The sequence below is a fragment of the Loxodonta africana genome, chromosome 7 (assembly GCF_030014295.1).
Source record: "Loxodonta africana isolate mLoxAfr1 chromosome 7, mLoxAfr1.hap2, whole genome shotgun sequence".
In the NCBI taxonomy this organism is placed as follows: Eukaryota; Metazoa; Chordata; class Mammalia; order Proboscidea; family Elephantidae; genus Loxodonta; species Loxodonta africana.
Window position 1 is genome coordinate 42913069 of NC_087348.1, and position 72089 is coordinate 42985157.

The window sequence follows — 72089 nt, forward strand, 5'->3', positions numbered from 1 at the left end:
GGTAAACATCTTTCTGATATTCTCTGCTTTCAACCAGGATCCATCTGATATCAGCAACGATATTCCTGGTTCCATGTCCTCTTCTGCATCCAGCTTGAATTTCTGGCAGTTTACTGTCCATGTACTGCTGCAGTCGCTTTTGAATAACCTTCAACAAAATTTTACTTGTGTGTGATATTAATGATATTGTTCAATAATTTCCTCATTCTGTTGGTCACCTTTCTTTGAAATAGGCGTAAATATGGGTCTCTTCCAGTCAGCTAGCCAGTTAGCACTGTCTTGCAAGTTTCCTGGCATAGATGAGTAAGCACTTCCAGTATTGCATCCCTTTGTTGAAACATCTCAATTGATGTTCTCTCAATTCCTGGAGTCTTGTTTTTCACCAATGCCTTCAGTGCAGATTGGATTTCTTTCATACCTTTGATTCTTTATCATATGCTATCTCCTAAAATGATTGAACATCAACCAATTATTTTTGACATAGTGACTCAGTGTATTCCTTCCATCTTCTTTTGAAGCTTCCTGTATTATTCAATTTTTTTCCCAGTAGAATTCTTCAATATTGCAATTCAAGGCTTGAATTTTTTCTTCAGTTCTTTCAGTTTGAGAAATGCCAAGCATGTTCTTCCCTTTTGGTTTTCTAACTCCAGGTCTTTGCACATATCATTATAATACTTTGCTTTGTCTTCTGGTGGCACCCTTTGAAATCTTCTGTTCAGCTCTTTTACTTCATCATTTCTTCAATTTGCTTTAGCAACTCTATGAGTCAGAATCAACTCGGCAGCAACGGGCACTCTCAATTCAAAAGCAAGTTTCAGAGTCTCTTCTAACATCCATTTTGATCTTTTCTTTCTTTCCTGTCTTTTTAATGACCTCTTGCTTTCTTCATGTATGATGTTCTTGAAGTCATTCTACAACTCGCCTGATCTTTAGCCGTTACTGTTCAATGTGTCAAATCTATTCTTGAGATGATCTCTAAATTCAGATGGGATATACTCAAGGTTGTACTTTGGCTCTCATGGGCTTATTCTAGTTTTCTTCAGCTTCAACTTGAACTTACATATGAGCAACTGATGGTCTGTTCCATATTCAGCTCCTGGCCTTGTTCTGACTGAACTTTTCCATTGTCTCCATAGATGTAGTCGATTTGTTTCCTGTGTATTCCATTTGGCGAGGTCCAGGTGTAAAGTTGCTGTTGTATATTCTTAGGGTCCTATTTTTACATATGTATGTTTTTTTTTTTGTGTGTGTGTGTAAACAAATGTATAGAAATAAATGAGGAAGCATAAAAATTAGTTTTTATGGTTACTATGAATTAAAATGCTTTATACAAAAAAGCTCTTTAAAAAAAAATCAAGTGTTAGAATTGTCCATTCCTTAATTAAAAGAGAAAAACTGAAGTAAAGACTGAGCTTTGGGGGCCGAGGTGGCTCTTGTCTATGACCTCAGGAGAGGTAATGTGAAGGTGTGGGCTTTTAATTAAAATGGAACCTCTGTGTCATGGCAGCACCGATTTTGTCTTGCCTATCTGTCCTGCTCAGAAATTATGTGTTTAAAAAAACCAATAAGCACAAAATTAAAGATTCCTCTTCATTCTTAGTTATGTAAAGGATTCTCTGCTTTTTTTCGTTTCCCGGCCTAGACTTCTCAGCTGGTGTGGAGTCTTTTAAATTGAGTCTCCACAGCCACAGCAGTCAGTGGGATTAATTAGCAGAACAGGGCTATGATTATTAACTCAGAGAGTAGCCTTCTCCTTTTTGTCTGACCCTTCACACAGCAGCAGAATTTGGCTAAGCCGAAGGCAAGGAGCCTTTGACCTCTCTGCTCCAAGTCATGAGCTTAGGGAAAGACCTCTCCACACAGTGGACCTTTCCAGGGTCCTACAGGGGTTCCTGGTTGGTACGAGCAGTTAAGTGCTCAACTGCTAACCCAGAGGTTGTCAGTTTGAGGGTTCCCATAGGTTCCTCAAAATAAAGGCCTAGTGATCTACTTAAAAAAAAAAATCAGCCGCTGAAAGCCATATGGAATACGGCTTTTTGAAAGCCATATGGAATACTTTGACACACATGGGGCCTCCATGAGTCAGAATCAACTTGATGGCAACTGTTTTTTGTTGTTGCCATCTACATAATGTGACTCATAAGATTGAATTGTGTCCCCCCACAAAAAAAGAAGAAAAAGATATGCTGAAGTCCTCACCCCTACTTCTGTGAATGTGACTTTGTTTGGGAAAAGGTTCTTTCTTTGAAGATGTTATCAGTTAAGTGAATGAGATCATGCAGGAGTAGGTGGGTCCTAATCTCTTTGGAGTTGTGTCTTATACAAGAAGAGAACAGACAGATAGAATCACACAGGAGGCAGATACCATGTGAAGATGCATCTACAAGCCAAAGAAGCTGGAAGACACAAGGAAGATCTTACCCTAGAACCAATGAAGAGAAAGAGAGAACACAGCCGTCCAATGCCCTGAATTCAGACTTCTAGCCTCCAGTATCGTCAGGAAATAAGTTTTGGTTCTTTAAAGCCACCTACTTTGTGGTATTTTGTTACAGCAGCCCTAGGGAACAAAGACAGTGACCGATCCACTTCAAGGAGAAGTGGGTGTATTGACTTGAAGCATCAGGAGCTCTGGACTCAAACATGAGCAAATCTGAATGAGCCAACTTCTCTTTAGTCAGGTCAAAACCATGTCTGCCATTTTGGCCAGTGGACATACCTATCCAGAATGCTTCCCTTTTCACACTTTGCCCCGTAAATCAAAACTAAATGGCTTTCTCAACATTTTTAGTCTTTAAATAAATCTGTGTATCTTGTGTATCTGTGTGTCTCTGAACAATCCTTCTCCAGGCACATTTGTTCCCCATTTGTATGGAGCGAGAGCCAGAACTTGTCGAGACTGCCTTGTTTTCCTGGGGTTTGCAAGCTTTCCGCCTTTGACAGGGTGCACTCTTAGCACTTTTCTGTTGCTCCTTTTAGTTGAAAGTATTTGAGTTTTCCTTCTCTGACAGGTACGTGGGTTCCTTCTTTTGCATATTTTACTGTATAGCCAAGAACCTTGGAACAGCCAGCGCTCTCAGAAGCTTAAGTCCCCTCTCAAATCACATCCCCTCTCCTGTTTCCTTATTTAAATTCTTCTTTCCATGGGAAAGTATATTATGGTGGAGTGAGTTTGAAGGGGAACAGGCCCACCTCAAGAAACTGCTGTTTTCTCCCCGGCGTTAATCTTGATTTGAAAAGAGTTCCAGAACTAAGCTTTAACCTATCCCCTTACTGACCCTTTCTCTTTGCCTATACTGCTTTTTCTCCCACCTCCTTAGAGCCATTTGTATCACAGAATATCACCACTATTGGGTAAAAATATCCCCAACTTGAAAATTGGGAATGACTTAGACCCGCCTTTTGCCGGTAACTGTTTCATTTTTTCCTAGTGCCTTGTATTAGTGACTAATTTTCACATTGACACATTTATCCAAACATAAAATCACATGTTTACAAACTTCTTAGCTGGAATTAATTAAATCAAGGGTTATAAAAATAGCTATTAATTATTATCTTCATCCCATTATTTCAGGAATATGCAAATGAGCAACATTTTCCATTCCACATCCTCACGGATGCACAGTGCTACCACTTGCTACATCTGCTACAATCTTACCAAGGAAAACGGATGCGAGAGATTCTAAGTACTTTCAAGAAGCCCTCTGATTTATAAGACGACAGCTTTCTCTGTTGTGGGAGTGATTTGCAGGAGTATCTAGGAGTTGGCAGCAAGTCAGTGACACCTAACAATGACAAGGCCATATAACTAGACTAGACCTGCTGCTCTTGAGTCAATTCCAACTCATAGCGATCATATAGGAGAGAGGAGAACTGCCCCATAGGGTTCCCAGGGAATGGCCGGTGGACTCAAACTGCCAGCCTTTTCATTAGCAACCTAAGCTCTTAACCACTGTGCCCAAGGACCCCAGAAGGCCATATACCAGGTGGAAATTCCTGAGTCTCCTGGCAAATGACCAGGTGTATAGGGCCAGGGCCAATGGCTGATATTACTGATGAACATACACTGGAAAAGCCTTGATTGCACTTTGGGATTTCCCTGCTGAAATACCTCCTTACTTGGTATATGAGAACCAAGCCTGGCCTTTGGTCCAGGAGGTCATAACGTACGGACAGGATATTTAGGAGACATTCATTGAGCCATGGATGTTGCTGTATGAACTTGGGTACCTTACAGCAATAACTTTGACCCCTTTTGACTGTGACTCATAATATAGAGTACATTTTACATCTTGACCCTATTATAAACACATGTATATTCATGTTTGTAACAGAATTTATAGTATTAAATGCACCCTGATGTTTTCTGTTGTTTTCCTTTATTTTACTTAAAGCAAGTCATGCTCCATAAATTGATTTCACGACCAACTAGTTGTCATTATCCACAATCTGAAAAATATTTTCTTATAGGCCTGCAGTACTGAAACTCGTTAAATCATATTCTTAGGTATTATCTCATTTGATCATCACAATTGCCTGATACTACGAGGGGGGATCTAATTTACTTAAAAAATTGTATATTAATGTCTAATAATCATTCAAGCAACATGCACATATTAAAAAATTCACAAATTGAACACATTTAGGTAACCAGAGCCCACAATGGGACAATTGCCCTCTCCTTAGGACTCTGCTACCCCCCCACTCCCCCACTCTACCATTCCCCATGATCTCTTTCCTTAATTGCCTACTCCCCGAGGGTAACAACTATCCTGACTTCTAAGAAGCTAGTTAAGCTTGGCAGTATAGTTTGTGTACTTTATATAAAAGTTATATATAAACTTGTATATTTAGCTTCTTTGGTTTATACTATATTTATGAAATTCATCCATTTGATTGAGAGAGATATGGGCTTCTCATTCTCATTTTTGTGTAGTATTCCTTTGGGTGAATACACCACCATTTATCTAGTCAACTGCTGATGGGCATTTGGGCAGTTCTAGTTTTGACCTATTAAGAAGACATAGCGCTGCTATGAACGTTCCAGTATGTGCTTTTTGGTACGTATATGTACCATATTTTTACACAAATAGCATGCACCTTCTACGTTTGTTTGCCAACCTCCCCCTCCCCGTGTGAAGTATTTTTGTAGGTGCTGCTATACCAGTTTTTCTACATGTTGTTATAAAAAGAAATTAGCATAGCATGCTTACAAAAATACTTTGCAGGGGGAGGTTGCAGCTGACAAATGCATTGTTTGTGTAAAAATACAGTACACATTTGTATTAATTATATATGCCTATGGAGCCCTGGTGGTGCAGCGGTTAAGAGTTATGGCTGCTAACCAAAGGGTTGGAAGTTCGAATCCACTAGCCACTGCTTGGAAGCCCTGTGGGGCAGTTCTTCTCTGTTCTCTAGGGTTACTATGAGTTGGAATCAACTCTATGGCAAAGGGTTTATATATATCTATATCTTATATAGGTATATATAGATATATATCTATATAGATCTACCTATGACTTCAACTCATGGGTCATAGGGCATGCACAAATTCAGCTTTATTAGACAGCCAGACACTTTCCTAAGGTGGTCATAACAGTTTACACCCCAGTCAACATTATGTGAAAATTTTAGTTCTTGTGGTCTAATTCATTTCTGAAATGCGAAAAGGAAGGCTCAGAACTGAAGCAGATTACAAAGGTCACAAAGCTAACATATTTTAGAATTAGAACATAAAACTAGGTGGCTGGAGTCCAAAGTCAGTGATTTTTTTTTTGCTTGTTTGTTTTATTTTTTCCAACTTCATTTCACACTAATACTTTAAAAAGACCTTTTATAAGCTTACTTTGCCCTTTATCTTCTCCCACCCACTCTGTCATGCACAGACACACAGAGACATAGACACATATGCAAACTCTGCCTAACACACAGATAAACACACAGACCCCATGACACAAACAGGTACACACAAAGACAAAGGCATGCACACAGACACACAGAGGTACACAGATATGCAGAGACAAAAAGAAACATACATATACAGACACACACACACTCATACATACATATAGCTATGACAGAGACACACACATGGGTTCATGCAGACACATACATTGGTACACACACCCACATGAAGATACACATGAAGACACCCACACACACACATTTATGAGTACAATGCTACACTTGGTTTTATGTCATATTTTCTTCATATTCTTTCATACTTTCTCCAACAAGAGAATATGTTCAATTAGGACCTATAGTTTCTCAATAAATATCTGCCTATAAATTTAGTTTGTGGGTGATTTTTGTTTTTATATTCTTAAGAGTTTTGGAGAAAAACGTTTATACCTCACTTTGGTAACATGCCAAGAGCTTAATTCCTGGACAAAGAGTACCAGTCAGGTATCAACTCTGAATTTCTCATGCAGCCTCTAACTGGGGCAAGGCTGTGTCCACTTAATCCAGGAAAAACTATAACATAATTTTATGGTTCTCCCTGCCTCCAAAAGATCATTTGTCTATTAAGTTCTGCTGAATTATTGAAAAGAGACACTTTTGCCAAAGATTGAACCATAGGCCCTACAATTTCAGAAAATCAATTGGGAGAATTTTGTTTTGTTATGTTCTCTGTTGCTGTGTAACAGATTATCACACATTTAGTGCTTTAAAATAACATTTATTATCTCCCAGTATACGGTCACTATGAGTCAGAATCAACTCAACAGCAATGAGTTTGGTTTGGCTTTTTCAGGGCCAGGAGTCTGGGTGTGCTTTGCTGAGTCTTTGGCTGCAGGTTTCACAAAGTAGCAATCAAGATGTTAGGCAGGTTCTAGGTGGAGCTTGGGGTCCTCCTCTAAACTGACATGATTTTTAACAGAATTCAATTCCTTGCAGATTGGGACACAGGTCCTAGCTTTTTTGATGGCCGTTAGTTGGGGCCCACTGTCATCTCCTAGAGGCCACTCGCAGCTCCTTGCCAAATGACCCTTTCACCGGTCTTCTCACAACATAGTAGCTCAGTGCTTCAAGGCCAGCAGGAGAATCTTTGCCTCCAGTCTGCTCAAACAAAACTTTATATAACTTAATCTAATCAGGAGTGGTATTGCATCACCTTTGATATATAATGTAACCTAAACAAAACAAATCCACTGTCATCAAGTCGATTCCACTTCATATAGCAACCCTATAGGACAGAGTAGAACTGCCCCACAGAGTTTCCAACGAGTGCCTGCTGAATTTGAACTGCCGACCATTTGGTTAGCAGCCATAGCACTTAACCACTACACCACCAGGATTTCCAGAACCTAACCAAGGAGCGGCTATTCCAACCTCTTTATATTTTTTACTGGTTGGAAGCCAGTTGGAGTCACTGAGTAATGCAAACAGTTAACATACTCTGCTGCTAACTGAAAGGTCGGAGGTTCAAGTCCATCCAGAGGATCCTTGGAAGAAACGTCTGGTGATCTACTTTAAAAAAAAAAAAAAATCATCCTTTGAAAACAGTGTGTAGTGCATAGGACTTCTACTCTGACACACGTGGGGTCACTATGAGTTGGAAATTACCTGAGGGCACCTGGGGTTGATGATAGTAGAAGCAAGTTACAGCTCCTGCCCATATTCGGGAGGTGGGTGTATTATGCAATGGCATGACTCATTAGGGATCATCTAAGAATACTGCCTACCACACTTGGGAATTTTCTTTGTTGCTTCTAACCTAGCCCCATAGTTGCTGCTATGCTATTATAATTCATTTCCACTTATAGTATACATTGACTCAAGAAGCAACTTATAGTTTTCTTCATACCTGACATCATATTGAATTCCAAAATATATACACATAAATATACACACCCCAGCCCAGTGCCCTCGATATGCATATGTAATTATTTTTAATCTTACACTCTACTGCAAACTGGAATCAACCGCGGTTCAATCTACATACTTGATATCTTGCCACCGAATGCTTTTATATTGTAGCTATTTTACAACTCAGTGATTCCTTTAAAAGGGAGTTTATATTACCTTATTCACAACTCCGATATGAATAAAAAAAGACTCAAAATATCAAAGGAGGTGGTGGCTTCTTTTGAAACGCAGCACAGTTTGTTCTGAACCATCTGAAAGGCAGCCAATTCTTCCTAAGATCAAACCTTCAAGATAATGTGAAACTATCATTCTCTCTGGGCTGTATTATAAAATTTGGGTTCAAAATACGTCTGAAACTTTTAAGGGGTATAAATGTGCTTGCACATGGTATGGTGGATCGGGTATGGATAAGAAGCACTGTGCTTTCTGGGCAACGTGCCAAGCCGTGGCTAAGGGGATCACTCTAAGGACTTTTCTTGCTTGGTTGCCTGACAAATAGCATGCCTGCTTAATCAAGACTAGGTGCAATATGGTAGCTGCCCTTTAACAAAACTATAATAGAAGACAAAAGATAAAAAAGATAGGTAGTGGAAGTAATTAGAGGGATAATGGGGCTTGTAGATGAGGTAAGATGGCAAATGAGAACATCTCATCCAGAAACACTAGAAGTTAGTTTGGAGTTAAATCCTATTTCATGAAAATGGTCACAACAAAGGCCATTCAAGCCTTTCTTTCTAAGTTGGTGCCTAGAAGTTCAGGGTAAAGTGCCTCGGCTTTGGATCTGGACAGCTTGGTCAAGAAAACTTGGTCTGATACTTACCAATTATGCTGGTTTTGATTGAGGTATTTAACCTCACCTTGATGAGTCATTGTTCCCTTATTTTGAAGTGGACGTGAATGACAAACATTTAGTAAAGAGTATATTGTCGTACTTGACCATAATAAACACATCAACACAACAAGGAAACAAGCATAAGAACTTGCACCTACAAAGGTGACAAAAGCCCTGGGTGTGGCAAATGGTTAACTAGCTCGACTGCTAACCAGAAGATTGCAGTTTCTAGTCCACCTAGAGGCATCTTGGAAGAAAGGACAGGTGATCTACTCCCGAAAGATCAGCCACTGGAAACCCTGTGGAGCACAGTTCTACTTTGACACACATGGGGTCCCCATAAGTTGAAGTGAACTTGACGGCAAATAGTTACACAGGCAGAAGAGTAATTGAAGAGCAACGTGCTAAGTCCTAGCATAGTTGTAAGAAGTCTGAGCTTTCGAGAGAGGTCAGAGATAATCAAACAGGTGTCCACATTCTCTCTTACCTGGAACTTGGTGGTAACAATTTCTTTATCTATCAGGTCCAACTGCATCTCTTTCTCTAATTCTGTAACAAAAATGATTACAATCCATTTTCCTCTAACCTTTCCACGAAAGAAAAATACCAAAGGGAAGCAAAGGTGAAGAGAGTTTGAGTGATGCTCATGAGCTAATGGAGGTCAAGCAGACTGAGTCCGGGGACAGCAGACAACAAAACTGGAACTAGACGTGCCATCTGGGATCTAATAATGATCACTCTCTTTCTATTTTTCCTCCTCAACCAGTTTTGTAGACAATGAAAAGATGACAATGGTGAGTAAGAAGTAAAATCCTTGGAACTATGAATACAATCCATTCATTGCCCACTTGGACACATTCATGAACATTTCAAGTACTGAGTTCTTGGCCAAGACAAAATCTTCACAAAGTTTTGCTGATCTCAGGGGACAAAATGTTAGTAAAAACTTAATACCTTTTTTGCTCTGCTTCCCATGTCTTTTCCTCGCCATCATAAACAGTTTCTAGGAGTGCAAATCAACAGTGAAGAAAGGGGAAAAGCTGTTTTGTCTTCACCTGTAGCTCTAGGCAGATCATAGAATACGGAGCAATATTTTCAAATCAATTGATATGCGGACATAGAATTTGGAACAAAAGATCTGGTACACTGGACATACAATACTTAGTGGTCTAGTTTAGCTAGTGATTTTATGAAGGCATTAAAATGGTTATTCATTTATTGAATAAGTATTTGAGTATCTTATCATGTACCAAGAGGAGCTCTGGTGGTACAGTGGTTAAAGTGCTCAGCTGCCAACTGAAAGATTGGTGATTCAAACCCACCTGCTGCTCTGCCAGAGAAAGATGTGGCAGTCTGCTTCTGTAAAGGTATGCAACCTTGGAAACCCCATGGGGCAGTTCAACTCTGTCCTACAGGGTCGCTAGGAGTCGAGGTCGACTCAACGACAATGGGTAATCATATGTCAAAGGTCATTTTAGACTCTGGAAATAAAATAAGAAACCAGCTATATGTCGTCCCTTCACTCATGAGCTTACATTCTACTCAAGGTAGAAATACAGTTAAAAAAAAAACAAAAAAGGACAAATAAATGTAATTTCAGGGATAAAATGACTGTGTATAGGAGGGTAGGGGTTCTTTTTATGGTAGGTCATGGAGAAAGATCTGTAAGAAAGTGATATTTGTACACGACCTGTTTAAATTTATTGAAAATGGTTGGATCTACATTGTAGAATAAAAATACATACCTTTTATATGCATAAGCTCATTTGAAGAAATACTAGGAGCTAGGAAGAAACTGTTGCCTCTTCTAGTGAAGATTTTCTGACCTGGTCCAGTCAGGTCCCCCGTCTTCCTCTGCAGTTGGTCCCACACAGCTGGCCTGCACTGGGATGTTGGTGACCTTGTATCAGAGCTCTTATTACATTTGTAGACTATTCTTAGTCTCTGCTAATGAGATCGTTCAGAGTTCGCTTTGAGTATCACATCTTAATCACTTGATTTCTGCAGACATTTCCTTTCTCCAAATAAACTTTTCAAAATGCCTGCTCCTCTGTGCTCATTAACCTGAGAATGGCTTCTCCACCTTCAATTTAATCTTATTTTTAACGACATCTGTGACTTACGTCCTGATCGGGATTCTCCAATCCTCAGGGAGGAGGGTTTTGGATTCTATTGGGTGTGAAAAACCACTGACAAAACTTTCCATCTGCAAGGGAATTTTCCCTTTGGGTAGAAGTACGGACTTGACTCTCTTGTTGTCAAGTCGCTTCCAACTCACAGTGATCCTCTGTACAGCAGAACAAAACCCTCCCCAGCCCTGTGCCATCCTCACAGTCATTGCTGTTTGACCCCTTGTTGCAGCACCTGGGTCAATCCATCTTGTTAAGAATTTTCTTCTTTTTCGCTGACCCTCTACTTTACCAAACATGATGCCCTCCAGGGACTGATCCTTCCTGATAACATGTTCAAAGTATGTAAGATGAAGTCTTGTCATCCATGCTTTTAACGAGTGTTCGGATTTGTTAGTTCTGCTGACGATCCATGCTATATTCAATATTCTTCACCAAAATTGTAATTCAAAGGCATTAATTCTTCTTCAGTTTTCCTCATTCATTACTCTGTTGTGTAGCATAATTAAGAGCGACTCCCATCCCCACTGTCTGTCCAATTTCCACTTAATCATTTCATGCCCAAGAAAGCTTAGGTGATTGTAAGGTAACAAAATAATTGATAAATAAATGAGTGAATCAGTGAATATGCATCAACCAGGATTTTTTTTTTTTTTTATATACTCTTAACCCACAATTGACTTAATACGGACTTCATGATGAAGAAAGCAGCCTTTTATTTAAACAAGCTAAAAAAAAAAGGTTAGGACCAAATGTCAGCATGGACATCTAGGACACTTTCCTACTTGCTGATAGATATTAGGTTGGTGACATGTGTTTCTACAAAATTGCCATTTTTGTAAATTGCGTTAAAGACCTTTCAGATCCATGAATGTTCTAATCCAAAGCCAGAGGGCAGCAGCCCCTCTCTTCACCCTACCCGAACGGTCAGATGCAAGGGAGAATGTATATTCTTGGTAACTATGTTTTAAACTTGCTAATGTCATGTTTAAATACTGTTGCTTTCAGAATGTAGAGCCCTGGTAGCACAGTGGTTAGAAGCTCCACTGCTAACCAAAAATTTGACAGTTTGAATCCACCAGACACTCCTTGGAAACCATATGGGGCAGTTCTACTCTGTCCTATAGGTTAACTATGAGTCAGAATTGACTCAACAGCAATGAGTTTGGTTTTGGTTTTTGAGTTTGGAATATGGAATCCTAAAGTTTATTTTGCTCTTAAAAAACAAAAGAACAAATTACATACCATAATTGAAAAATTAAAAATATAATTGTAGATAAATGCAATTTTTGATGTTGAACTCACTCTGAAAAATCAAGCTTATTCAAAAATATGCTTGACAGGCACTTAACCAGAAGAAATATTATACCATCTTTCTGGAGTGTCTTTTGGGAACAGCTCATAGGGGAACATCCTAATGCCAGGGAATCATGACAAGGAGTTGGTGTTGCCTTGTCCCTCCTCCAAAATCTAAGAGTATGTTACACGCTTCCAGACACATACCCATATAATGGCGTACTCAGTATGAAAATTTCACCTTCAACAAGGGACATCACTTTATGCATTGTAGTATATTGTCATCTCCTGCCTCTACCTTAGTGAACTACATTGGAACACCTTAATGCCTAGTCCTCTTTATCAGAATTTCAAACTAACAAGACAGATTAATTATAATTAGCTTGAAATAATCATTTCATTGAGAGATAAAACTGTAGGAGTTGGTGTTATTTTGATCAGGCAAATCTGTTTGGGTATCCAGAAGTGGCCCTTGAAGTAGAAAGACAATCTAGAAACTGTAGTTCTTTAGACGATTAGGTATATGGTAAAAGAAAACCCCTGAAGTAGTAATTTTTGTATAATTAAGCTCTGGATCTTTGTCAGCCCCATTACTAGAGAGTTTTCTACAACTTTGACCTGAAGAAAATGAAGAAATACCTAACACTTTAGGGCTATCCTCTGGGTCCTGGCTGGGACAACCCAAGGAACCGTATTGGATTGGGAAAAAATTGGAGAAGCATCGTTTTAAAGCAACATCGGTTATTGGGTAGGGCAGACTCTTGGGGTGAAGTTAGAGGAGGCAAAGTCAGCCATAGGAGCTGGGAGAAAAGTCACACTAACAGACAGGATAATATCTTCAAAGGTCTAAGAACAGCTAGAGAGGTGGATGTGATCACTGAACATAAGTACTCCCCTAGGCATATGGAACATGGCAGCAGGATATTCAGGAGCAAATATTTGGACATCTCCATTGGTAGGTGGCAAATAGCAATTCTTTGATTTCTTTCACCATCACCCTCATATATAATCTCTAAGTAAATCTTCTTGACTCTACCTCCAAAACAAATCCTTATTTTCTTTTTCTCTCTATTTCTAATGTAATCACCCTCCATCAAGCCATCGCTCACCCATAAACCCAACCCAACCCAACGCATTGGAATCAAGTCGACACTGACTCAAACGACCCTATAGGACATAGTGGAAATGCTCCGTAGGGTTTCCAAAAAGTTGACGGTGGTTGCTGACCTTTTTGGTTAGCAGCCAAGCCCTTAACCCTTGAGCCAGTACTGCTCTATTCTTGATCCCTTTAGTAACTTCTTGCACATGGCCTGAGTGATAGTTTTAAAATCTACACCAGACTATATTATTTTCCAATCTGAAATTCTCCAAGGGCTTTCATATAGAAATACAAAAAAAGAAAAAAAGTGTTTTTGGGCATAACAAGCCTAACTCTCCAACCACATCTTTTACTCTTCTGTTTGCCCACTTGCGTATATTTTTCCTTACTGTTCTTTTAGTAAAACATGCACCTTTCAACTTTGATCCCTTTCATTAGCCATTCTTTCAGCTGGATTTTTTTTTTCCCCCTAGATTATTTTATGACTGAGTTCCTTCTTATCATTCAACCTTGAAGCTAAATGTCTCCTCTTCAGAAAAATCTATCCAGACCTATTTAAAGCTTCCTCTCAATTGTTCTCTGCTTCATTAATTTTTATTTTCAACTTGGTACTTATTCTACCTGATCTATTTTTTTTTTTTTTTTAAGTCTATCTACCCTAGAAAAAGTAAGCTCTAGGTGGCGTAGTGTTTAAGTGCTACAGCTGCTAACCAAGAGGTCAGCAGTTCAAATCTGCCAGGTGCTCCTTGGAAACTCTATGGGGCAGTTCTACTCTGTCCTGTAGGGTAGCTATGAGTCGGAATCGACTCGATGGTAGTGGGTGCAGTGGGTATAAAGTGAGAATTTTCCTCTGTCTTAGCTACTGTGGAATCCCCAGTGTCTAGAACAGTGCCCAGTATAGAGTATGCATTCAATTAATGTTGAATGAGTTCATGCAGAAAGGCTATGAGTGCTGGAGAAGATTAGGATGGTAAGTTCATAGTTCTAGAAATCAAAGGAACAAGCCAAGTTCTTTGTCATAGAGCGCCCAGGATATTGGATATGCTGTAATGACAAAGACTTACACTGAAGGAAGAGGACAAGGATCCTGCAATAAATCTGAAGTAAATATGGAGGCGTGGTCTTAGAGTCAAGTCAGAAACAATATTCCCAAAAATAGTATAGGATATGGACAACAAGCAAATAGAGTATAGCAATGATGGCATGAAGCTGACTGCCTGAGTTACTCTAAAGAAGATGACCAGAATATGTTCTGGAGATTAGAACTAGCCTGCAGATGGAGGTCCAGTGCCCACCATTAAATGGAGAGAAAGGCTAATATGGTTGGAAAAAAGTTAGGGATGTGCAACTTGGGACAGATTACAACTCACAATTCCTTTGGCAAAGAAGTAACTTGGCTTTCTGATTATCTAAATGTAACCATTTTCTAGTGGAGTATATCTATTGGACTAGAGCCTCTCTAACAGGGCCACTTTTGACTTAGGTTTAAGTTTTAATACAATAACTTAAAATGTTCCTACATTATCATCAATGTTGCTACAGCACTGTAATCTAGAAGAGGCCATGTTCAGTAGTGGGCTGGCACAGAGCGTGCACATTATGTAGCTATTAAATATGTGCAGTTAGAGCATCCCTAATGAGGCATTTATTTAAGATTTTGTACCGTACCTACCTTACCATCAATTTAAGAAGCTTAGTGAGTGATATCTTATTCCAAATCAAAAAGAATGAATATAATTTGAGGATAATGAATATCATCTGAGAATAACGTAAACCAGGAGTACTATATGCTAGACCACCAGGAATGTCTTAGAAGCCATTCTACTAGAACCACTGTCTTGGCGAATTTTCCATAGTTTAGAGAATGTCCCCATGCAGGTCCTTTACAGGCTGTTTGTGGCCCTCTCATAACATTAGCTTAATGACATGAGAGAGACCCATGGAAATCCTATTTTGGGGCTTCAGACATTTTAGAGTTCAAAGTGATAGGGTCTGTTGAGATATTCTCTTACCACATATGACTTGCCTCATAAAAATTATTTCAATGTTTTTCACCCCCTCTAACTTTCCCATAGGTTCTCCGTCATTATTGTTAGCTGTGTGTTTTGAAAATGAAAAAAATAAAAAACAACCAGGTTAAAGAAAAGGCCTACAGTGTACTTCTGTCCGAGGGCATAAATGTGGGGGAAAAAAGATAAATATGTATGTATATTTATATTATACATATATATTTACACATATATATATACACTTATTGACTATCATTTTAACAAGTATTTCACATTTATGGCAATAGTAAGAAGTCTGCTATCCAACTATTTTGCTCATTAGTGACATACATCTGGCAGTAATGAACACCCAAGTTCAAGGCCAGAGTAACATTGGCTGCAATGGTTAAGCTTATGTGTCATCTTGTCTGGGCCATGATTCTCAGTGATTTGACAGTTATGTAATGATGTAATTTGGCAGTAATATAATGATGTAATTTAGCAGTTATGTAATCATGTAGTCATCCTCTATTTTGTGATCTGATATTGTCATCCTCCTTTTCCAAGTAATGCTGATTTTCACGTAACGACCTGATCTTTAGAACCTAACCATGCCAGTAAGTGAGGAGTGAGTGTATGTATGTATATGTATATACATATACGGCACTGGGTTTGGCTTTTTGTGTGTATATATGTATATATACACATACGTATATGTATATATACAATATATATACACATACATTTATACAGCCAGAGTAGTCCTTGGAAGTGAGGATGGTGAAACTTCAACTCATGTAGTTTGGACATGTTATCAGGGAGGAGAGTCCCTGGAGCAGGACAGCATGCTTGGGAAGGTAGAGAGTCAGTGAAAAAGAAGAAGATCCTTGATGAGGTAGATTGACTCAGTGGCTGCAACAATGGGCTCAATCATAGCAATGATTGTAAGATTGGCACAAGACCAGGCAGTGTTTTGTTCTGTTGTACATCGGGTTGCTATGAGTCAGAACCTACTCAATGGTGACTGCCATTTTGTTTTGTTTATCTTTACTTGGGAGGAAAGATGAGATAAGTCACTCATGACTGTGCCAGTGTGGATCTGTCCCTCATCACTATACCCATGAAGATAAATGCCACATTTACAAAGTGCTCTCCAATTGAAGATACAGGTCAGTTAGTGCAGGAAGTCAACCTGGCACTGTTATTTTAAAATCAATGTATGTACCCTTTCCTACTGAAACACACCTTGGTTTCTCATGTTAAGCTGGGTTACCAATAGCAGATAAAAAGATGATTAATAAGCATGTAAATTTCATCTATGTTTATACTCCAAATACTTTGATATATATATGTATATATATATATATATATTTTTTTTTTTCCTAGTATATTCTCATCACAGTTCTCTGTAGGGCTAAAATACACTACTTAATAGAATATAATCCTGGTCCTCATGGAACTTGTAAAAGTAGAAAAAGAATCACAGATAAAGTAACAAACACAGTGTGATAAAAAGCACAATTAAGAGAACACTATATAAAAAAAACAACAACAAAACAAATCTGTAAGCTAGTGGTTAATTTTGTCTTTGGAAATGTCAGGTGAGAAAGGAGCAGGTCACACGGAGGCACTATGAGTCGGAAGCAAGTTGATGGCACCCAACAACATTAGAGAAAACCACGTGAACACCTTACCTTTCCATGATGTACAAATTGTGGCAACATTGGATTTTAGGACTATGGCAGAGCAAGTGGGTGACTTCTCTGCTCTGTGTTTGAAGACTGATATAAGTAAACGATGGATAAAATCTCTCTATAACTCAGTGGGAACACTGGTGCTGCAGTGCTTAAACACTCACCTGCTAACCAAAAGGCTGGCGATTCTAATCCACCAGCTGCTTCACAGGAGAAAGCTGTGGCAGTCTGCTTCCATAAAGATTACGGCTTCGGAAATCCTACGGGCAGTTCTGCTCTGCCCTAGGGTTGCTGTGAGTCAGAATCAACTTGACGGCAATGGGTTTGGTTTGGAATATAATTCAATGATTGAGTGTACTTATTCTGCTTTTGTTTTTAGATGCCCTTTCCTTAAATTGAATGTTTGAAATTAGAAAGACATTCACTGAAATAAAAAACACTGGCTTAATAGGTTGGTGGCTATTTTTTTCCGTTAATTGGTTCTTCAAAGTTTTACATAACCAGAAGTAAGCTGAAAAGGATTTCCATAAATCTCAGAAATTTGATTGGCAAACTGCACATTAAAAAAAATTACTTTCTTTGGAAACTGTTTAAATTTCTTCAACCATAAGAAGTTGTTGATATTCAAACACTTTTGATCTGTGAAATAGCAATTTTGTAAGGTTCTTTCTAATAAACCATACTGATTGTTTGCATAGTTCAAAGCCACTAGATAAGTACAACTATCCCACCCTAAATCTGTTCTAAGAGTGTAGTTTTGGTTGGTTTTTCTATGTGTAACCAAATAAGCTACTTCACTCAGTCATTCATAAAACATTTATTGAGCACATGTGTCATGGTGGTCACTGGACTGGGCACTGGAAAGATTACATAAAATGGAAAGTAGTGTCTGTCTCAATGGGGCATTTGGTCTAACGAGGCAGAAGGGCACATGAGCAGGGAAATACAATATGAATGATTAGCACAATTCTTGATAGTTGCTCAATAAACGTTCTTCTCCTTCTTGTCACAATGGAGATAATACACCGTCTTAAAGAGGTTCAAAGGATCCTCTTCCTTCAGCTCTAGAGAATCTTCCAAGGATTTTCCCTCCCCTGAGATGTTCACGATAGAGGACCACATAATAGACAGAGCACTAGCCTAGAGCTCCAAAAATTTGACTTCTGGTATTAACCCTTATCTTAAAAAAAAGATAGTTAGATTTATATGACACATTGGCCAGATTATAGTATCCAGTATTCAGTAAAACACTAATTTAGGTGTTGCTGTGAAATCATTTTTTATGTGTGGTTAACATCTATAATCAGTTGACTTTAAGTAAAGGAGATTTTTCTTGATAATGTTGGTGGTCGCATTCAATCAGCTAAAAGGTCTTAGAAGCAAAACTGAGGATTCCAATGGAAAGAAGAAATTCTGGTTTAAAACTACAGCATCAACTCTATGTGAGAGTTTCCAGGCTGCTGGCCTGCCTGACAGACTTTGAACTTGCCAGCCTCCACAATGGTATAAGCCAATTTTTTGAACGAAATCTTTTAATACATATACAGTGTGCATGTGTGTGTGTGTATATATAGTCACCATGAATTGGAATTTACTCCATAGCAACTGGTAAAATATATATATATCTTTCCTATTTATATTCTATTGGTTTTGTTTCTCTGGAGAACTTTGACTAATTATTACATATTAGTTTTTTAGCCTAGATCACATTATTTAACTTCTTTCTATATTTTAACTGTCTCATTTGCAAAATGGAATATATATACATATATATAAAATCTCTTCTGCCTACATCCCATAATTGTGAGGGACAAATGTAATAATGTAGACGAGTTTTTTTTTTTTTTTTGAACTGTGACATGTAATATAAACAAAAGATAGCACTCTCATCATGATCTTTCTCATGACCAATCTAGATTTTATGGCGAGAAGTGAAAGATCAAGATGGATCACCACTCTGGACTATTTCTTTTTCGTTTATATTTTCCTATGTCCAGGCATGATCCTGCATTTTGGGATGGGAACCACTTTCAGCCTCAAATAATCATTTCTTGAAAGTGGAGAAGTTTTTAGCTGCTCTCCAACTACTAGGGCAGTGCTTAAAAACCATCAGTGAAAGGCCAGCTGATAGCAGACAGTTATATTCAATGTTGTTAATGAAGGAGAATTCAGGGAAATTCAGACAATTCAAAGAAATAACACTCTGAGGTGATAACAATCATTCTCATTACTTGAGAGCTTACGCCAGGCTTGGTGGTTTGCAGGCATAAACTCATCTGATGTTCAGAACAACCCTCTGAGACTGACTTTACAAAAAAAAAAAAAAGAAAAAAAAACCCTTTACAGATGAGGATATTGAAGCCTAGAAAGGTTATATAACTTGCCCCAAGTAAGAGAGCTACTATAGCTGTTGCCAAAATTTACCAACTTAGCCTCTATGTCCAATTGCATGCAAGAGCCATTCTTATCTCCATCTTTATGCTTTCCTTCCCACTTGGCAATCCCCTTTCTCTCCTGAAAAGTCCTCCTAAGAGTCATCTAGCCTCTCTGACCTTTGGTTTCCCCACGTGTAAGCTTGGATCCAACTCATTGATTGGATCCATCAATGACCAAATCAAACAAAGCCCATGCTCTTGGACCTCATATACTAGTTCGAAGAGACAGAAAAGAACTTAATAAATAGACATATATTACCTCTGGTGGTGAGAAGTGCTATGAAGGGGAACAAAACTGAGTAAGGGAATAGAGAGTGATAGGGCAGAGCAGAATCAGTGAAGGCCTCTCTGACGAGGTGACATTTCAGCAGAGCCCTGGAGGAAGTGAAGAACCAAAGTATACAAATATTTGGAGGAAAAGTGGCACCATTCTTATGGGGTGCATGCATAGCAACAGGCCTGTCTGGGTGAAAAGTGTTATTTGGAAAGGGAACAGTCAGTGTAAGATCCCTGGAGAATTAGGGTGCTGGGCATCTTGGAGGAATAATGAGGAACCAGAGTGGGAGGAGGAGGAGATCAGAGAAACAGAAGGGTAGCAAAGCAAAAAAAAAAAAAAAAAGCTTCTCAGGCCACTACCCATTAAAAAAACCTCTTGCAGTTGAGTCAATTCCAACGCATAGTGACCCTATAGGACAGAGCAGAACTGCCCCATAGAGTTTCCAAGGAGCACCTGGTGGATATGACCTGCCGACCTTTTGGTTAGCAGCCATAGCTCTTAACCACTGTGCCACCAGGGTTTCCCCTCCTCAGGCCACTAGGAAGACTTTAATATCACTCTGAGTGACATGAGAAGTCATTGAGTTTAGCAGGGAGAAGACTAGAATCTGACTTTCCTTTTGATAGTATCCCTCCACTTTGTGGAGAAAAGACCAAAGATAGAAGCAAAGAGACCAGATATTGAACTGGGCTATTAGAACAACCTTACTGAGAGAAAGATCGTAGTAGAGGATAGCAGTGCAGGTTAGGGGAAATTATCAGAATCTTGATATACAGGTTTGTGGATGTACAGGTGATAGGATGTAAAGGTAACAGGGCACAAAGGTATCAGGGTGTAGTGATGACAGATTGTAAGACAACAAAAGAAAGCTCAAGATGACTGAGAGTTTTTCTTTTTTTTTTTACCTGAACTACTGGTGGATGGCCCCAGAAACACTGCTTAGTCATGATAAACCAGCTGCTGTGGAGTTGATTCTGACTCATAGCTACCCTGTAGGACAGAGTAGAACTGCCCCATAGGGTTTCCAGGAAGCGCTGGTGAATTCAAACTGCCTACTTTTTGGGGAACAACCAAATGCTTAGTCACTCCACCACCAAGGCCTCTAGCCAAGATAGGAATTTAAAGTTTGGGGTTGGATGAATGAATGTATGGAATTACTATTTTAAAAAGTCCTTTTTTGGAATAGTTCCAGAGATGGAGTGTGAGTTGGAAAGTAGAGTTTTATTTTGGACTGATAAATTTGTGTTGCCTCTAAGTGGAGGTGTTGAATAAGCAGTTACATATACAAGTCTGTATTTCTGGTTGGAGTTATATGCTTGGCAGTTTTCAGTAGTGTTTAAAGCAATAATGAGATCACCTAGAGAGTAAGTATAATGCAGAAGAATTTCATGAATTAAGCCTTGGGCATGCCAAGGTTTAGTGGCCATGGGGTAATACAGAATCAGCCCGCTGATGTTATCTAAGTGGTCCTGAGATAGGAAAAGAATCAAGAGAGTGGTTTCCTAGGAGCTAAGGGAAGAAAGTGTTCCAAAAAGGACTGACTTGTCACTAATGTCAAATGCTGTTAATTTTTATCTAAGATGAGAACTGAGAATAAACTACTGATTAAACACGGGTTTTCACCTCTCACTTTTTCTTTACTACTCTCCCAATGAACACACATATACACACACACTAATTATTACAAACTATCTTGCTCTCATATGATCATAAATCCCAGGCACATTAACTTATAACTTAAAACTCATATTTCTTAGATGGCATAGTGGTTAAGAGTTTGACCGCTAACCAAAAGGTTGGTAGTTCGAATTTACCAGCTGCTCCTTGGAAACTCTATGGGGCAGTTCTACTCTGTCTTCTCAGCTTGACTCAACAGCAATGGTTTTTGTTTGTTTGTTTATTTCTTTAAGTCATGAGATTTGAAGGAGCTTTTTATATGATTGTTACACTTTTTTTTTTAATAAAATGACAGAAAATACACAGATCATCTCTATAGTAAATTTGTAATTATATTATTTATATAATATGTATAATATATATATTATTTATATATGTATTATGTAGTGCATATCACTTACATAATAATACTTGTGTACTAACACTTCCTGGTCGCATGTTGTTTTGAAGTTTGAGAAGCACTTTTTTAATTATCTGTTCTAAGCAAAACAATCTAGCGTAGTAAATGACCCAGCTTTGAAGCTGACACTATCAGACTCTACCACCTGCTAACACCTCCTTGTTGAAGTCAACTGCAGACCCACACTCCACTCCTCCTTTCCTGAAGATTTTAACACCTGCCTCCGTGTTCTCTCCAGTCCCACTCCTGATAAAATTCTTAGTGATTTCGATATCCATGTTAGTTCTTGATCTTGTTTGCTAATTGCATGGAATCTTTCCACTTGCTGTTGCTCAGGGTTTCCTCTAATTTTTAGTCTGCATCAACTATATTTCTAAGTTTGGGCTATAAAGATCTGTATTTGTTGGAATTAAAGTGTTCAGTTTATTATGCTTTGCGAAATGCCAGCATTCTAGGTGTCTCTTTGCTCCAAGTACTGTGTGGCCCTCAATCTCAGAGTCTGGTTTTTAATGTGCCGGGTTAGGGAGGAACCCTGGTGGTGCAGTGGTTAACAGCTACACCTGCTAACCAAAAAGGCTGGCAGTTCGACTCCATCAGCCACTTCTTGGAAATCCTATGGGGCAGTTCTACTCTGTCCTATAGGGTCGCTTTGAATAGGAATCAACTCATTGGCAATGGGTTTGTTTTTTTTTGGCAGGGCGGAGAGGTGGGGATTGAGCATGAGGTTATATATCATTCTTGTTATTGGATGTGGGGGAAAATCTCAACTGGATTTTGTATCAGATGCCTCTGTCACACCTTTAACAGCCCATTTGACTTTAATAATGCAGTGTGTTCTGTTTAACTATTTCCTATCTCTCTTCAAAGGAGCCCTGGTGGTGCAGTGGTTAAGTGCTTAACTGCTAACTGAAAGGTCAGCAGTTCAAACCCACCAGCTGCTCTGTGGGAGAAAGATGGGGCAGCCTGCTTCTGTAAAGATTTACAGCCTTGGAAATCCTATGGGGCAGTTCTACTCTGTCTTACAGGGTCGCTATGAGTTAGAATCAACCTGCTGTCAATTGGTTTCGCTTTTTGGTTCTTCTCTGTTTTCAAAATACATGATCTCCTTTGATCTTTTTCAAAATCTCATGTGGTGGTTCTGATCAGGACCCTGGATCAGAGAGAAGACATGACTTGCTAAAGGTCATCTAATAAATCGGAACCCAATGCAGATGGCAGATTTTCTGACTCCAAATGCATATTTTTTATTGGCATTGAAAAAAATGTGTTGTTTAAAATGACCCATGTCTAAAATAGCTACCTTGGCTTCGTGCCCAGAACATTGTTAAAACACCCTGGCAATTCAATAAATATTGTCACCAGTAGTGTCTGTGGTGGTGGCAGTAGCTCGAGAAATGTGCAGAATTGTTCTAATGGATTTTTTTTTTTTTTTTTTAGATTGCCAAACACGTTGCCTATTAACAGCATAGTGACCACAATGGAGAACTAGGTGGGTGATGATTCATGCTAAATTTTTCCCACAATATGCTGAACACCACAACAGCAGCTAATGTGAAGTGGCTCATTATATACTGTCAAATTCAATGACAGCAACGACCAGCTTTGCTAGCATGACCAACTTGGGGAAAGCCCAGCTACTGCAAACCACTGAATTTCAAAAAAAAAAAAAAACAATCTGCAGTAGAGTCGAAAAGACATAGCCAGTGAGTCATATTTGCAAATTTCTTGCATACTTCCCTTTGCCAGTTTAGAAACAGCCTTCATGTTCTCAGCTTGACTCCAGAGATAACTCTCCTTGTGATTCACTTCTCTTGTGAGTGCCTCCTCCTTCAGTCTTATTTTATGAGCTAAGGACATTATAAGAGAATTGATGGTTCATGGACAAAGTTGGAAATGGGGGTCTCCTACGGAAATATTCCTGAAGCCTCTCTCTCCGACCCAACCACATACATAAACACATTTACCTTTTGCCGAGAGGCATTGGTGGTGCAGTGGTAGAATTTTCATATTCCATGATGGAGACCTGTGTTTGATTCTTGCCCAGTGCTCCTCATGTGTATGCACGGCTGGTTTGTCAGTAGAGGCTTACGGGCTTGTGTGTCACTATGATACTGAATGGGTTCCAGCACAGCTTCCAGACTAAGACAGGCTAGGAAGAAAGATTTGGTGATCTACTTCCAAAAATCAGCCAGTGAAAAGCCTATGGATCACAATGGTCCAATCTGTGACCCATAACAGGGATGAGACAGGACCTAGCAGCCTTTCCTTTCGTTGTGTATGGGGTTGCTATGAGATGGGAGTTGCCAAGATTCAGGGGCCGACTCTTTTATTGTAGCATAGCGTCCATGGGTGATGTTTCTACCAAGAAAGAGATCAGGAGGCAGCAAGCAGACGTACTCATCCTAGCTCCAATCATTTATGATTGTGCATATTTTGTCTCTGTTAAATTATAATCTCCCTGAAAGCAGGATCCTGGATTTTTTATGTAGTCTAGTGCCTATGAGCCATAGTTAACCCTCCATAAATATTCATCTTCAGAATTAACGCATTCCCTTCTAAAAAGTCCATAACCAACAAAGGGACTGTGACTTAATCTTCCTGCTTCCCCTACCCCTAGCATAGGGCCTGACACATAGTAGGTGGAAAAGAATGTGCTTGTTTTGTGAAAGAACAAGAGGACAAATGAGTCCATCAATACAGTAGTTCCCTGGGGCCAAATTAAAGGCTAAGCAAGTGATTTCCAACCATCAGAGATATAAAAGTGATGGTTTCCAACCATTTTTCTTTGAGTTACCAGGGATACTATCCTAAAAGTGGTTGTTTATTTTGGCAGGCAAGAGCTAATCTGAAGCCATTTTATTTTTATATTCAAATGTCTATAAAATAGAAATACACCGGAGACCTATTCTTTGCTCACAAATGATCTGTGGAATAATAACGTGCTCGTTTTTCCAGCTGTGCCATACTTTGGTGCTATCCCGGGTTTAATTGAATATATGCTGTGACCTTGGTTTTGTTCACTGGGCATGGGGGGGTGTCATTGGCATGAGGGTTCTGAAGAGCTACCTTTTAGGGAATGTCATTTCCCTAATTTGGGGTTGGCCTGCAGGAAATAATGGGTGAAGTCCTGCAAAAAGATGCATTTTATTTGCATGCGATTCACATGACGCTAGTAATTTTCCCAAAAAAAAAAAAAACACTTTTTATTTTTCATTACCTATTTGCTGAATCCTAAATGCTATCAGTATGATAATAGTATTGTCCATAACAGTCTCATGTTTCATCATAATTAAATAAACAGCTTGTGAATTGCAGTCCCAAAAATGTCTGTGTTCTACTCTTAACTTAAGGGGTTTCCATAGAAACCTGGAGCAGCCGGCTTAACTGACATTTATTCAACTTGAGGCAATATGCAGTATTGCTATCTCTCTGTTTTTCTCTCTGTCATCCTGTGTATGTGTCTCTCTCTCTTCCTTCAACCCTCTCAAACCTGTCTCCCCTCTCAGTCATCTTCCGCTTTCCTCTCCTCCTCCCTTTTCTCTTGTTAGCCATGAGGAAGTAATTTGGACTCAGTTAGATTTAACAAATGTAATAATACTAAAATGGGCTCTGATACTTAAGTGTAATTGTGTTATTAGCTGGAAATGTTTTTCTTCAAAAATAAAGGAATTGGGAATGAAGTTTACTAAAGTGGCACACGTTGGTAAGAAGGAACCTTACTAGTCTGATGTTTCTCCTCCCTCCTAATTTTCCATCTTCTAAATGGAACATAAAATTATCATGCTGATCATATTCCAAGAGGAAGGAAGAGTTTACTTAGGAAAGAAAAACTTCTGATATACTGAGAACCTACTGTGTGCCAGATATTTTGCTAGGTACTGTCATGAAATTTGTCTTGTTGTTGTCGTTAGCTGCCGTTGAATTGGGCCCTGACTCATGGCAACCCCATGCACAATGCACAACAGAGCAAAATGCTGACCAGTCCTGCCTCATCTCCATGACTGATTGTGGATTGGACCATTGTGATCCAAGGGGCTTTAATTGGCTATTTTTTTGCTTTCTTTCTTTTAACTGTGCTTTAAGTGAAAGTTTACAGCTCAAGTTAATTTCTCATTCAAAAATTTATATCCATGTTGTTTTGTGACATTGTTGCAATCCCTATAATGTGACAGCATGCTTCCTCTTTTCCGCCCTGGGTTCCTTGTATCTATTCGTCCACCCAGTTCCCATCCCTTCCTGCCTTCTCCTCCTGCTTTTGGACAGGAGCTGCCCATTTGGTCTCATATGTTTGATTGAGCTAAGAAGCACGTTCCTTAAGCATGTTATTTTTTTGTTTTATAGGCTTGTCTAATCTTTGTCTGAAAAATGGGCTTCGGGAATGGTTTCAATTCCCAGTTAGTAGAGTGTCTGAGGGCCATAGTTTCAGGGGTTCCTCCAGTCTCTGTCAGACTAGTAAATCTATTCTTTTTACATGAATTTGAACTCCCTTCTACATTTTTTCCCCCCAACTCTTTCCAAGACTCTCTGTAGTGATCCCCATCAGGGCGGTCCTTGGTGGTAGCTGGGCACCATCTAGTTCTTCTGGTCTCAGGCTGGTAGAGTCTCTGGTTCATGTGGTACGTTAGTACTTTGGGCGAATATTTTCCTAGTGTCTTTGGTTTTCTTCATTCGCCTTTGCCCCGGGTGGGATGGGACCAATAGATGTATCTTAGATGGCTGCTTGCAAGCTTTTAAGACCCCAGATGCTACTCATTAAAGTGAAATGTAGAATGTTTTCTTTATGACCTGTGTTATGCCAATTGACTTAGATGCCCCTTTAGATAATTGGCTTATTTTTGGATGTAGATCACCAGGCCATTTATCCTAGTCCATCTTAGTCTGAAGGGCCAACTGAAACTTGTTCAGCATCATAGCAACACACAAGCCTCTGCTGACGAATGGGTGGTGGCTGACCATGAGATACATTGGCCAGGAAGCTAACCTAGGTCTCCTGCATGGAAGGTGAGAATTCTACCTCTAAACCACCACCGTCCCCTAAGTTGTCTCAGTTATCTCCATAGAAGTCACTGTGAGGCAGTGTGCTGGAAAGAAATGGATGTGGAGTTGGAGATTCAATTTCAGGCTCTACCACAGGTCCACTGAAAAGCCTTGGGTAGTGCTTCCATGCTGTGTCTTGGTTTCTCAAAGACAAAGTGGTTATGACTGTTTCTGAGTAATGGGGTTTGTTAGGATTAGATATGCTAATGTAGTCAGCACGCTGTAATAGTTCTCCTCTTCATCTCTTCAGAGGTGAAGAGAATGAGTCCCTGAAAAAGTAAGTCACTTACCTAAAACTTTACGGCTAGTAGAAAATGGATCCCTATGTTCAGTGATTAAAAGTGGTGGATTTAGAAAGACCTTGTACCTGTGTGACAGGGATAATTGTTCTTACTTCCTGTGATTGTTATGAGGATTGAATAAAATTGTGTTTTTAAGGTACTTAGTGCCTGCCACATAGAAAGATCACTGCGTTTTCTACCCTCCTTTCCTCCTTCCCTCCCTCTTTCCAATTTGTTTTGTTTTTAGTATGTATTCAAAGGCAAAACAATCAATTTCCAAAGTCTGTGTAATACTTATAGTTTAAAATTATCTCACAGTGTGTAAACTAGGTCAAGTTTTTCTGATAAAAATGAAAAAGGAAAGACAGAGAATATCACACCCATTTTACGGATTAGGAAAATGGAGATTCAGAATTGTCAATGACGAAAACTAGGTCTGGTGAATAAGGAAGCTAATGTTTTACTTAGTTCTCTAACCCATTGCCGTCATTGATTCCAACTCACGGTAACCCTATAGGACAGAGTAGAACTGCCCTGATGGGTTTCCAAGGAGTGGCTGGTGGATTTGAGCTGCTGGCCTTTTGATGGCAGCCCAGATCTTAACCACTGCAGCACCAGGGCTCACCTAGCTGTCTAAAGTCCTTTTTATCATTAAAATGCTTAAGTCTGTTATTCTTAATTTGGGTCCTATGTTTTTTGAGTTTTAAGGCTAAACTTGCAGTTATTAGCCCATCTTTCTAATGAATAGTGAGAGAAGGAAACTTTTGGAAGGGGAGGAGAAAAGGAAGTAAGGAGAAGATAGCTGTAAAAACGATTGTAGGCCTGTTCCCAGATCCTTCTTCCTGGACTGAAGGACATGCAGAACTGGCATTCTCAAGCCCAGTCATTGATGAGGCAGTGGTTTTGCCAAGCATTATACCTTAGTGTTGCTGGTTGGAGAAAAGGGAGGAGTGAGGAGAAACAACTCAAAATAGAAGCCAGACATCAGTCATCAGTCAGAGATTGTCTTAGTTACCTAGTGCCGCTGTAACACAAATGTCACAAGCGGTTGGCTTTGAAAAACAGAAACTTATTTTCTCACAGTTCTGAAGAAAGTGAAAATCAGGATCTTGGATATGTAGACTCCTTCTTTGTCAGGTAGCCCTAGGTGTTTCTCGGTTCCTTGGCTATTCTCACATGATGTTTGTCTTTCACATGCCTCTATGTCTTATCTGCTCTTTTTAAAATTCAGAAGTGATTAGATTTAGATCCCAACCAACTTGAATATGATTTAATTGACATAACAAAGAAAACTCTATTCCCAAAGAGGATTACAACCACAGGTATGTATCTGTGTGCTATCAAGTTGATTCTGACTCATTGAGACCCTGTAGGACAGAGTAGAACTGCCCCACAGGATTTCCCAAGCTGTAATCTTAATGGAAGCAGATCACCAGGCCTTTCTCCCATAAAGCCACTGAATGGGCTCAAACTGCTGACTTTTCAATTAGCAGCTGAGCACTTAACCATTTTGCCACCAACGCTCCTTTCCATAGGTATAGGGGTTAGGATTCCAACTCGTATTTTGGGGGGACACAATTCAGTATATAACAGAGATGTTGGTGGACATCTAGAGAATTCAGAAGAGTTGTTATTATTGTGGAAAGGCAGGGAGTATAGTCAGGACAAGAGTTTGGTGAGATATGATGTCTGGAGAGGGTGATCGCTACTCTGTACACGTGCACACTCATGTATATAGGATTATTGTGAATGAGCATTTCCTTAAAGTATAATCATTTTGTTGCAGCAAAGAACTCATACTAGGAGATAAGATGTTCTTCAATTTCTTGTTGTGTGCTTTTGCTTGAATTATTACTAGACTATTTTGTGGTATTTTTGAAGGAATTATTTTAAGCCACTTGTCCATTTTGTGAGTGTTAGTTTTGCTAAAGCTAAGTAATATAATCCCTAAACCAAAATATCAAACCAAACTCATTGCTGTCTAGTTGATTCCAACTCATAGCAACCCCGTAGGACAGAGTAGAACTGCCCCATAGAGTTTCCAAGACTGAAATCTTTCTCCTGAAGAGTGGCTGGTGGTTTGGAACCACAGACCTTTCAGTCGGCAGCCAAGTGCTTAACCACTGCACCACCAGAGCTCCTTAATATAATTCCTAAACCACTTAACTTGGCACACAGAAAAAGTAGTACCTCACAATGTGCCAAAAACATATAAAAAAGTAATGTTGTCACAGGTAACCCCTCTGTGTTGTGGAACTCTCTCTCTTGCCCAGGATTCTGTGACACATGGAACCATTGCCAAATCAGTAAAGCTTAATTTATTTCTTATTTCTTAGAAGGAATTATTATTTCCCCTGATGCCCTAGTGGATCATTTTGGTAGTCAAAACTCAGGGTTGAATAGTGGTTTTATTACTGGTTTGTGTGCCTCTCTGAACTTAATTATCTCCACTTTTTTGAAGGAGTCTATTATCATCCCTACCTATTTCACAGGATAATCTGGTTTTAGGAGAGTGGGAACAGGAAATCAAAAAGGAGTCTTTCTGTATGCTCCGGATCAGGAGTGGGAGACTTTTTTCTGTAAAGGACCAGAGAGCGAATATTTCAGGTTTTATGAGCCATATAGTCTTTGTTGCAGCTATTCAATTCTGCCGTTTAGTGTGGAAGCAGACATAGATAATATATACACAAATGTGCATAGTTGTGTTTCAATAAAATTTTATTTACAAAAATGAGTGATGGACCATAGTTTGCCAGCCATTGATAAAGTATCCTGCCTATATCTCCGTAGCACTTCCATTTCTCTTCACCTGTCAGCTGCTTCCTAAAGGATGGGATTGATGAAAAGGGATGGGAATGACAACCACACTATGATTTACATGGATTTCACTTTTTGATTAAAGTTTATCTTTAAACTTTGGATTAAAATTTATCTTTCCAGTATCCTTTTGGCTTTGGTAAGACTCGTATTGTCTGCACTTTACAGAACAGTACAGAAAGTTTAAGTGACTTGCATTAGTATCATCCAGAGTCTATAATATCCATATTCGAATCTATCAGTTTTGTGTTTTTCATTGGATTATTCTTTCTAAAATCCATCCTTTATAGAATAATGACAGATGATGGGTAAAGTAACCAAGAAGTAATTTCCTTCATCTAAACCCAAGCAAAAGTAGTTAACTAATGACAGTTAAATACCAGTACCAGTTGGCACCACATCACTTGAGACTCATGGTGGCCTCATGTGTGTCAGAGTACAACTGTGCTCCATGGGGTTTCCAGTGACTGGTTTTTCAGAAGTAGATTAACAAGCCTTTCTTCTCAGGTGCCTCTGGGTGAACTTGAGCCTACAACCTGTTGGTTACCAGTCAAGCGCATTAACTGTTTGCACTACTGAAGGACTCCTGCAGTTAAATAGGGGGATACATAGGCTTCTCTACTTTCTTATTCGATTAAGTTCTCATGGGACACTCAGGTTCTTATTGCTTTTTATGTATACTCCTGAATTTTTCCCATGGTATATTTTTGGAAATTATGCCTTATAGGCAAAATGAATACAGGAAAATACAGGAGTCCTTGCTTTGCACAGTACTGATAACTGAAGCTTGTGTATATTGGAACAGAGTCCCCATTTTGCAAGGTTCCATGGTAACCGAGAGCAAATCTGTAATCACGAAACTGTGTAAAAAAGAAGACTTGGTTCCAATATGCACAGCTAAGGTTTAACGCGGCACCGTGCAAAATGAGAACTGCCTTAAGTAAATAAATAAGAATCCAAGTTCTAAATGTCTGCATTTGCTGCATAATTCCCTCTTTTGTGGTCATTGGGGGAAACGAAGAAATCACTGATTCCAGTAATTTCCATTATCTGACATGTCATCACCAAGGTTTCCTCATTATGCAATGTTAACATTGTTGAGGTTACTTGAAACCAGTTTCCAGTACCAATTAGGAGGCCATCCCTGCTATCTGTAGTCTGATTAAATGACATTGCCTGGAAATCACAGAAAGAGTCTACTCTGTTTCCTCCCCTTGCTCAGATCTCATAAACACAGACTCAATTTAAGAGAGTTTCCTTACCAGGTTTTTGTGGGCCATTGTGATGAATTTATTAAACTATAAGCCATGCTGACAACTGGAAGGCAGTGACTCTGAGATCTTCAATGACAGCCAGGACTGGATGTTGAGAACTTGTTTCCATGTTCCTGGGAGTCCGAACCATATAGAAGTCCGAACAGCCAATGTGTGAGTCAGGAATCAAGAGAGCTTGTGAAATATAAAGGGAGTCGTATAGAATAAGGACCCCAGTGCAGATCAATGACCAACTATACTAAGAAACTCATGATGTCAAGTCAACATATATTTTAGCTAAAATCAGAGCCTGGCCCAGGTACTTATTATTTCATACCTCAATTACCGAAATAATTTCTTAGTAGATCTTCTGGCCTGACAGTTCACATTTTCCTTTCCATCATTCCTATTTTTGCAAACCTGCTTTTCCTTAAATATTCTTCTCATTTTCATATTCCCTTTCAGCAAAAAGAGAAAAATCCAGTCCCTTTCATCGCTCCTCTGACTTAATATAGAATCTAAACTCTTTTGTCTATGTCTCACAACCTGGTCTTATTTTACTTTTCTTACCTTCTTTCCCACTGCTTTTGAGTATAGATTCCTACTAGAAGTCAGCTTATGCCTCTCTCTACCCTCTGCTCATGTGTTTCCCTCCCGGTACGGTACATGCCTATCTTCTAACAAATTTTTCTTTCTCTTTCATTCTGTGTGTAATCCCATAACACACTGTGCATTCCTTTCCAGTACTTTCCACTGTATTTTAGCTCCCTGTTTTCTCACCTGTGAATCCCACTACACTGAGAGATTCTTCACTGGAAGACATCTGCCTCTGTATCAAGCACTGGGCACCCTGCTCGACACTTAGTAGGCTCTCAACAGATAGCATTGAAGGAATAAATACTTATGTTTTTCTCTCACTTGAAAAGCTAGACCTTTTACTCATTCAAATACAGGCATCTTCCTAGATGCCACATTCATATAACCTTCGCTGACTGTTCAAACCTCAGTGGTTCCCTCTGAGCACCCAGAATACTTATAATTATCTATGCAATCACACACACACAAACACACATACTCATTCACTCAGTGTAGCACTTGGGCATAGGTTTATGACCCTGTTGTTTATGTTAGGCTTGTCTCAGCACAGTGTTTCAAATATCAGTGATGGAAAGTTACTGAATTAAAGGAGTTTCTTTGTAGGTAAAGACCACACAGTGTTGGTGAGCATACTTAGAATCACATAATAATATTAGAGCTGAAACGACTGTAAAGATTCTTTCCCAATACCCTACTATAAAAATTAGTCCCGGACAACTTTAGTACCTTGCCTAGGGATATATGTTTGTATCTGTTTTGGTTACTGTCTAGGAAATTAGGGCTTTGTACTGTTTAATAATGAGCAGGAAAGTAAGTACTTGGTAAAACATAAAAGGTGAATTTAAAATCTGAATGGTTCTATATTCATGGTATTTATTCTCTGCAGATTTCCTTGCATGGCAATTTAAATTGCATTCCTCATTACAAAAATCCATATGCCTTTTGGGTGTTACTTGTTTGTTTTCAACCTATCAAGGCAGTTATGACCTTGGCACAGGGCATTTCCTAAGGATTAATGAGCAGTTGGGGGTTAATGGCCATCAACTCCTCCCAGCCAGTCATCAATCCAAAGGAAGCTTGAGGCAGCAAGGTCATTAACTGCATTACCAACTTTCTGAAATCAAACCCTCCTCTGCCTGTCTCACCAAGGACTTCTGTTTCAGATGGGCTTGTTAGATTTTTCAAAATCTTCTTCAGTTGCTTGACCTGTCATTAACCTGACAGAAAAAAAAAAAAAGTGTGTAATCAATTCACCAGGAAAAAAGCAAATAGAAGAATAACCATTAGTTTTTGTGGGCTGACAGGAGAATGACATAAGGAAAAAAAAAAATTCTATATTTTGATTAAACATTATATGAAATATGCAGCCTCTTTCATTTGATTTTCTTTCCTTCTCCATTTCAGGCTGAAAGACTAGAGAGAATTATTTTATTGTCCATCCTGAGAAGCTAAAATATCTGTCCAGTTTCTGCAATTTAACCTCCCACCCAGCATCCAACATTGGTTTTAAAAAACCAAACCAAACCCATTGCTGTGGAGTCGATTCCAACTCATAGAGACCCTATAGAACAGAGTAGAACTGCCCCATAGAGTTTCCAAGGAGCTCCTGGAGGATTTGAACTCCCGACCCTTTGGTTAGCAGCTGTAGCACTTAACCACTACACCACCAGGGTTTCCTAACATAGATTTTAGGGCGGTGGAGTCTTTATTTGGGTTTTGGCTGTGTTTGTTTTAATGATATATTATTTTTTCTCATTTATTCTTGTATGCAGTTGATTTTTATAAGAAGTATAGTATTTTCTTCTCTGGCATTAGTATTAGTCAGGGTCACCCAAAGTACCCTAAGTGATAGACGAACAGCAACAATTCTTGTATTCTGCTAGTATATTTTTCTCTGAGGAACAAACTGCAACAAAATAGAGGAAGAGCCTGGAGTAAAGTTAGGAGTAGAAGAAAGGTCTCATTTTTCTTTTGTTTAATCTGTTGAGGCATCTCCAGCATATTCCATCCATTGTGAGTCCATCCAGAGGCTCCAGTGAAGAAAAAAGTGGCCACCAAAAACAATATGGAGCACTTTCCTACTCTAGCACACACAGGGTCTCCATGATTTGGAGTCAGCTCAATGGCTATTGGTTTGGTTTTTTGGTTTCCATTGTTTGAAGCAAATTTTTAGTCATGCTGATTTTTGGTAACTAAATTTTTCACAATGTTAATGTGTTTATAAGGTTGTTCTGCTTGTTTGTGTGTGGAGGACAGCAAAGAGTAATTATTGAGCACCCATTTGTGCTATCTCCTGTACCATTCTTATCTTTTTGGTTTAAAAATGAGTCTTATCTATAGAAATTGATATATTATTTATTATTGCAAAGTTAGATTATCCACATGGATCTTAACTATGAACTGAATCTGGGCTTTAGTAATTCAATTCAGCAAATGTTTAATGAATACCTAGACATAGTCCTTGTCTTCAAGACGTTTATAATTAAATAGATTGAATGGTTGAACATGTTCCCAAACATTTAGATTCAAACACAGAAGTGGTAAAGCTGTAATCTTGGCATTAAGACTTTTGGAGGAAGGATGAAATAATACTGATCAGCAAGACTGAGGAAGACCTGGTAAAAATGGTCATTGTAAAATGGCTCTGAAGTTGGGTAAAATTTTGATAGAAAAGTTCAGGGTAGGCTATTCCAGGCTGAGAAAAGAATGCAAGCAAGGCCATGAAGAGGAAAAGTAATGGGTTGTATATATAGAATGGGAAACAGACTGGAGTATAGCCCATACTATGGAGAGCAGTAGGAAGTAAGACTGTGAATGCAGTATGGTGCCTCATCATGGAAGGTCTTACGGGTCAAACTAAGGCAGTCGTTCTCAATGAGTTTGCCCCCCCCACCCCCGGGGACATTTGGCAATGTCTGAAGATGTACATTATCACAACTGGGGACAAAAATGGCATCTAGTGGGTGGAAGCAGTAAGGGATAGAGGCTTTATTCTATAGGCATTGGAGGGCCATTGGTGGCTTACATTTTCCTGAACTGTGATTGTCTAGGTTCCTGTATATTGTTACACTAAATCTGTAAAGCATTCCTTTGAAAATCTCCCCAGGGGAAAAGTACAAAAAAGAAAACACCAATTTGGAAAATAAGAAATAGCATGCATTAATCATTTGGTGGCTTCTGAACTTGAAAAAAAACGAAGCAAAGTTTTCATGCTTTTCTGTTCCAGGCATTCGTAGGGCTCCAGACTTAGAGCTATTAGTGCAGAGGAGAATGCAGGTGTTGTTACAAATAGTCACATTTCTGATAACTGGAGCATTCTGATTTCATTACTTGAAGAGGGAAATATCAAGTGGTATTTGGAGCTTGAGGTTTTAGGTTTTTCTGTGGTTATGCATGTCACTAAACCAACACAGCAAGTAGCTGTCAGAAAAATATAAACATACTGCTGAACACCCCAAATTCTACCTTTCCATTTCAGAAAAAAGTCATCTATATTTCATATTTTCAAAATAACCTCAAAAGGTGAATATGATCAAGAGGAATCATAAACAGCCAGAAATAGAAAACTTATTCCTAGTATGGGTATCCTTCCTGCATCATCGAGGGGTAAACAAGCAGGAAAAAACAAATTAATTTTATTTTTAGCCTTGCCAAGTTGTAGCTGTATTTCTGAGTCAGATTTTTTTTCCCCTTAAAGTGAAGTAGATTTGACTTTCTGTTGCTAAGACAAGTTTGGAACTGTCACCCACCCCCAATCCCTTGCCTGTTCCATCATGTTCCTGAGGATTGTGACAGTAGACTTAGGAGATCTTTTTTACCCATAGATTTTCTAATAAATGGTGAAATAAGTCCCAGAAGCAGGCATGTAATGATAAAGCCCTTTGATTTTAAAGGGCTTTGCAGATTTTTTGCAGATGATTTGACTTGTTAGCCATAGAAATTCTTGTTCTCTGCTATAAGAGTGGTATGATCCAATGGAACTATCTGAAGCTGAGTCAAACCTCCCGAGTTCAGAAAAACGTGTAGCTGCCATATGAAGAAGCAAATGATGAAAAGAGTTTATGGATAACACAGGTAGGAATTTTCAAGGCAATCATGCTATTTTAGGCACACACAGCAGAGGGCATTGTTTGGTCAAACATAAACCAGGGGTGCTCCTTAAAATAATGGATAAAGAAAAAGAAGTAGTGAAGTCCTGCCCCACACCACACAAGCACGTACAGACACATTCAGACATGCATATGCACACACACCCACAGCAAGAGACAGAGAAATGACCCTTAAATTTCTTGGTTCTCCTTAGCTCTCGTTTGTAGGAAAGAACTTCTCTGTAAATAACCAATGGCTGGACAAGCATTGTTCCAGAAATTGATAAAACTCCTTCTATGGAAATGGGGTTCCACTAGGTACCAGGGATCAAGTGGTGAATATGATATCATTGGGAACCTCAACAAGTTTACAACCTGCATCTGCCTGCCTGAGTATTTCATTCATTTGTGCATTTAAGTCTTTTTCCATGGAACTTAATGTTCCACTGAGATGAGAGAGAGGCAATAAGAAAACAATGATCTAACTATACATGAAAACTATCAAATAATAATGAGTACTATACTGAAAATTAAACATGGTGATGTGATACAAAGAACTTCCTGAAAAGGTGAAATCAGTGGAGTCCCAGTTGACAAGGAAAGCCAACCAATGCAAAAATCAAATCAAAGGTATTGGTGGAAGAGGGAACTCGAGTGCAAAGTTTCTAAGAAAGGAACAAACTTGGAAATTTAAGTAACCAAGAAGGGCCAATGTGGTTGAGGAGAGAAGGGAGATTAGAAAAGTTGAAAGGTAGGAGATATAGGCAGGGGTCAGATCATGCAGGGTCTTGGAGGCCAAAGTAGTATAGATTTTGCTCTAAAAGGATTTCAATTAATAGGAATACTACAACTCAAAAAAATACATGAACATATTTATATTTTTAAAATTTACTCTAAATGCACTAAAAAGAATGAATTGTTGGAAGGCAATTTCAAAAACAGAGAAATGTTATGTTTTAGAAGTAGGAAGAAGAAGAGTGTTGTAATGGATATGGATAAAGAAAAAGGGAAATCAAGGAAGATTCTTACATGTTTTCCTTAACCAACTGGGTGTATGGTAATGGCATTTATGGAGATGAGGGGGCAGATTTGGAACTTGCTTTCAGTGTAAGTTATACCATTTAATTCATGTAAGTCTCACAATGTCTATTTACTAAGTGTTATTATCACTCTCACTTAAGAAAGTATGGCTCAGAGAGGAAGGGCCCATTTGCCCAAGACTGAATAGACAGTAAGACTAAGTCAACTCTCCAACATAAGTTATTTCACCCCAAATCTGGTTTTTGTCCCACTAAGTCATGCTAATCTGCATTAGTGCTTTCCTATGCTTTAGCATTGTCCATGTCAGAAAGTACCAGAAAACGCAATGTACCATCTTCATTGTGGACATGGGCATCACTCAAGGTTAGAGATTTCTCTTTCCTAACTTGTAGATCAAAGTTTCCAAAATGCTCCATCCATGTACTAATATTTTTTCAATGTGACCAGATGAAGAAGCTAAGTTTGCCTCTATTGGTATTTCATACTATACAGGATTTAGGGTGAACCTAAACATTTGGAAACCCTGCTGGCGTAGTGGTCAAGAGCTACAGCTGCTAACCAAAAGGTAGCAGTTTGAATCCACCAGGCACTCCTTGGAAACTCTATGGGGCAGTTCTACTCTGTCCTATAGGGTAGCTATGAGTTGGAATCGAATTGACGGTAACAGGTTTGTTTTTTTTTTTTAAATATGTGATTTGTTGTTGTTGTTGTTAGGTGCCATTAAGTCAGTTCCTACTCATAGCGACCATATGCACAACAGAATGAAACAGCCTGGTCCTGCACCATCCTCACAATCGTTGTCATGCTTGAGCCCATTGTTGCAACCACTGTGTCAGTCCATCTTGTCGAGAAAACCAAAACCAAACCTGTTGCCATCCAGTTGATTCCGACTCATAACGACTGTATAGGACAGAATAGAACTGTTCCATAGAGTTTCCAAGGAATGCCTGGCAGATTCAAACTGCTGACCTTTTGGTTACCAGCCGTAGCTCTTAACCGCGACACCACCAGGGTTTCCCATTTTGTTGAGGGTTTTTCTCTTTTTCGCTCTCTACCAAGCATGATGTCGTTCTCCAGGGACTGGTTCCTCATGATAACATGTCCAAAGTATGTGGGACATAGTCTCGCCATCCTCGCTTCTAAGGAGCATTCTGGCTATATTTCTTCCAAGACAGATTTGTTCATTCTTCTGGTAGTCCATGGTATATTCAGTCTTTGCCAACACCATAATTCAAAGGCATCTTCTTCGGTCTTTCTTATTCATCATCCAGCTTTCACATACATATGAAGCAATTGAAAACACCTTAGTCCTTAAAGTGATGTCTTTGCTTTTTAACACTTTAAAGAGGTCTTTTGCAGATTTGCCCAATGCAAAGTATCATTTGATTTCTTGACTGCTGCTTCCATAGGCATTGATTGTCAATTCAAACAAAATGAAATTGTTGAAAACTTCAATCTTTTCTCCATTTAGCATGATGTTGCCCATTGTGAGGATTTTTTTGTTTGTTTTTTGTTTTCTTTAAGGTGAAGTATAAGCCATAAAGGCTCTGGTCTTTGATCTTCATCAGTAAGTCCTTCAAGTGCTCCTCACTTTCAGCAGGCAAGCTTGTGTTGTCATCTGCATATGGCAGGTTGTTAATGAGTCTTTCTACAATGGTGCCAAGGTCTTCGTCATATAGTCTAGGTTCTCAGATTAGTTGCTCAGCATACAGATTGAATTAAAAAAAAAAAAAAAAAAACCTAGGTATGGTAAAAGGATACAACACTGACACACACCTTTCTTGACTTTAAACCACACCCATTAAAACCGAACCAAACCCATTGCAGTCGAGTCGATTTTGACTCACAGCGACCCTATAGGATAGAGTAGAACTGCCCCGTAGGGTTTCTAAGGAGTGGCTGGTAGATTTGAACTGCTGACCTTTTTTTTTTTTTTTTTTAAATTGTACTTTAGATGAAGTTTTACAGAGCAAGTTAATTCCTCATTAGACAATTGATATGCATATTTTTTGTGTGACATTTGTTGCCAACCCCATGACACGTGAAACACTCTTCCCTTCTCGACCTTGAGTTCCCTGTTACCAGCTTTCTTGTCCCCTCCTGCCCTCTTGTCCTAGCCTCTGGGCTAATGTGCCCATTTAGTCTCATTTTGTTTCATGGGTCTGTCTAATATTTGGCTGAAGGGTAAACCTTAGGAGGGACTTCAGTACTGAGTTAAAAGATGTCTGAGGGCATACTTTTGGGGTCTCTCCAGTCTCTGTCAGACCAGTAAGCCTGGTCTTCTTTTATGAATTAGAATTTGTTCTACATTTTTCTTCAGTTCTGTCCGGGACCCTCTATTGTGATCCCTCTCAGACTTTGAACTGCTGACATTTTGGATAGCAACTGAGCTCTTAAAACACTATGCCGCCAGGGCTCCTTAACCCATGCAGCATCCTCTAAATACACAATTTAGTAGTCAGATAAGTAGATTGAAGATTTTCTTTTTACTGATTAGTTCCATTCACTTCTAATGTAGTGCTTATTAAAGTCACCTGACTTTCCAACAACCAGTCTTCTCTATTCAATTTCTTTTACGCATAATGACGTAATCTTCCTAAAAGAATTTTATCGTGCCCTTCTCTGCTTAAGAAACTTGAGTTTATTCATAAATCCCTTTATTGTGAAACAAATACAAACTATTTTACCAGGCATTCAGTGCCTCTCAATTTTGCAGTTAAGCCTTCTGCTTCAATTAAGTTACTTTTTTATTCATTTGTGCTCCTGCTCTTGCTTTCAGAGTGTAAATATCTTACCTCTTTCACCACCACCCTGCCTCAGTGCAAGTCTATACCCTTAAAGACCCACTTAAAATCCTAAATCGTCTTCTTAAAACTTTCCCTAATTATCTATGCCTACACTGATTACTTGCAATACTTCTACTGCATGCATTTTGGCATTTAAATGTTAAACGCATTGATTTGCATTGTGTTTAGATGCATATATGTACATTTTTGGTTTATATATGTATCTGTACATTTGTGTCAAAGAGCCCAGGTGATGCATTGGTTAAGTGCTCAGGTGCTAACCGAAAAGTCAGTGGTTCAAGCCCACCAGCAGCTCCCCTGGAGAAAAGACCCGACAATCTGCTTCTGTAAAGGTTACAGCCCTGGAAACCCTATGGAGCTGTTGTACTTTGTCTTATAGGGTTTCTATGAGTCTGAACTGACACATAGTCTGAGGCACAAATCAACAACAACATACATTTGTGTTATATCTCCAACAAGATTGTAAAATTTTAAAGAGCATGGCCAACCTAGCTCTTTTATTATGCTTATTAAGTTCTCCATTACGAGAACTTAATAAGCGTATTAAGAGATTGGTGGTTTTAACTCACCCAGAGGTGCTTTGGAAGACAAGCACGGCAATCTGCTTCTGAAAGGTCACAATCTTGAAAACTCTGTAGAGCAATTCTGCTCTGCAACATGGGATCACCATGAGTCAGAATTTATTTGATGGCAACTGACAACAATACTCTCCAGAGCATAGTGCCATGTTGGCTGCATGTTTTTAATATACAATTTGCTATGCCAAAAGCTACCTATACTCACTGCTTTTTCTTGTCTAATGATGTTGTAATATGAACCCACTGACATGGAGTCAATTCCAACTCATAGTGACACTATAGGACAGGGTAGAACTGCTTATAGAATTTCTAAGGCTATAAATCTCTATGGAAGCAGACTGCCACATCTTTCTCCTGTGGAGCGGCTGATGGGCTCAAACCGCCGACCTTTCAGTTAGCAGCCAAGTGCTTGACCCCTGTGCCACCAGGGCTCCTCTGTTGTAATGTAGCCACCTCTAAACACTAGACATATAAATTATTTTACTATAAACCAGATAAGTCTTCTAGAAAAAATTAAAATGTATAACCAAGCCCTCCCCTTAAAAATCTTCTAAAAAAAATCAAAATGCAGAACCATGTATTTTTTAATCTAATTTTTTTTTTTTTTAGATTTCAATTTTTTTTTTTTTTTTAGAAACATTGTAAGGTCATTGTGTTTAGTCAAATGACTGCATGTTGACTTGAAATGTGGAGTCCCTGGGTTACAGCCATTTAAATGTTATAGCACTTCCATTACATTTCCTAGAGGGTCAGCCCTGGGCATATTTACAAAAAATTTAAAAAAAGTATTTTCTCTGAAAAACTGCAAAACAGTTGGGGCAAGTTCAGATTTGAATAATTTGGTTCAAAATGAGAGAAAAAAGAACTATATTAAGAATAATTTGTAAAATACATTTGATTTGAAAAGGGTAAGTATGAGGACTGCGAGACTACTAACTGCTCTATAAAAGGGACAAGGCAGGCAAACCTCACATTTATCACGAACTGTGTGGCAAAGATCAGCGTGAATCCAATTCCCAGCTGCAAATGGATCCAGGCCTCACCTTTCCACACCTCTATTCCTCATCACCAGCCACTTCCATGCCATCTCCTCTCTCTGACCCTAACCACCCTGAGTTAGATCAGACTTCATCCTCTCCTACCCTGAGCCAGGTCCAAACATCCCTGGCTACCAGGTCACCGGGAAGCAGCTGTAGCTTTAGAAGTCTACACAACTCCCTGCACTTCAGACCAACTAGTCCCTCTCTCTCTCTATTCCCCTGGGACTAGGTCACAAGCTAGAAAGACTCTATCCTTCTTCATCGACTGCCCCTGCAGCCTTTCTCTATCACCCAGCCACCCAGAGCTGGGTCTATACAAATTGACTCTATATTTCTGGCCCCTGCTAGCTCATTGTCCTGGTGGTTGGTTAATTCTCTATAAAGGCTCACAGAATTCATCTAGGCTGTTGCCTATACCTACAGTTACCCATTTTTTTTTCTTTTGTTGAACTTTAGGTGAAGATTTACAGAGCAAACTAGTTTCTCATCAAACAGTACACACATTGTTGTATGACATTGGTTAACAACCCCACGACATGTCAACACTCTCCCTTTTCAACCCTGGGTTCCCTATTACCAGCTGTCCTTTTCCCTCCTACCTTCCACTGCCTGCCCCAGGGATGGTACACCCCTTTAGTCTTGTTTTGTTCCATGGGACTATTCAATCTTTGGCTGAAGGGTAAACTTCAGGAGTGGCCTCATTACTGAGCTGAAAGGATGTTTGGGGGCCATACTCTCAGGGTTTCTCCAGTCTCTGTCAGGCCAGCAAGTCTGGTCTTTCTTCCTGAGTTAGAATTTTGTTCTACATTTTTCTCCAGCTCTGTCTGGGATACTATTGTGATCCCTGTCAGAGCAGTCAGTGGTGGTAGCCAGGCACCGTCTAGTTGTACTGAACTCAGTCTGGTAGAGGCTGTGGTAGATGTGGTCCCTTAGTCCTTTGGATTAATCTTTCCCTTATGTCTTTAGTTTTCTTAATTCTCCCTTGCTCCCAAAAGGGTGAGAGCAGTGGAGTATCCTAGATGGCTGCTCATAGGCTTTTAAGACCCCAGATGCAACTCACCAAAGTAGAATGTAGAACACAGTCTTTATAAACTCTGTTATGCCAATTAATCTAGATGTTCCCTGAGACCACTGTCCCCACAGCCCTCAGCCCAGCATTTAGGTCCCTCAGGGAATTTGGATGTGTCTGTGGAGCTACCATGGCCTTCAGTTATCCATTTATTATAACCAGAAAGGATGCAAGTGTAGAGATACGTCTGGCAAGGTCTGGGAGTGTTCTAGTCACAGGCCCTCCGTTGTTCCCAAGGACATGAGACTCCCTCTTTCTTGCCTGGATGTTCTCGCCAACCTAGTTGGCCCCAAAGAAAGTGTTCCAAGGTTCTGGGTCGCCTAGACATTGGGACCTCAATGAATTGCATGACTTAGGCATTGATACGTATTTATGATCACCCAATCAATGAAGATGCATGATGCCATCAGGCCCCCCTCCCTTCTTGGAGTTAGTGCACCAGGTGTGGGGCCTGTGTAGCTCCTACTTGCCTGTCTAACAAAGGCACCTTTGTTGCTTGGGTTATTTTCAGAACTCAGAATCAAGGGACCAAACCATATTTTTTGTCCAACAGTAAGTTATCTTTTGTAAGGGTATTATTTAATTTGTTTTCTTTTTTCTTATGCATTATAGCATTCTTTAAAATTCAAAGACATAGCCAGAAAAAATGATTATGGTGATGAACCTTATCAGATTTTTTTATACGTGAACCATGTTGCCTCAGCTTACTTTGTTTTCTTTATAGTGGTATGTTGTTGTTGTTAGGTGCCGTCCAGTCGATTCCGGCTCAGTGATCTTATGCACAGCAGAAAGAAACACTGCTCTGTCCTGCGCCCTGTCCTGCGCCCTCCTCACAATTGTTATGCTTGAGCCCATTGTTCCAGTTCTGTATTCTTCTTCTTTGGTATTGCTGGAGGGAGGTATACAGGGAGGGAAGAGGGGAAGAGGAAGAGAGAAAGAGAATATGAATGTATGGGGATGAATTCGGATGCAAGTAGCCAGGAAAAATAAATAAATAAATAACTGTAATTGAGTTGATTATTTCACATAATAAGAAAGTTCAGAGGAAGGAGATTTTCAGGGTTCATTAATTCAGCTGTTTATCACAACCATCAAGGACACACATTCTTTCTATTTTTTTCTTCCCCTGAATAACACCTTTGTCCTCAGCCTGCCTATTCTGTTGGCCACAAGATGGCTGCAGCAGCTCTAGACATCTTATACTCACAATATTCAGAAACAATTAAAAAAGAAAAACAAAACAAAACAAAAAACTTCTTCCCAATGTTTTTCTTCTTATGAGCAGGAAAAAAAAAAAAAAATCTCAGAATCCCCTCACTTGACTTCTCCTCATAACTCATTGGATCCAAATTGTGTCATATGTCCAGACCTAACCAGTCCCTGGTGACAGGAATGGTACTGAGGACATTTGCTTAGACAAGGGGTCAACGGAGTATAGCTCACGAGCTAAAGCTGGGCTGCCACCTGTTTTTTACCACCCATGGGTGAAGAATGTTTTTTGAATTTTTAAATGGTTAAAAGAAAAATCAAAAGAAGAAGAATATTTTTGAATGTGAAAATTATATGAAATTCAAATTCCAGTGCCCATGGATAAAATTTAATTGGACCATAGCTATGACCATTCATTTACCTATTGCCTATGGCTGTTTGGCTGTTTTTGAGCTACAATTGCAGAGTTGAATGGTTGCAGCAGAGACCCCATTACCTTCAAATCATAAAATATTTAATATCTAGCCCTTTACAGAATATGTTTGCTTACCACTGGGCTGGGTTAGCTTAAATCAAATTCTGTTCACTTACCAGCGCTGAAACTAGGGCCAGCCTCCTCTATCACAGATAATCTAGTTTTTGTTTTTAAAGAGGGGAATGATTTTTCCTGAATAAAATTTTCTTGGGAAAGGGTAAGGAACTAGGATGTTAGGTAGGCATCACATGCTGAGAGAAAGAAAGAGGGGAAGGAGAGGAGTGAGAGTGAGAACTAGAGCGAGATTCAAACACATTTAAATAAATAATCCACCTCAGTGTTGTCAAAAGCTGGCTCCCTAAATATCACTAACCCATCCTGTTGGTAAGGCAAAACTGAGTTCATTGCTAATTGTGGTAAAGGACAAAACCACTTCAGAAGGCTTTGGCAGTGTCTTAGAGTGGAGTGGGGGATAGAAGGTCAGGATTTATTGAGAATGGAAAGTTTAAGGAGAGTCTTTCAGGTGAGAATTTGCTGAGGATTGGGTAAGCATTACAATACAACTGTCCAGGATTGGTAGAAACGAGGTGAAGTGAGGGACTCAGAGAATCTTAGGGCACAAACTATTTGTCGATGTTTTTCCTTGAGGAGTTGATGGATCTTTGATGAAACTTCCTGTAATGAAAAAAGAAACCATTTATTTTGGTGGGAGAGTCCCAAGAGAACTTAAAAAAAAAAAAAAATACTGCTAATAAAGACAGTGAAATACCAAAGTCACATTGATGTATGCAGTAAGGTATGATTTTAGTTCTTGGTGTTGGCTGTGTAGGGGGTAGACAGACTGGCTTTCAGTGTTTAGAGGGGTTTGTTGGGGATGTGTGTGTGTGTTATGGTGGTGGAGGGAGTTGTAGTTTACTAAATTCATCTTTCTCCCACCTTACCTCCAAACTGGTTCCAATATCCAGACACAACCTATGCTGACTTAGCAATGATACTGTGCTAAATAAAGCATACACCATCAGTTATTCTCCTGCACACAATTCCTCCTGTGTCTCTCACTACACTGTTTATCAGTGCCATGAAGGAAGAAAGGTCTATTGACAAAGTCAGAACATCCCCTGGGACAAGGCTCAAAGTATCATAGTTTAATTCAAAACTCACACAAATCCATTTGTAAGTAAATACTGTCAGATGACATCATTATGGATAGTGCATACCTTTAAATTGATTTCCTTTTGATGTGATACAAACATCTCATGAAAGAGATGTTGAAAAATGGCTTTTGATGTAAAAATAACAAAAATTGGATTTTAAAGTAGAAAATCCTTTGTTGATAGTAGTTTATTCCATTCAGTGCATGTAGGAGGCATTGTATGCTGTAGGTTATAAATTAGCTTTGAACCAGCTGTAATTCATAAATCATTACCTATGACTGATTTATAGGAAATCTCATTAATTGCAATAGTCAAAAGACCTTGAAGTAAGCAAGAAGTAGAAAATAAAACTAGGCCTAGGGATTGAGGAAGGAGAGAAGCGCATATCTTAAATTAATATTAATGTATCACATTTGCTTATGTTTTGCTGATAGTATGCTTCTGATTATGCCGGTTAGTCCTTACCACAGCGTTTAGAGATATTATTATTAATCCTAGCTCATACAAATGGATTGACACAGTGGCTGCAGCAATGGGCTCAAACGTAGCTATGGTTGTGAGGATGGCACAGGACCCAGCAGTGTTTTATTTTGTTGTACACAGGGTCACTATGAGTCCTAACAGGCTCAATGGCACCTGACAACAACAACAAGTTAGAGAAAAGAAAGAAAGTGAGTGTCTTGTAACTTTACTTTTAACATGTATTAAATGCTTACTAAAAAAAAAAAAAAATTTTATATGCTGCTTATTATGAGCCAGTATGTGCAAATACCACCTGTCTGTCAGTGGAGTCTTGCATGTTGTTATAATGCAGACCAGGTTTCAGTGGAGCTTCCAGACTGAAATAAAATAGGAAGAAAGGCCTGGCAATTTAATTCGGGAAAGCAGCCCATGAAAACCCTACGGATCACAATGATCCTATCCAAAATTGATCCTGGGGACGACGGAGTACTTGGTAGTGTTTCATTCCACTGTTCGTAGGGTTGCTATGAGTTGGGGGCCAACTCAATGGCAGCTAACAACAACAACAACAAATTGACATACATTATATAACAATTCTAACAGGAGCCTTTCTGGTGGATAACACTATCTTTCCCCTGTTCCAGATGGAGAATGTAAAGCACGGAGATGTGAAGTAACTTTTCTAATCACTGGGGCAAGGAGATTCCAGCAAGGATTTGAAGCCAGGTCATCTTACTCTTACCCACTGGGTATGGCTGCCTTTGCTGTACCATATTTTCAAGAGAAAAAGGTAGCAAATGGCAGAGTAGGGGCATACCTTCTTGATTTCCATGCTATTTTCAGCCAACCAGTTATTCTTAAGTGTTTCCCTAGAATTCTGATGAGATTCACGGGGTGAGGAATGGGAAAAGGAATAGAGGAACAGGACCCTGGCACTGCAACCCTAAAAACATTTACTATTTGGTGTATTGGGGATTTTATATGCTATTTTGTTTGCTCGTTTTTTTTTTTTTTTTAGGACACAATTACCTTGACAAGTATTTGTGAGTGTGGATGGGGTGGCTTATGTAAAGCTATACTAAATCACACAAATGAGAACATCTCAATGGTCATCATCACTGGGATTTAAATAGTGTTCTGCCATGGAAATCTAAAAGTCCATTTTTTTTTTAAGGCCATGTTTAAATTTACACTGAGAGATAATTAAAGCTAACTCAGGATGTGAAGCCTACCAACAGTATTGTTGTCAAAGTATAAATGAGACAGTAGGATAAACCAGTAAAGCCTTATCAATGGGATTAATGTAATGAGCCAGACCCTGCTGTTCAGCAGTTAGTACAGATCACTACATATACGCAGAAACTTGCAGTTCGATATTTACTATTTTGCATATCATTTGCAGTTGTTTTATTTGGTGCCTACAGTGTGCCAGGCATTGTGTTGGCAATAGGCTAAGCTGAGACCATTGGATGTGACCCTTGTCACCATGAAGTCCACAGGCTAGTGGCAGAAACAGACCCAGGAACAAATGATCACAATACTAGGTGTTGTGGAAAGTCTACCTAGAGCTACGACAGTGCTGAGGAAGGAAGCAAGTAGGTGTCCCTGGGAGCACCAGGAAAAGCTTCGCAGAAATGGTGACTCAGAATCTATGGGTCAACTGTCTTTGCTGTCACAAGGGAGGAGACAAAAACAAGCCTCTGAAGCCAGAAAACAAGAGTCCTTGATTTTAACTTTCTGAGACTCGAGTCCCTTTCGGTGGTTTTGCAAATGTGGGTATATGTTTAAGGATATTCCTTTTTCCAGGGAGCTGGATTTCTCTAACGGGTAGGGCATCTCCTGTTATTGGAAAAGAGCCTCTTCTCCATCTTGTGTACTCTAGGCAAATGCAAATATTCACAAATGCTCATTTATACTGGGCAATTTCACCAACCAGTAGAGGGGTTATATCATAAGAAGAAGCCAGCCCTTCTCTCCTCCAGCCTTATGTGGTGAGTATGGAAGTGAGGTCTATGAAACTGGACCCATCTCTGGCATTGGCTTCTCTCCAAGGCTCATTTGGGACAACTGGAAAAGTTTCCTAATTATCCCATATTGTTTTCCTTGTCCTACCTTTCCTCCAAAGCTCTTCTGTCTTTCATATTAGCCCAACACTTAGGGGTAGGTCATATTATCGTCCCCATTTTGCAAGTGAGGAGATTGAGCCAGGAAGAAAAAAAATCATTTGCCCAAGGCAGCACATAAAAAGTACTAAATTTGTGTCTTTTTGAATTGGAATGTGAGGAGGCTTTTTTTTTTTTTTTCCTTTCTTTCATTCCAGGAGATTCATAGAAGAGATAATGCCTATGGAGATCAGAGATTTGTGAAATATTACTAACATAAATGCCTAATCCATGATAAACCAACTGAGAGGGCATATACTGGGTGACACGAGCTCTGTTGGAAGTACCCCTTGTGTTGGAAGAGAGGCAGACAGGGTGTTATTTTATTTTCCTTCCCATAAATTTACTTAAAATCAGTAAGAACACAAGGCTTGTAATAGTCCTGTTATAGTAGTTTTTTTCCTTTTTTTTTCTGTAAATAAAAATCACTTTTTGGGAGAATGCTTTTCATTTGTGGTATGCCTGTCTATGGGTAACAGTTGACTGTATTATAATAAATTTTAGTACATGAGATTAATCTTTAGAAGTTTATGTACATTTGTTCATGCCACTATTTCAGCACATTTTCAGAGGTACCATAAGTTACCAGTGTTCACACCTGAAGCCACCCCCCAAGGAAAGGGATATTAAAGCAATGAATTGTGAAAAACAGTTGGCCTTTGCCCTCGTTCTCACAGCAACTTTTTTTTGTGGAGTATTTGAGATCCCAGGCCTGGGAATCCATCAGATGATGATCGGATTAAATTGCCTCATTTTGAAAATAGAGACAATAGCAGTTCCTACCTCACCAAAGTGCCGTGAGGAGTAGATAGGATCAGGGCTATGCGCAGTCACAAAGGGCCCCATGCTCAGAAGGGCCTGCTTTTGACTTAATGGTCTGCACTTAACATCTTGATATCCTTAATAATGTTTGAACAATAGACCCTACATCTTCATTTTGCACTGAGTCCTAGCCAGTCCTAAATAGGATTGTTTGTAAAATTTTCGGCCCATGGTACTTGGCACATAGAGTAACCTTCAATAAATTTTGGCCGTTACTAATTTTGGAAACCCTGGTGGCATAATGGTTAAGTGGTATGGCTGTTAACCAAAAAGTTGGCAGTTCGAATCCACCAGGTGCTCCTTGGAAACTCTATGCGGCAGTTCTACTCTGTCTTATAGGGTTGCTATGAGTCAGAATCAACTCAACAGCAATGGGTTTGGTTTGGTTTTTTATTACTAATTTTGGAACCCCTGGGTGGTGCACACAATTAAACCCACTCAGCTGCTAACTGAAAAAGGTTGAAGGTTTGGGTCCATCTGAAGCGTCCTCCAAAGAAAGGCTTGGCTATCTACTTCCGAAAAATCAGCTATTGAAAACACTATGGTGCACACTTCTACTCTCACTCACATGGGCTCGCCATGAGTCTGAGTTGACTTAACAACAACTGTTCCTTGTTATTAATTTTGCAAAGGAGCTTTTAGTTGGTTGGGTACAGGCCCAAAGTTTTATTTTCTGAACTTTTTCAATTTGGTCTGAATGTTGATCCTAATGGTGGAGTACATCACATAGACCCTCATGCTGTTGGGTCACAATCTGTTGGTAAACACTGCATTGGAGCCCTCCACCATTTCTCTGTTGTTGTGCATCTGATGGAATATGGACTTTGGATGGCTGCTAGTTTGGAGTACAGAAACTTGTTCCTATAAATATAAACGGCGTTGCTCAATAAGGTATATTGGATTTGTTGTTTTCGTAGTCTGAGCCACAGATGACTTTCACTGACACACTGACTCACTGACATTTTTCCAGAAAGACTTTTGTGCTAATACTCTTTTTTTTTGCTCTTATCTTTTTTTTTTTTTTTTTGCAGACTGTTTGAACTCCAGAAGGACCAACACCAGATAAATTATGAATGTTGAACAAGATGACCTTACATCCACAGCAGATAATGATAGGTCCTAGGTTTAACAGGGCCTTATTTGACCCCCTGCTTGTGGTGCTGCTGGCTCTCCAACTTCTTGTGGTGGCTGGTCTGGTGCGGGCTCAAACCTGCCCTTCCGTCTGCTCCTGCAGCAACCAATTCAGCAAGGTGATTTGCGTTCGGAAAAACCTGCGCGAGGTTCCAGATGGCATCTCGACCAACACGCGGCTGCTGAACCTCCATGAGAACCAAATCCAGATCATCAAAGTGAACAGCTTCAAGCACTTGAGGCACCTGGAAATCCTACAGTTGAGTAGGAATCACATTAGAACAATTGAAATTGGGGCTTTCAATGGTCTGGCGAACCTCAACACTCTGGAACTCTTTGACAATCGTCTGACTACCATCCCGAATGGAGCTTTTGTATATTTGTCTAAACTGAAGGAGCTCTGGTTGCGGAACAACCCCATTGAAAGCATCCCTTCTTATGCTTTTAATAGAATCCCTTCTTTGCGCCGGCTAGACTTGGGGGAATTGAAAAGGCTTTCATACATCTCAGAAGGTGCCTTTGAAGGTCTGTCCAATTTGAGGTATTTGAACCTTGCCATGTGCAACCTCCGGGAAATCCCTAACCTCACACCACTTATAAAACTGGATGAGTTGGATCTTTCTGGGAATCATTTGTCTGCCATCAGGCCTGGCTCTTTTCAGGGGTTGATGCACCTTCAAAAACTGTGGATGATACAGTCGCAGATTCAAGTGATTGAACGGAATGCCTTTGATAACCTTCAGTCACTAGTGGAAATCAACTTGGCACACAACAATCTAACATTACTGCCTCATGACCTTTTCACTCCCTTGCATCATCTAGAGCGGATACACTTACATCACAACCCTTGGAACTGTAACTGTGACATACTGTGGCTCAGCTGGTGGATAAAAGACATGGCCCCCTCCAACACAGCTTGCTGTGCCAGGTGTAACACTCCTCCCAATCTGAAAGGGAGGTACATTGGGGAGCTCGACCAGAATTATTTCACGTGCTATGCTCCCGTGATTGTGGAGCCCCCTGCAGACCTCAATGTCACTGAAGGCATGGCAGCCGAGCTGAAATGCCGAGCCTCCACGTCCCTGACCTCTGTATCTTGGACTACGCCAAACGGAACAGTCATGACACATGGGGCGTACAAAGTACGGATAGCTGTGCTCAGCGATGGTACATTAAATTTCACGAATGTAACCGTGCAAGATACAGGCATGTACACATGTATGGTGAGTAATTCCGTTGGAAATACCACTGCTTCGGCCACTCTGAATGTTACTGCGGCAACCACTACTCCCTTCTCTTACTTTTCAACCGTCACGGTAGAGACTATGGAACCTTCTCAGGATGAGGCTCGGACCACAGATAACAATGTGGGCCCCACTCCAGTGATCGACTGGGAGACCACCAATGTGACCATCTCTCTCACACCACAGAGCACAAGGTCGACAGAAAAAACATTCACCATCCCAGTGACTGATATAAACAGTGGGATCCCAGGAATCGATGAGGTCATGAAGACTACCAAAATCATCATTGGCTGTTTTGTGGCCATCACACTTATGGCTGCAGTGATGCTGGTCATTTTCTACAAGATGAGGAAGCAGCATCATCGGCAAAACCATCATGCCCCAACACGGACTGTTGAAATCATTAATGTGGATGATGAGATTACAGGGGACACACCCATGGAAAGCCACCTGCCCATGCCTGCTATCGAGCATGAGCACCTAAATCACTATAACTCTTATAAATCTCCCTTCAACCACACAACAACAGTTAACACAATAAATTCAATACACAGTTCAGTGCATGAACCGTTATTGATCCGAATGAACTCTAAAGACAATGTACAAGAGACTCAAATCTAAAACATTTACAGAGTTACAGAAAACAATCGAAACAAAGACAGTTTATTAAAAATGACACAAATGACTGGGCTAAATCTACTGTTTCAAAAAAAAGTGTCTTTACAAAAAAAAACAAAAAGAAAAGAAATTTATTTATTAAAAATTCTATTGTGAGCTAAAGCAGACAAAATTATGTGTATTCCTCAGAACCTGTTTTTGCTGCACTTATTTACTATTTTCCCACATCTCGTCCCTCCCTTCCCTGATTGCCATATTTTTCATAGGAGATCTCAATTCCCTAAAGAACTGGTCTAGGAAATTTTGTAAGAATTCTGTTACACTCTGAGATTTTTATGGTGAATTCTAGTGGTGAGATCCAGTCTATTTTGTCTCTCTTTTTTTTTTTTTCTCATGCCTTTCTGAAGTAGTCCAATGGGGAATGCAATATTAGAAATAGATTTTTAAGAGAGAACGAGGAAAAAATGCAAGATCTTATATTTTTCATGTAATAACCTGTTCTGTATTTATGAGGAGGACCATTCTATGGAAAAGAAAAGAAAAAAAAAGAGTAAGCAAACAACAGATTAATTTACGTAATTTACATATGAACATCTATAAAACCCATGATCTTTTAAACAACTCTAGAATCAGAATTTGTAGTTCAAACGCTAAAATAAGATTATAAATAAAATATTGTTGGTTTTTCTGTACCTGGACAAAACTCATTTGTAGTATAACTCAAATGTGAGAAACTTGAAGGTGATTAGATTGCCTCCTTTCTAAGAAAGAAAATACTACAGTATTCTTCTTTCACTGCATTGATCTCTGCAGGGTCCTGTTCTGTTAGTTGGGTTTTCAATCTATATTCAAGAATGCTGTGGTATTTTTTTCCTCCTCATTAAGGGTACCCTTTGTAGAATGCTAAGATTAAAAGATAATGATTATGTAAAGTAAATTTAGTACTACTTGGAAGAAAGTTTCAGTATAATTTATTTGCTGTCTCCTAAATAAAATTCCATTGGCTAGATGAAGTGCCACCACAAACTATGAAGGGGTTTTAAATCATCTCTAGTTGGAAAATATTTTTTGCTGCTGAGTGCCAGAAAATTCAGTTCAATTCAACAGTAACTATTAAAGCCCTAAAAAATGGCACAGTGGTTAAAGAGCTTGGCTGCTAACCAAAAGGTCAGCAGTTTGAATCTACTGGCCACTCCCTGGAAACCCTATGAGGCAGTTCTACTCTGTCCTATAGGGTTGCTGTGAGTCAGAATCACCTCCATGGCAGAGGGTTTGGTCAAGTTTTGGATGTACTAAACACTGATTTTAGCATTGTGAGTACACACTTGAAAAGGCCTGGTTCCTGCCCTTGAATTACTCACAATCTGTATGAAATATGATCAAAGAAATCATCTCAGTTTACTTCTGGGGCCAGCTCTAATTTTACCAGGAGATGGAAGGCTCTAAATTGGGACCTGGAGTTTCAAACTAGCACAGGAACAGGAGTCTCATGGATTCTTCCGTCCTTCTTTAACATCTGACTCTCCTCTTCCAAATGCAGAATTGTGGAGCCAGTGGTTAACTGGTTGGCTGCTAACTGTAAGATTGGTTGTTTGAATCCACCAGCCACTCCACAAGACAAAGATGTGGCAATCTGTTTTTGTAAAGATTACAGCCTTGCAAACTCTATGGGCAGTTCTACTCCTCCTATAGGGTTCCTGTGAGTTGCACTGACTCCAGGGCAGTGGGTTTGATTAGCAGCTTAAGGAAGTGCTCTGACTGCTGAGTGCATACCTGGAGATAGCAATGATAATGCAGTTGTAATTCATTCAGAGCATTTTTTTAAGGAACTGCGGGGGAGGGAGGGATGTGGAGAAATACAGGTAAGATAAAATGCACTAGCTTTCAAGTAAAAAAAGGAACCTTTTGGTTGCCATCACCTCGGTACTCTCCTGGTATTTTAATATATCATGTGTATATATACAGTAAAACCTGCAAAAGCTGGAGCCTGTGTAAGGCAGAAACCTGACAGAGAAGGATAGCTCAAATATTTTCCACAAATAGTGATAAAAAAACATGGTAAGACTGTATGCATCCTGTCAAAGGTGGAAAACTTGCGAGACCCAGAAAATACAAGGCAGTCCTGTAGAGTTCCAGCTCTCTATAGGTTCCACTGTATTAAAACCTACTTATTAAAATCTTCTGTTTTTATCTATGTGAAGTAAAATGAAAACATACACCTCTGATTCCTGGCCCTTGAAAACCTGCCACCTCGGTGGTGAAACAAGGATTGACCAAGCTGGAGTAAACTTCAACTCCTAGTGGATGACCAACGTGGGTACACACACTTAACTGTGAGGGGTGAACCTCACACTGGGTTTTTGTGGCCTCCATGAGTGAAAAACCAATCATTACTAGCAAAGCAGGTCAGAGAAATAAAATGAGAAGAAGAGATAGCAAATGGATGAGACCACATAAGAGCTTTGCTTCTATTTTTCTATCCCCAATTCTCTACTGGTTTTTTCCTTTTTTTTTCATCTTCTACCTTCTTTTGTTAGGAACACAATCTACATTTCCTTTTTCTGTGGAGGAGACCCCCCAAAAAGAGAAAACACACATTTGCTGTCATTTGTCACGTTTTTCAGTACTGAGTCTACTTAACATATTCCCAAGCTGCAGATCACACACAAAAAAAGACACAAAAAAATATCTCTGCAGTGGCAAGTGAGGGTTGGTATAAAGAAGATGGGTATAAATCAAGAGGATAAGAATCCTGCCTTCTGTCTTTGGCTTGTGCTCACTGAACTCTGATTGTCTTCACTGCTTGTGAACCTTGTCTCATGTTGAGCTGGTAATTCTCATGGGGTACTTGAGCACTAAGTAAAATGAAAGGTATTCAAACTGAAAAAAGGGTTAGATTACCCTAGTGACAAAATAGGTGCTGGGCTGCTAATCAAATGTTTGTAGTTCAAACCCACCCAATGGCTCCATAGAAGAAAGGCCTGGAAATTGGCTCCCATCAAGATTACAGTCTAGAAACCCCACAGGGGCAGTTCCACTGCCACATGGGTTTGCTGTGAGTCGAATATCAACTTGATGGCACCTACCAGCAATAGGAGGTTATGGTTGTCCTAATGAATACATTCAAGGGGGAAAAAAAAAAACCTGATGGAAGGTTGAATAAGCAAAGTGGACATCCATAGTAAATTTAGAAACTCTTTTGACAAAAAGTACTCATTACAGGTTTTGTGGTTGATAAGTGGAATGCTATAATGTATTATTTTAAAAAAGGAACAACTAAAGTCAATTCTAGATGTTTTATGATTAGCAGTGTGACTCTAGTTGCCCCGCATAATGTAATTGGCCCTGGTCAATCAGTGCAATAGTTCTCTGATGTGTTAGAGATGGTCACATCCTGTGGACTTATTTAGCTCAGCAGAAAGCTCACGTGACAGTTTAAATACCAGCACACCCATGTAGCAAAACACAGTTCCAGGTCGACTGCTTTTCTTGTTCTATCCAAAGGTGCCCAGGTGGCAGTATTCTGAAATATTCAGGTACACCAAAAATATATTATTCATAATTAACAAAGCTAAGGTAATCCAATGATAATTTAGTAGATTTTTTTTTTTTTTTTCCTATTAAAAGTATGTGATTTGCTTCCAGGAACATCCGTGATACTTTTGAAAGAAAACTCCCCAACATATTTTTCTTTTATGAAATCTTACTCTTACATACCTGGCAATGACCTTGCTCTACTAAACTCTACTGAATGTGTCCATACGCATTTGATTTCTCAAAGGATTTGGTATGGCCACTCAGGGGCCCTGCTAGAGCTTTAAAAATTTCCCTTTATTTCTGAATATTCTGGAGTCAAATATCATCCTTCCCAAAGATTGAAATGAATCATTTGAAATGGAAACATTGACTAATGTGTTTCTGAGGAAGAAAATGTTGCTAGCCCATGACTGCTCTTAGGCCTTATAATCAAAGAGTTAAAAATTAGGATATCAACTGAGACCTGCGTAATATGAAATTCTGAATATAGGATATGATAGAAAACACTTGATAATGAGAGTTATTTACATCAGAGAAAGCAAAGAATGAAGGCATTTTTAGAACTGATTTACTGAAACATGAGAAAAATGATAAGTGGATGGCTCCAGAGTATCCAACATTTCCAAGGCAAATATGGATGAAGGTGGGTGGAGGAGGGAAAAAGCCTCATTCTTTTATCCTTTTGGGATATTATTCAAGATATTTAGATAAGTAGAAGAGTCAGAGGAGTGCTTATGAGTACACGGAACTTTGAAACAATATAATTTTAAACAATGCATTCGACTATTTGCTGCTTCAGCTTACCAGTTTTAATAAGGATGTTGAAGATAATATCATTAAATATGGCAGATAAAACATGTGAGTGGCTAGGGTAGGACTCATATTTTTCTAAGAACCTGTCCATGTGCTGAAAAAATATCACAGCACAGAAACAAATCTCTTGTAAACACATCTCCTCATAGCTATATACGCATTGTTATATTTGATTAGAATGAGATCTCTGTACAAAAGCTGCTTCTGAAGAAAATGTGTCTAAAAAGTTGCCTTCTAAAAATCAAGGCACCTTCTATACTTTCTTTTCTTCTATAAGAAAAAATATGAATTCCTAAAATCTCTCTATTCTGTAGGAACAAGCTGTGACCCCATTGTCTTCCCATGCTGTATCAGGACACAGCGTAAAATACATCTGGCTCTATGAGAGAAAAAAGAAATCTTCTAGAATTAATAATAGCACACTGTCAATTAAAACCCAAATTTAGACGTTGCACGAAGCATTCTCATGAAATACACTGGTTTGGGTCATTTTGTTTCTTCAAATGCTGCAAGCAGAACTGAGAAATCCATCTTTGTTCACATCATTTGAGGAATATATAAAAGTTATGTATATAAATTGATCTAACCAAATATAAACAGTGTTTACCAGTAAGTGAAACTAAACCTACTCATTTTGCTTTTGCCCAGGAAAAATGGACCAATAAAAAGAGAAAAAAGAATTGGGGTGGGAGGAGGCAGCTGTAAGACAGGCAATAAATGATGCTATTTTAATGAGAGCACATGATACTGGAGCAATCCTTCTGTTTCCTATATTTTGTTCCATGCAGTGACCGGACATGCCCATATACTCCCTGTTCAAAATTATATAGGAAGTGAGTACCTACCACAAAATGGTCGACCATGAAGTTCTATCTTACAATCTTTGGTCCAGTAATTTAATTTTTTTCCAGATTATTAACCCTATACTTTATTAAATACATAATGCTGAATTTGAACTTGTTCAATTTGACATCAAGCCTGCCCTTATCTTGGCAGAGGTAATGAATATAGGGCTTTTTATACAAAGGAAGGGAAGATTCAATGACTGAAGGAGAGGGGCTGGTGACTGTGGTGGCCAGAACCCATCCTGATCTATGTTCTTTAACCCTGAGAACTTGGTAGAACATCCACCTAGTTCAGCTCCAAGATAACAAGATGAAAGCTCATGGAGACCCCTACCATTTATTCTGCCTGTATGTCAGTAAGCCTTCGGAATGACAATTAGTAAATCTCCTTACTTCTCCAGGAAACCCTGGTGGTGTAGTGGTTAAGTGCTATGGCTGCTAACTAAAGGTTCAGTAGTTCAAATCCACCGGGTGCTCCTTGGAAACTCTATGGTGCAGTTCTACCCTGTCCTATAGGGTCGCTATGAGTCGGGAGTGACTCAATGATAATGGGTTCAGGGCTTTCTCCAGAACTTAGTTTCACATTAAAAGAGATAAAAACAAAGTGGAACTCAACAAATTGCTATTTAAGCACAGTTATTAGTTTCCTTAAGTGTATAGTTCTTTAAGAGAAATGAATGAAGCCTCAATCCCACTAAATAATTTAAACTGTATGCAAGAGTGAATATGATATATTTTATGATACATACTTTTTATGGTAGTACTATGAAATTCTAAATCAAATAATTTCTAGTACTAGGGAAATCATGATTTTTACTAACGGACTCATTATGGGAAAAAAATTAACATTTCTGGTCCAACATATAAAAAAATTAACCTTAACAAAATTTGTAAGATGCTTCAAAAGTCGAATGTTGAAATAGACTTCTCAGTCCTGTGACTAGTTCTATTTAAAAACTGAAGTTTTCCAAAATGAAAGCGAGAATAATGAAATTTATCTTTCTAGGAGCCCCCTAGCAGACTAATTCATGCTTGTAAAGATGTTTCTCAGCATAAATGAACTGTTAGAGAATGAACTTCCGTTAGTTCTGACCATAAAAATGGTTGGGAAGCTATGTATTCTCACCTGAATATATTTCAAGAGTCTTGTATACTAGCCACTTTTAAGAAATTAATGCCAATCTTTATGTGCTCAGTCACATTTAAAAAAAAAAAAACCTTACCTTATGTGGGAAGGATATTTATTTTTTTATCCCTGGCTTTCATATCTCAAAATATTTTTAGATTTTCCAGAACTAAAAAAACAGAACCTGTCATTACCGCTCAACGATTTGTTATGCAACGTGGAGTTCAACTCTAAACAATATTGGGGGCAGTGTATATTAAAAAAAAAAAAAAAAACCTGTTGTCCTTGGGTTGTTTCCAACTCATAATGACCTTATAGGACAGAGAAAAACTGCCTCATAAGGTTTCTAAGGAGCACCTAGTGGGTTTGAACTGTCAACCTTTTTTTAGTTAGGAACCATAGCTCTTAACCACTACACCACCAGGGTTTTCACAAGTTATATAGGTGAGTAAATTATTCCCTGGGGATTGTTGGGGTGCAGTGTCTTTCTTATTTCTTGAACTTCACTTAGAAGAGCTAATTTTTTTTTATTAAGGTTAATACAATATCTACATTTCAGAAGAATGAGGAATATGGCAATATTGAGAAATATTTTAAAATCTCTATATCATTGCTGTCAAGTTAATTCTGACTTATAGTGACCCTACAGCACAGAATAAAACTGCCCCATAGGGTTTCCAAGGAGCGGCTGGTGGGTTCATACTGCTGACCTTTTGGTTAGCAGCCAAGTGCTTAACCACTGAGCAACCGGGGCCTCCCCATATGTATATACACATACACTAGTCTTTAAAAATTAAAGAAATCATTTTATAATCTTTATATCCTTTTCTAAGCATAACCTTGTTACCCTACTTTTTATCAGAGACAAATGCCAATATATATAGATTTTTTCCCCTGAGAAAGTATATGCTATTGAATTAAAATTTCATTTATTGATCAACATGGTTTCAATATATTGACATGATCATTACACTCACATAAGGCTGTATCATAAATCCTGATAGTGATTTGTAATTGTTATTTGAAAGCCGTCTTAGTAATCATAGCAAGCGCTGATGTTAAGGAATAAAAACCCACTGTTATTTTTTATCACCATTATATTAATGGCAGAAATAAACTGTGGGCTCTTGGAAATGAGTAGGATACCACTACACACTCATAAGATAATGTAAAACAAACAAACAAAAAGACACTGCTTTATAGTTTAGGAGGTACATTCACCTATTTTCGCATTTACTGAGTCTTGAAAGAATAGTTGGTGAGCGTATTTAAAAATAATGTATTAAATTTCTGCTAAATAGTATATTTGTCTGTATATAGAATTATTGACATTTTGAAGTCATAAACTTGGAATAAAAAGGAAGAAAAAACTTGTTGGCAAAGAAAAGAAGTAAATGGAAAAAATATCAAAAAAAATTGTTAGATTTTTTTTTTTTTTTAGAATAATTCATTCATTTAATGAATATGAATTGAGCAACCAACTAGATGTCAGGCACTGTTTCAGGCCCTGGAATATCACACAAACAAACCAAGACTTGCCCCAAGTCACAGGATGACCCGCTCGCTCATTCTGGCTTGCCCAGGACTTTTCCTAGTTTTAGCACTGAAAGTCCTGCATCTTGGAAATGCCTCTGTTCAAGGCAAACCGCAATGTGTGGTCCCCCTACTCATGAACCATACCTTCTGGTAATGGCCACTTTGATTCCATAATTTATATTAGTGTGCTTATATAATATTTAGTGGCAACACCAGATTGCACTGGCCACAAGTGGCCAGAACATCTGCTCCTAACTTGGGTAGTGTCATGACAAGGGTAGATGCTATTCTCAAACTCCCTATTTTGACACTTAGAGGGCACTCCATGGAGTGTGACAGAAGCATAGAAAGCACAGCTTGCTCTCAAAAAGAAATTACAGCCTGAGGATGTGAACAATCATTATACTTTTGTAAGTTCCATTCACAGGACACCTACATCCAGCGCTTACAAAGCCCTATGGGGTAGGTACCATTATCTCTATTTCAGGGAGGAAGACTTCAAGAAGAAATTCTTTCCACTGCACAAAACTGAAGAAGAAAACCAAGAGTGAAAGAAGAAATTTGGAGCTTGCAGATGGCTTTAGCAAGCCTTGTTTTAGCCATGCCATTTATTATTCAGAAGACTTCTAACACTTTTCTCAGTATATTCCATCCCTTGTGTTCTGTTAGATCTCGTTCTCCACTAAAACAGGATTTTTTGGGGGGACACATTTTTGTTAATCAGTGTTAGCTTTATTATTCTTCCTTCAAATTTACTAATGAATTTGGTAGACCAACAACTTTGCAGCATTGGATTGATTAAGGTGACAATGTTTGCAATACTTTTTATACTGATTTTATTGAATTTCACAGAGGAACTTCGCAAGGAAAACATTATGAATCAATCAACACAATTCATTTCTTATCATAGTTATTCGGTTCTAGATATCTTATTTTTAGAATCGCATTGTTTCACTTTTATATTCTCATGAAGTGTCATTGAAGAATGTTCTTCTGACAAATACAGTTGCTAAAGTATCGTATTTCAATACCTCTCCATTAAAAAAAAAAATTCCCTTTACTAACCTCTGTAGTTCTTTAATGTCTCATAAACTGCTTTTGGGAAGTCAATAAAATTGCCCAATTCATTCTTCTTAGAATACAAAACAACATTTAAAGCTGTCTAAAGTGCTATGGCTGCTAACCAAAAGGTCGGCAGTTTGAATGCACCAGGCGCTCCTTGGAAGCTCTACGGGGTAGTTCTACCCTGTCCTATAGAATCTCTATAAGTCAGAATCGACTCAAAGGAAATAGGTTTATTTATTTTTTTTTGGTTTTGTGAACAATTTGAGAGGTAACCCTTAGGCTGCAAAAATGTATTTACTTGCCAAGTGGCTAAAACGAAGAAAAAACAGAAGAAGTGCACCAGCAGCTGGGGGCTTAACTTTTGAAAAGTGAGGACTCAGTGAACAGTACTGAAAAAAAAAAAAAACCTCATGTTATTCCAACCAAGTACCCCTGACAAAATCGTGTCCCTGACTCAGGGAAACCCTGGTGGTGTAATGATTAAAAGCTATAGCTGATAACCAAAAGGTCAGCGGTTCTAGTCCACTTGGTGCTCCTTGGAAACTCCATGGGCAGTTCTACTCCGTCCCGTAGGGTCACTACGAGTCAGAGTTGAGTTTAAGGCAACGGGTTTGGTTTGGTTTTGGTTATACTTCAATATTTATTTGTTATTTTTCACATTTAGTAAAGGCGTTACTTTGATAAATAATGAATCCAACCAAAGTGAAGATATTATATAAAGAAAGAATAAATGGAGACATGACAGAATTAATTGGTTAATGCAGGCTAGTTTTGTTGTTATTTTTGTTAGTTGCCATTGAGTTGTCTAGATTCATAGTGATCCCATGTGCAACAGAACTAAATGCCTCTGGGTCCTTCATCATCTTCATGATCATTGTTATGCTCAAGTACATTGCTTTGTGATCACTGTGTATTTTTGAGCGTCTTTCAACCTAGGGGGCTCGTCTTCCAGCACTATGTGGGACAATATTCTGCTGTGATCCATAGGCTTTTCATCAGCTAATTTTCGGAAATAGGCTAGGCCCTTCTTCCTAGTCTGTTTTAGTGTGGAAGCTGCACTGAAACATGTTCACCATAGGCGGCCCTGCTGCTATTTGAAATACTAGTGTCATAGCTTCCAGCATCATAGTACCCTACAAGCCATCTCATACGACAAACTGACAGATGGGTGATGGGAACCAGCATCGCAATGCAAGAAAAAGTTGTCTCTACATAAAGACGTGGGTGACAGACTTACGGATGGATGGGACACTGATTGTAGATCTTTTAATGTGGAATGAGTGGTTACTTTTAAATATTTAATCCAATTCAGTGTTCCTTCATTCCTAAGTACATTATTTAATTCATTGAGTGCTTACTAGATGCAAAGTGTAAGAAGATGTTGGGAATATAAAGAACAAGACAGTCTTTGCCTTAAAGGAGCTTACAGTATTGCAAATACAATATGATAAATTGAATTGGAGAGGTAATGGCTATTGTAGAAACTGAGAGAAGGGAAACCGGCCTGGACTATGTGGTCGAAGGAGAGAAAATCAGATTTGCTTCTTACGTGAATTGATGGCTAGATCGAGTCCTAAAAAATGCATAGGCGTTAGCCAGGTAGTAGGGGGGACTGCATTGGCAGCTTTCCTAGCACAATGAAGAGCAAGGTTAAGCAAAAAGCAAAATCATGTTGTGATAGAACAGCAAGTGGCTTGGTTTTGCTAGAGCAAAACTTGCATTTTGGCGAATGCTAAAGACAAAAGTAAGACAATGATGGAAGGGCTTGTATTACATGTTGATCCAATTGAAATTTAACTTATAGATGATGATGAAGTATTGACATTTTAAAATAGTTGAGCAGCATCATTAGAGTTAAGCTTTCGATAAGTAACTTGCCTGGCAAAAGAAAAAAAAAAAATTAAGGTTAACAAGAAGAGACAGAGAGAAACCCATTTTAGAGATTTTGTGGTAGTACAGTAGAAAGTTGATTAGCAGAAATTACAACTGGGATGTGTTGAAGGGGTCCAACTAAAACAAACTGAGGTCAACTGCTGACCAAAAAGTCAGAAGATCAAATCTACCAGCTGCTTCTTGGAAACTCTATGGGGCAGTTCTACCCCATCCTATAGAGTCCCTCTGAGTTGGAATCGATTAGACGGCAATGGGTTGGGTTTGGTTTGCCTTTTTTTAGTTGGATTTGGTATTTCCTTGAGTATTGGGGAGATGAGAGGAAGTCAAATTATATTTGTTCACTGTGAGAAATATAGTAAGAGGGGGATTAGAAGATAAACATTAGAGCTGGCAGCTCCAAACTATAGGAGGTAGAAGATATTGTTAGTGGTAGATGTTGAAGGAGGAGGCTGATCTCTACACTAAGTTGTAGATATAATGAATTTGAGCACCTTATGAAACCCTGGTGGCATAATGGTTAAGTGCTACGATTGCTAACGAAAGTGTCGGCAGTTTGAATCTGCCAGGCGTTCCTGGAAACTCCATGGGGCAGTTCTACTCTGTCCTATAGGGTCACTATGAGTCGGAATTGACTCGACAGCACTGGTTTACTGGGATGGGACATTAAGGAAGATTATCTGAACTAGTGATATTACTGTTTCAGTCAGCAATATAAAATTTGTATTAACAGCTGAGAGAGTGGGTGGGACTAATTAGTATGAAATACAAGAAGTCCAGGGTTAAAGGATAGAACTGTGAGAAAGAATATTTAATGGGTGTTCAGCAGAAAAGAAGACCATTTATTCAAAGTCCATTAAAAAAATATTGGTTGAGTCTTTACTGTATGCCAGGTCCCATACTAAACCATGGAGCCCTGGTGGTGGAGTGACTAAGAGCTTAGTTGCTAAACAAAAGGCCAGCAGTTTAAATTCACCAGCCACTCCTTGGAAACCCTATGGGGAAATTCTACTCTGTCCTATAAGGTTGCTATGTGTTGGAATCCCCTCGACAGAAACAGGTTTGGTTTTGGTTTTGATAGTAAACCTTGGGGATATCACCATAAAATGAGTCCTAGGCTAGCGAAGGAAGGCAAATGACCGAGGTAATCATTTAATCACAGCTGTGATAAGTGCTGTAAAGTACAATTGCAGGATCAAATGGCTGAGAATGCAAAACAAAGGAATTCTAGTATGGGAGGTTTCTTGGAAGTACTTGCTTTTAAAGGGAATCAAGAAGAATGAATTGCTGTTAGACAAAGAGGGATAGAGACGAAGGAGCGTGGAGGCAAGGAGACTTCAAGACAAAGGGACCAGTGTGGGTTAAGTTCAGCAGGCAGATGAAAAAGAAGATAGAGAAGAAAAAAACAAAGACAAGAGAAATTCCAAGAGAAGTAGATTTATGACAGCCAGATGAATAGACTTTCATGAAAAACAAATCCAATAATCTATGAAATTTAAAACTGCCCAATGAATTTGAAGTAGTGACAGCTTTAGCAAGAAGAATTTGGTAAATGTGTGTGGGGAGAGAGGCTGGTGAGATGAGGAAAGGAAATCATATTGCAGTAGATAAAGGAGGAGACAATGACATAGATATTTTGAGGGAATTTAAAGAAGAAAAGAGGGAGTAGAGAGAGTAGTGGCGATTGAGGATAACCGGAAGAAGAAGAAAACTACAGAAGACGAGGGAAATGACCCGTCTAAGGAATTTAAGCCTTATTCAATAGACAATAAAGTAACCATGGAAAAGAAAAATACATATGAACCAAAATGTATCTCAGAATAATTAATTTATATGAATGAAATGAGAAATCAGTGAAGTTATGAATCTCAATCTACCAGGATTGTAGAATTGACAGAAAAATGCCTTAGTTTTTTTGTTTTTTTTTTTTTTTTTAAATCAACTTTGTAATTTCTGATCTCTATCATGGGAGTGGTGTACTACTAATGGCGGAATCAAGAGAAATTCCTGATGAATCGTGGAGTCATGATCTCTGCATTCAGACTGGTTTGGGATTTACAATGGTTTGAAAGTACACGAAAGGCATACGTTTGGTAAATTCCCTAAATGGCTAATTAATCCATTTTAGGAGATTCTTTTCTTCCTTGATATACAATGAAACAATACGATTTGCATTTAATGGAAAATAAAAGAAACATGAAATTCCAAACACTACAGAGTTCATTTTGGGAATGAAATTAGGTTATCATCTATTAAACAACTTCTTAATTGATGTCATAATAGCTCAGAGCAAAAAGTGCAGTTACAGTCTTCCAAGGCTTCAGATAAGAAATATGATGAATGAATGGAATACAGACTTTTAAATATATGATTACAGAACAGTATTACAAGGTGGAAGGCCCAATATGGAATGAATGAACCCTCTTGAGGCCAGGTTGAAGGAATCAACTTGCTGTGGACAACAAGGAATAGATAAGATGTGATCAATACATCACTTCCATCTTAAGGTCCTCTCCCTCTTTGGTTACATCCTGTGTATTATTAAACCAAGGATCTGGAAGTTACTGTTTTTTTGTTTATTTGTTTGATTGTTTTTGGCACTTGTTTCACAGAAAACTGTTACTAAATTGGTAAGTAAACAACAACGACATCTAATTTACTTTTCCATAAAACATTTTTACAAGCTATCTTTCTTTTTTTTTATCTGATCATGCTGGTATAGCAAAGCATAGCAATAGACATTTATAACAGAATAATAAATTTTCCTTGGTATTAATAAGTAACATTTAAGGAATGGGATCTGAAACCTTCTTGCTGAGTCATGATAGCTGAGTTTACCTAGGGTGGGGTGTAGATCAAGGTAAAGCAAAACATTTCTTAGTTAAATAGACAGTGTCCTGTATTTTAAAATCTTTGTTTTATCTGTACCGTTTGGGCATTTGGTACAGATGCTGTATTTCCATAGCCATACTTTCATTGGGTCAAGCCACAATGTGTATTTGCCCATTTGCCATTCAGTTCCAACCACGAGAAATTCTGGAATAGGCACAGTAGTCTAAAGGAGAGATGTGATATATCAATTGTCAAAACTTTGCATCTCTTCTATCTCCAATTGTTTAGTTTTTCAATTTCAGTTATTTTTATTACTGCGTTGCTACCCGATCACTAATTATAATATTTTAGCCTTTATTTTGGGATTCTAAATGTCCATAGGAAATGATTTGACTTCTCCTATAATGCATGATTGTAATGTTTGTGTAAATATGTGCTTGTGTGTGCGTGCGTGTGTAAATCCACTTATTTCTCTCCATACTTATATCCTTCTTTCTTTTACTACTCACTGATGAGAATTTCATCAAAGTATTAGGATGCGTTAGAGCATAAAGTTTTTGTGTTCTGGTAGTTATACAGCTTAAAGTTTCAGCACGAGTTCTTTGTCTATTTGTTTCTGACAGACTCAAAACATTAAAGATGCGATGGTATCAATTTTAAAACCACATTTTTTCAATACATTTTTCTTTTTCTTTGACAAAACAGTTCCTTCTCAATATCAAGTTGTGCATCCACATTATTTTTATCAATAATATTTATTATTATCATAATTTTAATAAAATTTAAATAAATAAAAACCAAACCCATTGCCGTTGAGTCTATTCCAACTCATAGTTGATCTTGTAGGACAGTGTAGAACTGCCCCACAGGGTTTCCAAAGAGCAGCTGGTGGATTTGAACTGCCGATCTTTTGGTTAGTAGCCAAACTCTTACACCCTAAGCCACCAGGGCTAAAATTTATTGACTTCTCAGCTCAGAACTCTCTTAGGTCCATGAATTTGATTCCATATTTGTCACCCTGTCCAATTGCCCTTAAATTAATATTAAGTACTGTGTTCCTTTAGAAGCCCTAGTGACAAAGAGATTAAGAGTTTAGGTTGCTAACTGAAAGGTCAGCGGTTAGAATCCACCAGCCACTCCTTAGAAACCTTATGGGGCAGTTCTGTTCTGTCCTATAGGGTTACTATGAGTTAAAATTGACTCGCTGGCACACAACAACAACAACATGTACCTTTAAGAAAAATAAAGGATGACTTTGAAGATTTCACTGCAGATAAGAAAAAGTAGAACCAGAATTGTGTAATCTTATTTGTCCTTCTTCTCCCAATGCCCATTTTTAACAGAAACTCTACTGTACTTTGTGTTTACATAAAAGACCTCTTTATGAAATTCTATTTGTTAAATTGCTCAAAGAAGGAACTGAAGAAAGTGGCTAATAAATCTATAGTTTAATTTTACTGAGCCTTTCTTAGATTCATAAAAATAAAATATGTCCTACAAACATTTGTCACATGCACAAAATCTGCTCCTAAACTAGTTCTGTGTCTTGAAAAATGTGTTTCTGAGTTACAAAATCTTTTCAGTGACCTGAACAGAGACCTTGGAAAAACAGCCCTGAAAAAATCCATTAGGGATGTAAAAGGAATAAATGTCTAAGCAGAGTTTATAATTTCTGCAAAGTTGATGCCAAGTCCTTCTCTGCTCTCCGTACTTCTAATGACTGTCTTACTAAACAGGGCTAATACAGCCTCTAAGGACCTCACCTCATGGTCATAATCATATTTCCACAAAGTAGTGCATTTTCAGTCTGGAAATTTTTTTAAAAACTTCCAAAATGATGCAGATTGCAGAATTTTCAGATTTGTTTTAACACGTAGGGGTCTTGGGTAATAGAAATCTTGATTACATTACACTAAACACACAAAGGGGTCATACAAGACATAATGAGATGCAATGTAAAATGCATGCTTCAATAACCCAACACCTTAGATTCAAAGTAGTGATTTTAAAGAGACACTTTTGCAAAATTCAGCTACTGTTTTTTTTTTTTTAAGCATGAAGCTCTAGTATTCTCCAGATATTCATGGGTCACTGTTTTAGTCAAGAAAATTTACTGAGCAGTTGTCTTCCAAGAGCTCTATTTTTCCTCAGTTCCAGCAAGCTAAAATGAGAGTTTCGATCTGATATTATAATTCCTTGCTACATATTTACCTATGATCCTGTGTAATCAGGCATATATCCTCATCTAATCTATTAAAAAATTCTGCTACTTTTGTTGAATGCATTCAAACTCTTACTCAAACTTACCTTGTGGGTATTTTCTTTCCAACATTATCCTACGTTTTACTCAGCTTTGCTCTAGAACATCTTTGTAAGAGTTCAAAATGGATCTCAAAAGCTCCAGATTCATTTGAAATTTGGGCTCTTTTCTGTCAGGTTTCCTTTTCACACTATTCCATGCCTATGATTTTTCTTTAAAAGTACTAGTAGAAAGTCTTAGAAATCTCACATCAACTTGACCAGGAAACAACAGATATTTTGGAAAACCTATAAATGACACAGAACCAGTCTCCAGATCAGTTACGTGGTTCCAAGATCCAAAAGTGAATATTGAAAAAAGTTTATCTGAATGAAGAACTTCCATTTGCCATGACTGGTGTTAAAGAAGGGTTGACAAACCACTACCTGCCTGCCAAATGACCACCACTAGTTTTTGTAAATAAGATTTTATACAGCCACAACCATTTGTTTACACATTGTCTATGGTTTCTTTCATACTAAATGACAGAGCTGAGTAGTTGTAACTAAGACTATGTGACTTGAAAAGGCTAAAATATTTACTATATGGTCCTTTACAGAAAAAGTTTACAGAACGCTGGTACAGAAGATAAAAATTGATTTGCCTCTGCAATTATGAGAAAACATATGTGTGGTATTAAGTGATTCGAAATAGTGGGGCTTCAAAGTTCCCAGAAATGGATGCTTCAAACTTCGTCCCCTCTACTATCTCATTCCTACACTGTCCACTGGTGTATTATCGGTTGAAGTAATGTGCTATTTATGAATAAGTAGCATTTCACACTGGAAATTATCCCATGACTTAAAATATTGCCTTTGGAATTCCTTCAGTTCTTTCTTGGTTGTGGAACTACTTCCACATTCAATATATTTCATTGCATCAAAACATATTAACAACAACCTCATTATCAAAAGCAAATTAGCAAAGGTTCTTGTTCAAGAAAGTTTTCTTGTTATAAAGGAAGAAAGTTAATGCCTCTTAAAAATAAATGTTCTTCAGAAACGTTCACACTATATTTTACTGGTCTTATATGTGGGTGTTCAACCATTTCAGGTGCCAGACTATGATCAAGAACCAATGGTATCAAAAGAAGTCAAAGCTGTGCTGAAAGCAATGGTGTAAAACCAGACTACAGGAACTGATGGAATACCAACTGAGATGTTTCAACAAATGGATGCAACCCTTGAAGCTTTCGGTAGTCTATGTGAAGAAGTTTGGAAGACAGCTACGGGCCAAGCAACTGGAAGAGATCCCTATTTATGCCCATTCCAAAGAAAGGTGATTCAAAAGAATGCAGGAATTATCAAACAATGTCATTAATATCACACACAAATAAAATTTTGCTAAGGATAATTCAAAAATGTTTGCAGTAGTACATAGGCAGAGAACTTCAAGAAATTGAGACCTGATTCAGAAGAGGACATGGAATGAGGGATATCATTGTTGATGTCAGATGTGTCTTGGCTGAAAGCAGATAATACCAGAAAGATGTTTAACTGTGTCTTATTGCCTATGCAAAAGCATTTAACTGTATGGATCATAACCGATTATGGATATCATTTCGAAGAATGGTAATTCCAGAACACTTAATTGTGCTCATGAGGAACTTGCACACAGACCAAGAGGCAGTCCTTTGAACAGGACAAGGGAATACTGCTTGGTTTAAAGCTGGAAAAGGTGTGTGTCAGGATTGTATTCTTACACCATACCTATTCAATCTGTATGCTGAGCAAATAATCTGAGACGCTGGACTATATGGAGAATGTGGCATCAGGAATAGAGGAAGACTGATTAACAACCTGAGAATTGCAGATGATATAACCTTGCTTACTGAAAGCAAAGAGGACTTGAAGCCTTTACTGATGAAGACCAAAGACTGCAGCTTTCAGTGTGAATTACACCTCAATATAAAGAAAATCCTCACACCTGGACCAATAAGCAACATCATGATAAATGGAAAAAAGATTGAAATCAAGATTTCATTTTGCTTGCATCTACAATCAATGCCCACGGAAGCAACAGCCAAAAAATCAAAAGGTCTAATGCACTGGGCAAACCTGCTGCAAAAGACCTACTTAAAGTGTTTAAAAGCAAAGGTATTACCTTGAAGACTAAGGTGCACCTGACTCAAGTCGTATATTTTCAATCACCTCGCATGTATACAAAAGCAGGACACTGCATAATGAATACCGAAGAAGAATGGATACATTTGAATATGGTGTTGTGAAGAATATGAATATATCACGGACTTCCAGAAAAGCAAACAAATCTGCCTTGGAAGAAGTACAGCCAGAATGCTCCTTACAAGCAAGAATGGCGAGACTTTGTCTCCTGTATTTTGGAAATATCATTACAAGGGACCAGTCCCTGAAGAACATCATGCTTGGTAAAGCAGAGGGTCAGTGAAAAAGAGATGGATTGACACAGTGGCTTTAACAATGGGCTCAAACATAGCAACAATTGTGAGGATGGCCCATGAATGGCAAGTGTTTCATTTTGTTGTGCATGAGGTCGCTATGAGTCCTAACCGACATCAAGGCACCTAACAACATATGTTGATTAGATGCTTCAGTTAAATTCTGTCTTCCTTAAGAAATATTTATTTTTCTGTGTTGACTATTTTTTCCAACTAGAATTATTAGCGGAATAGAGTCAGGCCCTAAAAATAAAAAAGACAGGTGTTCAGGCAACCGTGACAAATTTAAATGGCTTGATTATTTCTCTGTGGTAGATGATTTGTTTTGTTGTCTGAAATATCACAATTACACTGAGTTATACTTCCATCTATAGTTACATCAAAAAGAAGATAAAAGAATAAATTAGACTGGTTTCAAGTACATTTTGGATAATAATTGCAGAGGATTTGAAAGTTGGCAGGCGAGTTGAAATGTGCCCAAAATTCACTAAGACTAATATCTAACATTTTGAGGATTCTGATTTGAGATATATATTAACTTTCTATCTATCTTCCAAGTGCTTTTGAACAAGTTCCAAATCTCCATTTGAAATAATGAGCAATAAGGAAATTTTGCCTAGTAATCCAAGGAGATAAATAAGAAAAGCTCTTATTCAGACCATTTCCCCACGAAGATTCCATATTTGAAGTCTGCTTTCTATTTAAATGTCCAATTTGTTTTTTTGTTTGTTTGTTTTTTTCATTCCGACTCTATATTACATGCACCTTGGGACTTTTTAAAAATAGTGATGTTCAAGCCCCAGGCATACCTCAGAGCTTCTGATTGAATCTGTCTGGGGTGCAACCAAAGCATCAATAATCTTTTAAAAGTTCTCCCTGTGATTCTAATACACGCAAGATTGAAAAACACCAGTCTAAATGCTCTTGTAGCTATCTGCAGATACTATGGAATGACAAATCAAATAGACTTTCAGTAGACACAATGTGTGAAGTTTCTGGTGGCGATTGGAATGAACTTGAACTAGCAAAACAATTTCTAACAGTGCATGTTAGCAGATATCCTGAATTTACTTCCCAGACTAATAGTAATACAATACGTGTATTTGGTACACGAAACAGTCTTAAAACATGCATTTTTATTACAAGAATGGATTTAAATGACCACCATAATCCTTGAGCCTAGAAGGAGTTGTTACACTTTAGGCTCTGAGTGTAGACGAGATCTGGGATGTAGACGTAAAGAGAGTTATGATTTTCCATCAGTAGACATCTTTGAGAATGAGCCAGTCATATGCCTTTTCTGGGATAAGAAAGATCTAAGCTTCTCGGAAGACAGGGAGTTGAATTTTGTAGATAACCAGACAAGGTTTCCTCCTACCATGTATCTCTCCTGGGGCAGAGGAAGTTAAGCAGAGTGTGGCAGAATGAAGAGCTTTACCACCAGCCTTAGCAATATTGTGTAAGCCTTTGACTCAGCACCTGGATTTTTCTAGAGAAACTCATGGTGAGAACAATATTTTAAAGTGACCATAGATAGGCCAGCAAAAAAGCGGAAGACCCTCGACAAGAGGGATTGACACAGTGGTTACAACAATACTCTCAAGCAAAACAACAATTTTGAGGATGGCCCAGGACCGGACAGCGTTTTGTTCTGTTGTGCATGGGGTTGGTATGAGTTGGAACCTACTCCACAGCACTTAACAAAAACAACAAAAAGGTAGAAAAGCTAGAGAATTAAAAAAAAAAAAATTCCCCAAATAGTTTATTCTGTCACAAAGGTAAATAAATTAATTCTAACAGATGACTATTTTTACAAAAACTATAAGCACGAAAGGCAGTAATTCATTCATTTATCCAATTTGCTCTACATTTTCAAATACTCTCTTATTTTCTTTGAAATATATTTCATCATCAGTGTTGAAAATTCTAACATAGTTAATCCTGATAACGTTTTCCTTCTTTCCCTCCTGTCTCCCTTTTCCTTCCTTCTTTCCTCCCACCCTTTCTTCCTTCTCTCTGTCTTTCATTTTAATTCTCTCTTCCTTCCTTTTATTCTTTATTTTTTTAATTATAAAGTTAGCATGCACTTGTTGTAAGAGAAGGAGCAATAAGATACAAACGATGTAAAGATGGAGCTTATCATTATCTATCC

General features: G+C 38.6%; 1 protein-coding gene across 1 annotated transcript; it reads left to right on the forward strand.

Annotated features, from left to right (window-relative positions):
- The first annotated feature begins 23087 nt into the window (after nucleotides 1-23087).
- Nucleotides 23088-51928, forward strand: LRRC4C (leucine rich repeat containing 4C). The gene is made up of 2 exons (XM_023550702.2): nucleotides 23088-23182; nucleotides 49617-51928. The coding sequence occupies exon 2, from the start codon at nucleotides 49659-49661 to the stop codon at nucleotides 51579-51581; it is 1923 nt and encodes a 640-aa protein (XP_023406470.2). The 5' UTR covers nucleotides 23088-23182; nucleotides 49617-49658; the 3' UTR covers nucleotides 51582-51928.
- The last annotated feature ends 20161 nt before the right edge of the window (nucleotides 51929-72089 follow it).

Bases quoted from the DNA above. Each gene is read 5' to 3' on its own strand.
- LRRC4C (XM_023550702.2), top strand. From the start codon at position 49,659: ATGTTGAACAAGATGACCTTACATCCACAGCAGATAATGATAGGTCCT.